At 41.6% G+C, this 54,500-nt stretch overlaps 2 protein-coding genes and 1 long non-coding RNA gene across 3 annotated transcripts in view; 2 read left to right on the forward strand and 1 right to left on the reverse strand.

Moving 5' to 3' along the window:
- LOC124867610 (CD82 antigen-like) overlaps positions 1 to 6,042 on the forward strand; it is a 25,185-nt gene extending 19,143 nt beyond the window's left edge. Inside the window, exons 5-9 of the mRNA XM_047364145.1 lie at positions 1 to 41; positions 986 to 1,084; positions 1,445 to 1,618; positions 1,705 to 1,788; positions 5,170 to 6,042. The exon at positions 1 to 41 is cut by the window's left edge and continues 34 nt beyond it. Coding sequence (XP_047220101.1) covers positions 1 to 41; positions 986 to 1,084; positions 1,445 to 1,618; positions 1,705 to 1,788; positions 5,170 to 5,253 — 482 coding nt within the window. The 3' untranslated portion in view covers positions 5,254 to 6,042. The remainder of the gene's footprint in view (positions 42 to 985; positions 1,085 to 1,444; positions 1,619 to 1,704; positions 1,789 to 5,169) is intronic.
- A 12,429-nt stretch (positions 6,043 to 18,471) lies between these two features.
- LOC124866450 (tetraspanin-18-like) lies at positions 18,472 to 48,344 on the forward strand. The gene is made up of 8 exons (XM_047362245.1): positions 18,472 to 18,581; positions 38,777 to 38,871; positions 40,034 to 40,228; positions 40,556 to 40,630; positions 41,386 to 41,484; positions 41,559 to 41,726; positions 41,806 to 41,889; positions 47,564 to 48,344. Exons 2-8 carry the CDS (start codon positions 38,809 to 38,811, stop codon positions 47,609 to 47,611), a joined length of 732 nt encoding a protein of 243 aa, XP_047218201.1. The 5' UTR covers positions 18,472 to 18,581; positions 38,777 to 38,808; the 3' UTR covers positions 47,612 to 48,344.
- LOC124866451 lies at positions 28,711 to 32,073 on the reverse strand. The gene is made up of 3 exons (XR_007037817.1): positions 31,790 to 32,073; positions 29,629 to 29,883; positions 28,711 to 29,319 (listed from the first exon to the last, which is right to left on the reverse strand). It is a non-coding gene; the product is annotated as an uncharacterized LOC124866451 (long non-coding RNA).
- Positions 48,345 to 54,500: the final 6,156 nt, after the last annotated feature.

A 54,500-nucleotide genomic window follows, 5' to 3' on the forward strand; every position in this document is an offset into this window, starting at 1 on the left:
AGATTGCCGCTGGTGCCCTTATCTACTTCCAGAAAGAAGTGGTGAGTGATGTCACTTCCTCTTCATTTATGTTAGCACGTAGAAGTTTTCACTTTCTCTCCCCGTAAATGTTGATTTCACGACAGTTTGTAACTAGATCAGTAAACTCTCTGATTGGTTGGTGATCACATGACACAACCTGACGGGTAGAAGTTTCTCCTGAAAAGCCGCTGCTGATGCTGCTGCTTTGGCTCCCCCTGCTGTTCAAATGGAGGCATTTCAATATGACAGATTTATTTTAATGTCTGCAGTGTTTGTCAAAGTGAAGTTTAAAAATAATTTTTTAAGTATTTATTATGTTGTATAGTAGCATTTCTTTCTTCCAACAATATTTTCCATATTTGTATTCATAGTTACTTTGAGACGAATTGGTCCTGTATAAATAAACTGAGCTGAATTGAATTAATGTTTACAGAATTCCTTTAATAATATCCATAAAAGTACAACACAAATGAAACATAATCTTTGAACAGGTAAAAAAAAAAAAATGTATTACTATTATTAAAAAAATCAATAAAACATAAATAAAATCTTTTAAAAAATATGTGAAACTAAAACCATAACTACAAATAGAATTAAAAGTAACATAAAAAACTATTATTAAATAAAATTAAAATCTGTAATATCAAGGCCATAAATAAAATGACAAATACCAAAAAATATCTATTTCTTCTATAGAAGAAGAAATAAATTCTTCTATTTTCTATAAATTCAAAAGGAAATCGATTCAGTCCTGCAAACCTTTGAGTTGGTTTGTTTTATCATTAGTTAAACTGAACTGAACTGGTTCCTACTTCATTCAGTAGGAATCAGGACATCATCTGACCAGTTCAACATCATTTACAGCAGAACATGAGAACCACAGACCGAGCACACCTGGCAGAACAAGAATCTCCAGGTTTTTGTCCGTTTCTGATTTGGTTTCTAACTTCCTCTCGTCTTTTAGCTGAACAACGAGATGTCCAACATCGTGGCCAAGGTGCTGGATGGTTACCCTGGCAACAACTCCAACACGGAGCAGACCTGGGACTACATCCAGAGGACCGTGAGTTCATGTCCAAACACCTTCGGTCTGCTCGAGCCGTTCTCAGAGAACCCCAAACGGACCTGATCAGGGAGAAGAACAGTTTTAAATGATTAGTGACTGCTCTGATTTCTTTTTGCTGGATTGAGATGGAAAGATGCTAGAAAATCTGGATTTTTCTTAGCTGTTGTTTATTTCTTGGCTGTTTTTAAACTACATTTGTGTTCTAACATATTACAGAACATTGGTCATTAATTACTTAATCACTATATGAGAAGTGTTGTTGATCAGCATATAGAGCTCAGGTTTAAATGGAAGCTGATCCTGTGAAATCTGTGGATGACCTTTGACCTTCCTGAAACTGTACTGGCCTCCCTGCAGATGGAATGCTGCGGCTGGAACCACCAACTGGACTGGAACTCCAACATGGTGATCAGGAACAGCTCCGAGCTGCTGTTCCCCTGCTCCTGCCAGAACGTCTCCCTCTCTGAGGAGAACCTGTCCAACAGCGGGTTCTGCGAGTCTAAGACGTCCAACTGGCCCGTTTATAATGCGGTAAAGAACGTCTTCTGGTTGTCTAACCTGTGTGCCGTCTTCCGGCTGAATTCCTCACTGATTCGCCTGCCTGTGTTCTGGTTTAGGGATGTTCAGAGAGCGTGGAGAGCTGGCTCATCACCAACCTGGGGGTGGTCCTGGGAATCTGCCTCGGAGTGGCTTTTATTGAGGTACGCTGGATGGTTCCTTCATCTAAAAAAGGCCACGAGAACCACAGAGAACATGTTTAAGTTCTAGATTTACAGGTCTTTCTCAAAATATTAGCATATTGTGATAAAGTTCATTATTTTCCATAATGTCATGATGAAAATTTAACATTCATATATTTTAGATTCATTGCACACTAACTGAAATATTTCAGGTCTTTTATTGTCTTAATACGGATGATTTTGGCATACAGCTCATGAAAACCCAAAATTCCTATCTCACAAAATTAGCATATTTCATCCGACCAATAAAAGAAAAGTGTTTTTAATACAAAAAACGTCAACCTTCAAATAATCATGTACAGTTATGCACTCAATACTTGGTCGGGAATCCTTTTGCAGAAATGACTGCTTCAATGCGGCGTGGCATGGAGGCAATCAGCCTGTGGCACTGCTGAGGTCTTATGGAGGCCCAGGATGCTTCGATAGCGGCCTTTAGCTCATCCAGAGTGTTGGGTCTTGAGTCTCTCAACGTTCTCTTCACAATATCCCACAGATTCTCTATGGGGTTCAGGTCAGGAGAGTTGGCAGGCCAATTGAGCACAGTGATACCATGGTCAGTAAACCATTTACCAGTGGTTTTGGCACTGTGAGCAGGTGCCAGGTCGTGCTGAAAAATGAAATCTTCATCTCCATAAAGCTTTTCAGCAGATGGAAGCATGAAGTGCTCCAAAATCTCCTGATAGCTAGCTGCATTGACCCTGCCCTTGATAAAACACAGTGGACCAACACCAGCAGCTGACACGGTACCCCAGACCATCACTGACTGTGGGTACTTGACACTGGACTTCTGGCATTTTGGCATTTCCTTCTCCCCAGTCTTCCTCCAGACTCTGGCACCTTGATTTCCGAATGACATGCAGAATTTGCTTTCATCTGAAAAAAGTACTTTGGACCACTGAGCAACAGTCCAGTGCTGCTTCTCTGTAGCCCAGGTCTGGGGAATGCGGCGCCTGTAGCCCATTTCCTGCACACGCCTGTGCACGGTGGCTCTGGATGTTTCTACTCCAGACTCAGTCCACTGCTTCCGCAGGTCCCCCAAGGTCTGGAATCGGCCCTTCTCCACAATCTTCCTCAGGGTCCGGTCACCTCTTCTCGTTGTGCAGCGTTTTCTGCCACACTTTTTCCTTCCCACAGACTTCCCACTGAGGTGCCTTGATACAGCACTCTGGGAACAGCCTATTTGTTCAGAAATGTCTTTCTGTGTCTTACCCTCTTGCTTGAGGGTGTCAATAGTGGCCTCCTGGACAGCAGTCAGGTCGGCAGTCTTACCCATGATTGGGGTTTTGAGTGATGAACCAGGCTGGGAGTTTTAAAGGCCTCAGGAATCTTTTGCAGGTGTTTAGAGTTAACTCGTTGATTCAGATGATTAGGTTCATAGCTCGTTTAGAGACCCTTTTAATGATATGCTAATTTTGTGAGATAGTAATTTTGGGTTTTTATGAGCTGTATGCCAAAATCATCTGTATTAAGACAATAAAAGACCTGAAATATTTCAGTTAGTGTGCAATGAATCTAAAATATATGAATGTTAAATTTTCATCATGACATTATGGAAAATAATGAACTTTATCACAATATGCTAATATTTTGAGAAGGACCTGTACAGCAGATTGCATGGAAACATCAGTGTGCTGGGATTCAGGCAGATAAATAAAACAATATTTAAGATAATTTCTTTTAAAATTTGTAATAATGACACACACAGCCTGGTGTGTAGCTCAAACATGGTGTTTCTGCTCAGAGACCCAAGCTGGGCTTTTTCCTGATAGGTTTAGCATCATATGGGAGTGGGAGCCTCATTTTTGGAAAGCTGTGTTCAAAAATGCTTCCCTAACTTTTTAAACCACCAGGAATTTATCTGCATTGTTCTAAATGGCAACAAATAGGGAAACACTGCATTTAGGTATGATTAGCAACTTCATTTTGAGCTTAAAATCTTCTCAGGTCAACTCAGGAACGGGTCTGTTAGAACAAACCAGAGCCGACTGTAGCTGAAAGCTGGTTTACTGGAAAATCATTTTTTCTGTCAAAAGTAAACGTAAATGTTTTGTTTTTTAGCTTCTCATTGTTGTTTCATGGTGTGTGAAGCTTACAGATAAATAAAACATCAAGAAGATCTGATGGAAATATCTAGAAATCAGAGTCTAGAAAGTTTTTAGTTTTCAACACCAATCAATAAAATAAATGAATAGATGATTTATAAGTAAAAACAGATATTTATATATTTGACAGTAAAACATTCAGCAGCTCTTTTCCCGTTCCCAGCAGAAGGAACCAGGTCTGTCCAAACCCTGAACTGCATGCAGATTTATTTCACACTTTTTTCCATCATCACAGATTTTAGCAGATTTAAGGGAAGGGTTTTAAATTGGGACCAGGATGTTCTCAGGTAATTATGCAGGTTTTACAGTCGTCCAAGTGTCAGCAGTGATGTCCAGGTTTCAGACCATATAAACTCACACCTAGGGGTGATTCATAATCTCCAACATGCTTTTGGACTGTGGGAAGAAGCCGGACTACCTGGAGAAGAGCCACACATTAACTGGGAGAACATCCTAAATCCACACAGAAAGCAGTCAGGATTTAAACCCTGAACCTCTTTGTTAACCTTAACCTCTTCCCCCACAGTGCCGCTCTAGGTGAAAACAGAACAGAACAGCATTTACACCCCTCCCTCCACACTGCTAATGCTAAAGAGTATTGGACTGAGACAGGTTCCCTGAGGAACACCAGGCCATGTTCTGATGTCAGTCATCAGTCACTCATGTTCTACTACTTGCTCCATAGTGGGTCACTGGGAAGTTGGTGCCTATCTCCAACAGGCTAGAGGCGGGGTACACCCTGGACAGGTCTTTCACAGGGCAGCACAGAGACATACAGGACAAACAACCACTCACACCTAAGGGCAATTTAGAGAAACCAAACAGTCATGTTTTTGGACTGTGGGAGGAAGTGGGAGTACCTGGATGCACAGGGAGAACATGCAAGCTCCATGCAGAAAGACCCCTGGCCAGGAGTCGAACCCAGGACCTTCTTACTGCAACACCGTGCAGCCCACTGTTCTGATGTTGTGCAAGTTGTGAAAAATGTGATGCAGATGTCTAGCTTCTAATCTAAATGTGTGTAGTTTTGTATCATCAAAGTCACACTTTGGAGTTAAAAGTGTTTCTATGCTTTACTGAATGCAGCAGAGAAAAAGAGAAAGCCACTAATACCTGTCCCTGAGGAACACCAGGCCATGTTTAGAGGAGATTTTTTAATGAAGGTGGCACAGAAATCCTGTCAGATGGAAAAATATTCACCCATTTGTGTTTTAATCTGAGTTTATTTTGTGTTTTGCAGCTGCTGGGGATGATTCTGTCCATCTGCCTGTGTAGAAACATTCAAATGGAGGATTACACAGAAGTGCCAAAGTACAATCATTAAACTGAGGAATGACCCAGAGAGAGTATTTGGTCAAATTCTGTCCATATGTTAAATAATGAGTATTTTTTTTTTGTTTTATGGGATTTTCCTTCTGAGGGGTTTTATTGTTGTCCAGTTTCCTTCAAGCACTTTAGAAACGTTTGTAGTTTTGAGCTTTGGATCAGAACAATGCGGAGAGTGAAACTACAATTAGACGAATTAGTTTGTAAAATAAAAAGCAAGCATCTCCTTCCAGTCCAAATCATGTCTTCATGTTACTGCGTTCTTTCAGTTTCCCTTTAGAACCTGACTTTAGTCCCGGTTTCAGTGAAGGTGGAGAAGTGGGTCAGCGCTTTTTGCCCTTTCTGTTTTTATAGACCAGTGTTGTGACATGTGAAATGTTTCAGTACTTTGTATATTATTTTAGTTTTTATTAGTGTGAATTTGATATTTTTGCTAGGGTTTGTCTTCATCTGTAATGTTCTGCTCACTGTCTGGGTTCTGTTTTACTAAAGCTACTGGTTTCCAGCAAACACACCACTATATTTGAGCTTTACAGGCAGTTTAACTCTGATTCTTTGTGTTTTAGTGTAAAACTGACACAGAAATGAATATTTTTGGGGAGAGAAGCGTCGTAAACCTTTGAGCCACGCTGTATCTTTTAAAGTTGAATTTTAAAATAATTTCTGAATTAAAAATATTGAAATAACTTTCTAGTAATTAATGAGGTGAAGCTGAGCGTTCTGGAGTTGTTAATATGTACTCACATGATTTATTCTGTTATTTGTCAATAAACTGAATGAAGTCACATTTTGGGCCGTTGGGTTTATTGTATTGTTGGTTTAAGCGTCTTTCTGATTTGGACGGTGTAAAAAGTTCCTCCTGGAGCTTCTCGTTATCCCGCCCGATGGAAGAGCTGAATCTGGTCTAAGATTTAGGCCTCCATCACCAAGCAGAGAAGGTTATACATTGGTTCCCAAAAGTCCAAACACCTCTGGTAAAAACTAAAGGAACACTTTGAAAACATCAGATCTCAACTGGGAAATAAATCCTGCTGGATATCTATGCTGACATGAAATGTCAGGAACAACGGGACGCTTCATTATTTATGCTCCTTATGAGATGATGGATGGTGTCCTGGGGTTTCTCCTCCCAGATCCTGACCAGAGCATCATTGAGCTCTTGGACAGTCTGAGGTACAACCTGGTGGCATCGGATGGACCTAAACATGATGTTCTGTTGGATCAGGGGAGCATGGAGGCCAGTCAGTGGTATCAGTTCCTTCATCCTCCAGGAACTACCTGCATTCTCTAGCCACATGAGGTCGGGTATCATCATGCACCAGGAAGGGTCTAACCATGGTTCTAAGGTTTCATCCTGATGCCTAATGGCAGTCAGGGTCGTTTATTCTGTACAGGTCTGTATCCCTCCATGGATCTGCCTCCCGAGACCAACCCTGACCCACCACCAGACCAGTCATGCTGACCAATGTTGCAGGCAGCAGAACGTTCACTTCAGCTTCTCCAGACCACTTCATGTCTGTCACAAGAGCTCAGGGTGAACCTGCTCTCATCTGTGAAAAGAACAGGGCGCTGGTGCTGAACCTGCCAATTCTGGTGTTCTCTGGTACATCCCAGTCCAGCTCCTTGGTGCCGGGCAGTGAGCACAGGTCCTTCTAGAGGACGTCAGGCCCTCAGGCCATCCTCAGGAACTCTGTTTCTAATGGTTTCGTCAGAGACATTCAGGGTAGTGACCTACTGGAGGTCACTTTGTAGGGTTCTGGCAGTACTTATCCTGGTCCTCCTTGCAGAAAGGAGCAGATACCCATCCTGCTGATGGGTGAAGGACTTCTGGACCCATTCCAGCTCTCCTAGAGTGACTGTCTGTCTCCTGGAATCTCCTCCATGCTCTTCAGACTGCGTATTGATTTACCATCCTGGTGGAGTTGCACTGCCTGTGCAATCTCTGTAGGGTCCAGGTATCGCCTCATGCTACCAGTAGAGACACTGACCCTGGTCAGATGGAAAACTACTGAAAAACAGTAAAACAATATCTGTGGCCTCCACCTGCAGTCTGGGTAATTGATTAACTGATTGAAAGAGGCACGTTAAAAATAGTAGCAGTGTGGGATTATGTTATTGAAGTCCTTCATTCTGTGAAGAAACAGGTGCCCTTACTTAGGATGACCTACAGCACACATTGTCCATGAATTTCTCTGTAAAAACCGATACGGGTCGTTCCAGGCATTGTTCAGAAGAACACAGACTTTAATTAGGATGATGATTGGAGAGGAGACAACATATAAAGAAGTGCAGAGAATGATAGCCTGCTCTGGTAAAATGATCTCCAGTGCTTTAAAATGGAATCAAAGACTACATTGGAATGAATGGAAGAACAGCCAGAATGACAGAGACTCAGCCATGTTCTCCAGGAGGATCAAAGAAGGTCTGAAGTTTATGGTGAGGACTGGGACAATCAGAAGATGCCTGTATGAAGCTAATCTATCAGCAAGAAGCTCCCGCAAAGCCCAACGGTTAAAGAAAAGACGTGCTGGAGAGGAAACAATCAGCCAAAGAAAACATCAGCTGACCTGAGGAGACATGGAGAAACATTTAGTGGACCTGATGAAAGTCAGATTGTTCCAAGGGCTGCTGATTGGTGAACCTGCAGACAGTTCATCAGACGACCCCCAAACACTGAACTGAAGCTACTTTCCACTCTGATCACGGTGGTTCAAGCATCATGATGTGGGGATGGTCCTCCTACTGTGGTGTCGGGTCGATTTATCACATAAAAGGAATCATGGACCAGTCTGCACACGTCAAAACACTTGAAAAGGTCACGTTGCCTGATTCCAAAGAGGAATGAGTGTTTTAGCAAGACAGTGAGGCCAAACTAAGAAATACAGAGGTGCAATGTTGTCAAACAATCCTGGGCTGGACTATCTGTTCACAGGAGCCAGAACTGGGTCGACTCCATGCAGCACATATGTGAAGCGGTTCTCAGAACCAGTGGTTCTACAACTAAATATAAGATAGTTATTCAGAGGAATGATAAATCCTAAAGATTCTTCACTTCATACAGTAAATATATGAAAAATGCAGACGCTGTTATTGTTGAACAAAATTTTTATGTTTTCATATTTTCTGTAAAATGATTAAAATATTGATTCATTTTTCTTCCTGGTTAATTTAGAAGGTAAGGTGCAGAGTTCCCAGTAAATGGAAACAAAAACTATTCTATTCTGAGCTCTACTTACGCTTTTAAACACAATGCTATTATTTTGAACACACATACACAAACATTTATATATATATACAGGTCCTTCTCAAAATATTAGCATATTGTGATAAAGTTCATTATTTTCCATAATGTCATGATGAAAATTTAACGTTCATATATTTTAGATTCATTGCACACTAACTGAAATATTTCAGGTCTTTTATTGTCTTAATACGGATGATTTTGGCATACAGCTCATGAAAACCCAAAATTCATATCTCACAAAATTAGCATATTTCATCCAACCAATAAAAGAAAAGTGTTTTTAATACAGTCTATGGGCGAGAGGCAGGGTACACCCTGGACAGATCGCCAGTCCATCGCAGGGCAACACACAAACAACCAAGCATACACTCATTCATACGCGACCCACTATGGAATAAGCGGTAGAAAATGACTGACTGACTGTTTTTAATACAAAAAACGTCAACCTTCAAATAATCATGTAAAGTTATGCACTCAATACTTGGTCGGGAATCCTTTGGCAGAAATGACTGCTTCAATGCGGCGTGGCATGGAGGCAATCAGCCTGTGGCACTGCTGAGGTCTTATGGAGGCCCAGGATGCTTCGATAGCGGCCTTTAGCTCATCCAGAGTGTTGGGTCTTGAGTCTCTCAACGTTCTCTTCACAATATCCCACAGATTCTCTATGGGGTTCAGGTCAGGAGAGTTGGCAGGCCAATTGAGCACAGTGATACCATGGTCAGTAAACCATTTACCAGTGGTTTTGGCACTGTGAGCAGGTGCCAGGTCGTGCTGAAAAATGAAATCTTCATCTCCATAAAGCTTTTCAGCAGATGGAAGCATGAAGTGCTCCAAAATCTCCTGATAGCTAGCTGCATTGACCCTGCCCTTGATAAAACACAGTGGACCAACACCAGCAGCTGACACGGCACCCCAGACCATCACTGACTGTGGGTACTTGACACTGGACTTCTGGCATTTTGGCATTTCCTTCTCCCCAGTCTTCCTCCAGACTCTGGCACCTTGATTTCTGAATGACATGCAGAATTTGCTTTCATCCGAAAAAAGTACTTTGGACCACTGAGCAACAGTCCAGTGCTGCTTCTCTGTAGCCCAGGTCAGGCGCTTCTGCTGCTGTTTCTGGTTCAAAAGTGGCTTGACCTGGGGAATGCGGCACCTGTAGCCCATTTCCTGCACACGCCTGTGCACGGTGGCTCTGGATGTTTCTACTCCAGACTCAGTCCACTGCTTCCGCAGGTCCCCAAAGGTCTGGAATCGGCCCTTCTCCACAATCTTCCTCAGGGTCCGGTCACCTCTTCTCGTTGTGCAGCGTTTTCTGCCACACTTTTTCCTTCCCACAGACTTCCCACTGAGGTGCCTTGATACAGCACTCTGGGAACAGCCTATTCATTCAGAAATGTCTTTCTGTGTCTTACCCTCTTGCTTGAGGGTGTCAATAGTGGCCTTCTGGACAGCAGTCAGGTTGGCAGTCTTACCCATGATTGGGGTTTTGAGTAATGAACCAGGCTGGGAGTTTTAAAGGCCTCAGGAATCTTTTGCAGGTGTTTAGAGTTAACTCGTTGATTCAGATGATTAGGTTCATAGCTCGTTTAGAGACCCTTTTAATGATATGCTAATTTTGTGAGATAGTAATTTTGGGTTTTCATGAGCTGTATGCCAAAATCATCCGTATTAAGACAATAAAAGACCTGAAATATTTCAGTTAGTGTGCAATGAATCTAAAATATATGAATGTTAAATTTTCATCATTACATTATGGAAAATAATGAACTTTATCACAATATGCTAATATTTTGAGAAGGACCTGTATATATATATATACATATATATATATATATATATAACATCTACCTCTGTGCAGTTTAAATATTACATCTGACACAATTTTTGAATGTGAAACATAAAACCAGCTTCAATGACCTGAAGGTGCTGCTGAACTGCTGCATGAGTCACTCCCTTCATCCTCTCGGATTTAATGCTCGGCTCTCTGTGTTTCTCCTCTTCTCCTTCATGAAGGAAGCAGAGGAGGAGGAACCTGCTGACTGTAAATGTCCATCATTTCTCCATCCAACAGAAAGCTGCTTGGTGGTCATTCTGACCCAGGTGTCCTCCTCTCCTTCTCCATGTTTTCTCTGCTTCCCTGGATCTGTTGCCTAGATCAGTTTTTGTTTTTCGGTGACCTGCTCAGCAGGACTTATTGTTTCTATGCATTTTGAGTGAAAAAATGAACCTCCCATTTTACTGTGTTGTATTTGATTATTTGCATGTTGCAGGTACAGTCCAGCATGGCTGATATACAGGAAATGTTATTGGTGCTGAGGTGAATCAAGTTCTGATCTATAAAACTATATAACAGCAGATCTGCATCTGATGGAAAAAGCCAAAGGACAGAGTGTTCTGCTGTTCAGATGAAGTCTGAATGGTTCCTTTAAAATGTTCTGACCGGCTGAGGCAGATTGAGGTTCAGACTGACTCTTTTATTTTTGGGGAAACTCTTGAGTTTCTCAGACTCATCATGTCTGTGGATCTCTCCAACACAGACTGAGTCCCACCCGACACAGCTGGATGATATGACCAAACCTGAACCTTTTCACATCAATCAGACCTGTTTTATTCCGATCACAGCCCACAGACACGGATCAGCCCCCCGGAGGGAGCAGAGTCGGAGTCCTTGATGCCTGAAGCTCCTCCCTAGGCCTGTCAGGCTTCATCCATCAGCAGCCTGCAGCAAGGCCCTCTGGGAGCTTCACATGTGACAGGAGGATGAGCCAAGGAAATGAACAGAGAAGGAGCACTGCTGCACGTCACTCCAGGAGCTACACGACACAGGCTTTCTATTTGTTTTTCATGTCCAAGGTGTCCTTGGGAACCAGAATTTGGACTGGATGATGTGAGAGTGATGGACAGCTGATGTCTTCTGTGAAGTCAGAGAGAAAGTTAGAGGCTGAGCTGCTTTGTCTCATCTCTGTGCTGCTCTGCCTCTTTGGGTCAAACAGACTTATATGACCTTCATGCACACTGAGCTGTGCAACGTGAAGAAAACACCAGAACAACTTGTTACACTGACTTAAATAATTTGCAAAAACACATTGAATCTCCTGTTAGTCTTAAAAATTAAGTTCCACAGATGGTGACCCGTTCATGTCTCCTTAGGGCTTGGTCCTGATCGGTTTGTTGGCTTCTGGGTCTCTGCCCGATCACAGGTTCCCAGTGGGGTTCAGATCTACTCAGGGGTGAAAGTAGTTTTAAATTGTTGCCGGTACTTAGGGGCGGTGCTAAAGGGGGGGCTGGGGAGGCAATGGGGCATATATGCATGCAGTAGCGATTGCTCGAAGACTGCAAGGGAAGCTCAGCTTCCCCTAAAATGTCAAAAAATAAGTGATCACATATATACTGTTGTGTGTTCATGTCATTGACTAAATATACGCAACAACGCGCTCAACCTCTGTATATATATATATATATATATATATATATTTTTTTTTTTTCAATTGTTAAAGAACTTCCATGTATGAAACAATGATAAACTATTTTCTGATACATAACTTTTCTTCAGTTTCCGTCTTTTCTTTTGAACAAAGAAGTTATTGTTCTCTGTATTTTGGTCAAGTTTTGATTTCATTTAAATGAAAAAATTTGACAGTTTGGTTGTTTTCGAGTTTTTTTTTAAAAGTCTATAGATGGTAAGTGATTTATTGTTCGTCCTGTCCTAATCCAAGCTGCGGTTTTTTATGTCTCTGTAAAATCTCCCAGTCCATTAAATCGAACGCACCGATCTCCTTGGCAACCGCTCTGTTTCGGAGGTAAGTGCGCATGCGCTCTCGTGTAGCGTATGTGAAATCTCTGGTCGTAAGCGGTGTTTTCGAGCTGAACTGTGTTGTTCAGCTCGAAAACACCGTAATTTCATGTAATTCAGCAAAATAACATGAACCACAACTAGTTTCTCTCCCTTTGCTTTTAACTGGGCTATTTAGCAGCGAGCAGACAGACATTAAACGTAGCGGTGCTCGTTTTAAAGGCTGGCTGTTCATTAAAACCTCGAGCTCCGAGGGGAGAGAAGCAAAGCAAGAGCATTGAGGCTCCATCATAGCAGAACAGTTCAGAAACAGTTTGGAATGAGGGGAAAATAACTATATTTATAAACAGATTAAATCGTGTTTTAGACTGTGTATTGGTAGCGGATCTGATCTTTGTTTGCTCATGAATTTTTGCAGCCGCAACTGGTTCTGGATGACGGCTTCATAGCAGACAGCCGTTCTTCCCTCTTCCCGGTACTGCGTACCGGCGCAGACTCTTTTAGGGGTACACACTACGCAGTACCGGACCGTACCGGCTCACTTTCACCCCATGATCTACTTACAGCGGGTCCATGTAAATGTGGACTTCAGCTCAGCATTCAACACCGTCCATCCTAACATGCTGGCCCTGAAGCTCCACAACCTTGGTTTATCTGCACCACTTTGCTTCTGGATCATGGACCTCCGCAGCAACCACCCTAAAGACAGAAGTACAATAGATCTATGTGTTGGTTTGACTCAACATGTTAAACAGCAAACGCACAAACAGGGACATATTTTGGACTTGATCATCACTAAGGGTCTAAACATTTCCAAGGTGTCTGTAACTGATGTTGCTCTATCTGACCACTTCTGTTATTTTTGAAAGCATCATCTGCAATGACTCAATTAGCCAAAGAGACTTGATAAGAAAACGCATCTTTAAGGACGGTGCTGCTGAAACCTTTAACCAGATTTACTCTTCTACCTCCACTTTGCCCTCTAACACTGTAGATGAGCTGGTAGATAACTTTCATTCTAAAATCTCAGACATCGTTGATTCAATTGCTCCAATTAAAGTGAAAGTCGTTTCTGGGAAGAAAATGTCTCCATGGTGAAGTGCTCCACCAGTCAGAAGTAAAAAAAGGAGTGTTGAAAAGCTGAACGCAGGTGGAGAAAGACTGGAATCCAGGTTCACTATATTATCTATAAAGAGAGACTATACAGATATAACCTACAACTGAAAAATGCAAGAGAATCTTTCTTTTCTGAGATCATCAGCAAAAATATTAACAATGCTGGTGCATTATTTGCCACGGTTGACAGGTTAACAAACCCTCCTGTAACTGTAGCATCTGAACTCCATCTTTTACGATCTTTTACCCACAGCTTTCCTTCAGAAAGTTTTGCCTGTAATAACATCTGATTTAACACAAATAATAAACACGCCCCTTTTGTCAGGTGTTTTCCTCCAGGCCCTAAAAACAGCAATTATCAAACCTCTATTGAAAAAGAGCAACTTGGACAAGCTGCTACTACAGAACTACAGGCCTATATCAAACCTCCCCTTCATCAGTAAGATTATTGAAAAAGCTGCGTTTCAACAGTTAAACAACTTCCTAACAACGACCAACCGCTTCAATGTCTTCCAGTCAGGCTTCCTGCTCACCACAGTACAGAGACTGCTCTTGTCAAGGTGTTCAATGACATCCGTATAAATGCAGACTGTGGAAGAACCACAGTGCTTGTATTATTGGACCTTAGTGCAGCATTCGACACTGTTGATCACTCCATTTTATTAGAATGCCTGGAAAACTGGGTCGGTCTTTCTGGTACAGCACTCAACTGGTTTAAATCCTACTTGAAGGACAGGGACTTTTTTGTGTCAGTAGGTAACTTTACATCAGAGACCACAAAAATCACATGTGGCGTTCCCCAAGGGTCCATCTTAGGGCCCCTCCTATTCAATATCTACATGCTCCCCCTAACTCAGATTTTAATAAACAACAATGTAAGTTATCATAAATATGCAGACGACACACAGCTATATGTTACGATGTCACCAGGTGACCATGAACCCATTCAAGCGCTGGGTAAATGCTTAGAAGAAATCAATGCTTGGATGGGCCAAAATCTTCTTCAGCTGAATCAAAACAAAACTTAAGTAATAATCTTTGGACCAAAGGAAGAGCGTTTAAAAGTTAGCACACAGCTTCAGTTAATACAGCTAGAAACCACCAGTCAGGCTGGAAACCTTGGTGTAGTGATGGACTCAGACCTGAACCTTCAGAGGAACATAAAGACAGTAACAAGGTCGGCTTTCTATCACCTAAAGAACATCTCCAGGATTAAAGGACTAATGTCTCAGCAGGACCTTGAAAAACTAATTCATGCGTTCATCTTTAGTAGAATTGATTACTGCAACGGTGTCTTCACAGGTCTGCCTAAAAAGTGGATCAGACAGCTGCAGTTGATCCAGAACGCTGCTGCCCGCGTCCTCACTAGAACTAAGAAAGAGGAGCACATCGGCCCGGTTCTAAAGTCCCTACACTGGCTCCCTGTAGCTCAGAGAATAGACTTTAAAATACTTCTGTTAGTCTATAAATCACTGAATGGCTTAGCACCAAAATACATTACAGACTTGTTGTCAGTGGATCAGCCACCCAGACCTCTCAGGTCATCTGGCTCAAATCTACTCTGCAGAACCAGAAACAGAACCAAACATGGAGAAGCAGCTTTTAGTTCTTATGCTCCACTAATCTGGAATAAACTCCCAGAAAACTGTAAAAGTGCCGAAACCCTAAATTGCTTTAAATTAAGATTAAAAACTTATTTGTTTAGAGTGGCCTTTGACTGGGCCATCCAAACATTATTAGTTAAGTTTTCAGTCCAATTTTCCTTTTCGTTTTCTTATCCATCATTCTATTCTTTTTTTTTTTATGACCTCTGTTGTTTAATTTTCTGTATCATTATAATGTTTTTCCTTATGTACAGCGCCTTGATGCCTTGTTGCTGAAAAGTGCTAAATAAATAAACTTGAATTGACTTGACTTTAAGTTCCTGATCATTCACATTTCCACTGACCTCTCCTGGACTAAGAACACCTCCCACCTGGTGAAGAACAATGGCTCTTCATTCTCAGAGAGTTAAAGCGATCTAGACTCTCTCCTCAGCTGCTAACAAACTTTTACAGGTCCACGGTGGAAAGCATCCTGTGCCTCAGCATGGCAGTGTGGTACAGCAGCTGCACGGCACAGAAGAGGAAAGACTTAGCACTGGTGTTGAAGACAGCACAGGGGATTGTGGGTTGCTGTCTGCCAGACCTGGACTCAGTTTATGTTACATGAGTCCAGAAAAGGCCAGATGTCTTGCCACAGATCCCACCCAACCAGGCCATGAGCGATTTGTCCCACTTCCATCGGGTCGGTGGTTCAGCTGCATTAAATCCAAAATAAACTTAAAAACCGTCTTTCCCAGAGTTATGAAGAGAATCACCCCCTGTAGACACTCAATAGTCCATTTCATGACCAATATCTGTTCATAGACTGCTCTAGCAGGAGCTGCACTTTATGTAACTACACCATGCTACATCCCCATGTACATATTCTATACTTCTTTTCATGGATGTTTTTTAGCTGCTGTAAGTGGTCCAATTCTCTTCCCGATGTGCCTTGTAATTTTTATTTGTGTGTTTCTTTTATCTTTGTGCATTCTGAGCCAAGTGTCTCAACAAACAAATCCATAATAGGTCCATAATGACAATTAAGATTCTTGATTCTTAATTACATCACAGTGACAATAATTTGTGCTTTGAATGGACATTGTGTCTGCATTAAGGAACTGATGGTCTCTATCTTACATCTAACAAAACCAGGTGGACAGAGTGGGAGTCGACGTGTGGAGCAGTCTGTAGACTTTAATTTGTCCCAAATTCGTCTAATAAACGTATTTAGGATATGCCCATCCATTTACTTATCCTCAGAAATCACAGAGAACATCTAATTCAGGCTCTTTCAACCACTCCTTTCATACTCAAACACAAAATGCCTCCTTACATCACACCTGGTCCAGTCATCCTAAATGTTGAGAAGACAGACCTGCCGACTCCACCTGCTGTGAACAGAACTTTGAAGACATTAAGAGTGCAGTGATTCCGGGATTTAAAGGAAATGGTGACGTTTTGTTTAAGTGCCCGTTAATAGCAGAATGTGAAGACCTACTTATGAGAGAGAATAGTTATTGTGAATATTCCCATGGAGTTTCATTGGATCCCACCTGTGAGCGGTTTTCTAACCTACAGTGAGAGCAGGAAGCCTGCTGCATTATTTAGCGATGCCCCTCCCAGTGCCAGCCTCTGCCTCCTGGCTCATCTTTGGTGTTTTTGCAGCCATGCTGCAGAAAAAAGGTGGTTGGGCAGTAAAAACAGGGACATGAGTGTGAGCCGCCCACAAAGAAGGCAACAAGCAGAAGTTCCTCAGCGTTGCTGATTGCCTCGAGCTCCCTGGTGTTTTTAAAGGACTCTGGCAGATGGAGCTCTGGTGTCAGCAGAGCAAACAGAGATGTTATGTTTTTAGCTCTGCTGCAGCTTCACTGATTAAACTCCTTCTACTAAAACCAAGTCAAAAACAAACATTTACCACATTTAGATGTTCTCCCTCATTTTAATTAATTAATGTGGGCTTTTACAGAAAAGTTAATCAAAATATTTTCCCGCTTTACATTTTGCTTGACTTTAATGAACTGATGAAACTTCAAATGACAGAGCTCTGTTGAACTGAAACAGTATGAACCTCACACTGGACCTGCAATGGCTTCTAACATCATCTTGTTGAACACCATCAAGAACAAGAATACCATCTTGTTCCTAAAAACCAATTCTGAAAGCTAACTGTGAACCTCACATTACACCTGCAAGCATGGCTGTGACCAGCTGTGTCAGCCTATCTTCAGCCATTTCTCCAGATGTTTGTGAGGAACTCTGCAGATACAGGACAACTTCTTTGGATACCAGACAAAGCAGCTGATGGACAAACAGAAAATTCAAACAGCAACAGGAGGCGGTAGGGTTCTACATCTCAGGTCTGTCAGTATACGATAAGTGGTTTAACGTTTCCCCAGGAAATGAAATAGTCTTTTACAGTTTGTTTTTTGTCTTTTTACTCCCAGCTAACTGCTAAAACAGAGTAAAGTTCATGTTCTGTGTTAAAGGTAAAAGATAACCTTGATTCGTCTCTTTTCAGCCATTCTGTTGTAGATCTGCTGCTGTGTTTGGGATCATGGTTCTGTTAAGGACCCACTTTGGACCAACAGTCCAAATGATGGACTCACATTTGACCCCAGAATAGTTTGATAAACAGAGGAGATCATGGTCCACTCAGTGACAGCGAGGAGCATGTGGCTGCAAAACAAACCCTCCTAGCTTCCACTCTGACCTTGGGCTGAGTCTGCTCGGACGTCCATTCCTGGGAAGACTGGCAGCTGTTTGAGATGTTTACCTCTTGGGAATAAACTTCCTCTTTCCGGAATGATGGACTTTAGATAGTTTCGAGATGACCTTATGACCATGGGGTTTCTAGACAAGGGCCAACAGGGGCCAGTGCCCCTGTAGAACTGGTCCTGGCCCCTGCTATGGCCCCCTGTACTGAAGACATAATACTAAATCAGTTTCATACGATGATATGCACTGGCACTGAAACGGTAACTGATTGATTGCTTGGACCTGTTTTATTTTTTATCTTTACAGATTTACTTTAACAGTGAATTCAAAATTAAGGTGAAGCATCTTCGCTTCAGCTCTTTCTATCTCTGCTAGATCAGGGGTCTGCAACCTGTAGATCCAGAGCAGCAACAGGCTATGTTGCTCACATTTATTAAACAATGAAATATTGAACTTTTGTTCTGTGCCCTCATGAAAAAACACTGGACCCACCCTGGCCCCCCTGGTCAATTTGGTCTAGAACCGCCACTGCTCATGACCCTTTCCTGGTTGATGGACAACTACCTTTCTAAGGTCATTGCTGATGTCGTTCCACCCTGGCATTGTGCTTCACAAAGATAAATGATTTCAGATATTTTCAGATGTTTTAAGTGTTTAAGGCGAGGGATTTTAGTTCTTAACATGCAAACAGGCAGGCGGTGATAAACATCTGTGGTCCTTTTATTCTGAAGGGTCAAGAGGAAGCTGTGTGCACACGTTGGATCCCTTGGTTTGTTCAGCGGTTGTTTGTCGCCAGTCTGACCGTGGCGGGAGCACCGTGAGTCCGCTGTGAAGAACCCGAAAAAATCCTGTTTGGATCCCAAATCTCGGTGAGTTTAGTTTTTCATCAGAACTCAGGAGGCGAGTTGTGGTATGAATGGATGATTTTAATCATCTTTTAGCTCCTACAGTTTCAGATAATACAGAAAATCAATAAAAAAGAGAAATAAAGTATGTCAGTGATGTTAAAATAGGTTTTACCATCTCTTGCATCTTTGATAAATTGAGTTTATTAAAGTTAACATTCTGCTCTTATAAATGAAGACTAAATGTTATTAGAATGTAGTTTTTTCCCTGATTGTAGATTTAAGACAAGAAATGTGATTATCAGCGTCATTTACTTTAAAATGTTTAATTCACAGCTTATTTCTCTAATTTCTCTAATCTTTTCTCTTGGACTAAACAGTTGAGCTTTTAATCCTTCGTTATTTTAATTGTTTGTGTTAAATTGGCAAAACTAAAATGTGCGGAATCAGTTAATCAGATGTTTTAATGTCCAATTCAATTCAATTCAGTTTTATTTATACTGCACTGATTCTTAACAAATTCAAGACACGTTACAAAGTCAATTAAATCATACAGATTTTAAGTCAGGTTCATCCATTCCAGTTAATCCTAACCATCAAACAGTCAGATTCAGTTATTTATTCAAATTGGATAAAAAGTTTTTCTATCTAAGGAAACCCAGCAGATTGCATCCAGTCAGTGACTTGCAGCATTCACTCCTCCTGGATGAGCATGTAGAGACAGTGGACAGTCACTGGTGTTGACTTTGCAGCAATCCCTCATACTGAGCATGCATGTAGCGACAGTGGAGAGGAAAAACTCCCTAATATTGCTCCAACCTATGAGTCTTTCAGTTCTGGGTTGTTCAATCCAAACCTTCTCCTGTGTTTAAGGTACCAATCATTGGTTCTGCTCTTTAATTCAGTATTTCTCCCAGGATGCAGTTTGCCTCACTGAACACCAATAAATGTCAGAAAACCACTAGAAAAGGTTTGTGAATCCAGTCAGTCATTTTTCTGGCTTCTTCTTCTAGTGGGTCACAGGGGAGCTGGTGCCTCCAGCGGTCTATGAGTGGGAGGCGGGGTCCACCCTGGACAGGTCGCCAGTCCAACGCAGGGCAACACAGAGACACACAGGACAAACAACCACGTACACACTCATTCACACCTAAGGGCAATTTAGAGAGACCAGTTAACCTAACAGTCATGTTTTTGAACTGTGGGAGGTAGCTGGAGTACCCGGGCAGAACCCACGCATGCACAGGGAGAACATGCAGAAAGTCCCACGGCCAGGAGTCGAACCCGGGACCTACTTGTTGCAAGGCAACAGTGCTGCCTACTGGGCTGCCATGTTTTCTAAATCGACTAAAACTCAAAACCAGAGCAGTAAAGTAACAACAGATAAACTATTAAAACTCAACTCATGGTAAGAAATAAAGACAAACTTCTTTAATTAGAGACAAATCAGGTTTATAAAATAGTCTTTACAGCTTCATCTCCACTCCTTCAAACATCATCCATAGCTCAAGATATAGATTATTTTCATTTCAGTCTGAGGAAAATATTTCAAGTTCCTGTTTATTTCTGTTAATTTCAGTGATTCTTGGCTTCCAGAGAAAAAAAAACCAACATTCAGTCGGTCAAGAAATTTAAATATTTCATCAGATCAATAAAAGGGATTTTAATACAGAAATGTTTTTTATGACCATGTTATGGCCTTCAGAATCATGAAGAAGACTACTGGCTGACAGATGTCAGCTATGAACTATGGAGGTCAGCAGCTCATGGTACCTCCTTCAGCAGCCTGTAGAACCACCTACAGTAAGCTGTAGAACCTCCTTCAGCAGCCTGTAGAACCTCCGTCATTAACCTGTAGAACCTCCTACAGTAAGCTGTAGAACCTCCTTCATTAACCTGTAGAACCTCCTTCATTAACCTGTAGAACCTCCTTTATTAACCTGTAGAACCTCCTTCATTAACCTGTAGAATCTCCTTCATTAACCTGTAGAACCTCCTTTATTAACCTGTAGAACCTCCTTCATTAACCTGTAGAACCTCCTTCATTAACCTGTAGAACCTCCTTCATTAACCTGTAGAACCTCCTTCATTAACCTGTAGAACCTCCTTCAGCAGCCTGTAGAACCACCTACAGTAAGCTGTAGAACCTCCTTCAGCAGCCTGTAGAACCTCCGTCATTAACCTGTAGAACCTCCTACAGTAAGCTGTAGAACCTCCTTCATTAACCTGTAGAACCTCCTTCATTAACCTGTAGAACCTCCTTTATTAACCTGTAGAACCTCCTTCATTAACCTGTAGAATCTCCTTCATTAACCTGTAGAACCTCCTTTATTAACCTGTAGAACCTCCTTCATTAACCTGTAGAACCTCCTTCATTAACCTGTAGAACCTCCTTCATTAACCTGTAGAACCTCCTTCATTAACCTGTAGAACCTCCTTCAGCAGCCTGTAGAACCACCTACAGTAAGCTGTAGAACCTCCTTCAGCAGCCTGTAGAACCTCCGTCATTAACCTGTAGAACCTCCTACAGTAAGCTGTAGAACCTCCTTCATTAACCTGTAGAACCTCCTTCATTAACCTGTAGAATCTCCTTCAGCAGCCTGTAGAACTACCTACAGTAAGCTGTAGAACCTCCTTCATTAACCTGTAGAACCTCCTACAGTAAGCTGTAGAATCTCCTTCATTAACCTGTAGAACCTCCTTCAGCAACCTGTAGAACCTCCTTCATTAACCCGTAGAATCTCCTTCATTAACCTGTAGAACCTCCTTCATTAACCTGTAGAATCTCCTTCAGCAGCCTGTAGAACTACCTACAGTAAGCTGTAGAACCTCCTTCATTAACCTGTAGAACCTCCTTCAGCAACCTGTAGAACTACCTACAGTAAGCTGTAGAACCTCCTTCATTAACCTGTAGAATCTCCTTCAGCAGCCTGTAGAACTACCTACAGTAAGCTGTAGAACCTCCTTCATTAACCTGTAGAACCTCCTTCATTAACCTGTAGAACCTCCTACAGTAAGCTGTAGAATCTCCTTCATTAACCTGTAGAACCTCCTTCAGCAACCTGTAGAACCTCCTTCATTAACCCGTAGAATCTCCTTCATTAACCTGTAGAACCTCCTTCATTAACCTGTAGAATCTCCTTCAGCAGCCTGTAGAACTACCTACAGTAAGCTGTAGAACCTCCTTCATTAACCTGTAGAACCTCCTTCAGCAGCCTGTAGAACTACCTACAGTAAGCTGTAGAACCTCCTTCATTAACCTGTAGAACCTCCTACAGTAAGCTGTAGAATCTCCTTCATTAACCTGTAGAACCTCCTTCATTAACCTGTAGAATCTCCTTCATTAACCTGTAGAATCTCCTTCATTAACCTGTAGAATCTCCTTCAGCAGCCTGTAGAACTACCTACAGTAAGCTGTAGAACCTCCTTCAGCAGCCTGTAGAACCTCCTTCATTAACCTGTAGAACCTCCTACAGTAAGCTGTAGAATCTCCTTCATTAACCTGTAGAATCTCCTTCATTAACCTGTAGAATCTCCTTCATTAACCTGTAGAACCTCCTTCATTAACCTGTAGAATCTCCTTCATTAACCTGTAGAACCTCCTTCATTAACCTGTAGAATCTCCTTCAGCAGCCTGTAGAACTACCTACAGTAAGCTGTAGAACCTCCTTCATTAACCTGTAGAACCTCCTTCAGCAACCTGTAGAACCTCCTTCATTAACCTGTAGAATCTCCTTCATTAACCTGTAGAATCTCCTTCATTAACCTGTAGAATCTCCTTCAGCAGCCTGTAGAACTACCTACAGTAAGCTGTAGAACCTCCTTCAGCAGCCTGTAGAACCTCCTTCATTAACCTGTAGAACCTCCTACAGTAAGCTGTAGAATCTCCTTCATTAACCTGTAGAATCTCCTTCATTAACCTGTAGAACCTCCTTTAGCAGCCTGTAGAGCCACCTACAGTAAGCTGTAGAACCTCCTTCAGCAGCCTGTAGAACCTCCGTCATTAACCTGTAGAACCTCCTACAGTAAGCTGTAGAACCTCCTTCATTAACCTGTAGAACCTCCTTCATTAACCTGTAGAATCTCCTTCAGCAACCTGTAGAACCTCCTTTATTAACCTGTAGAACCTCCTTCAGCAGCCTGTAGAACCACCTACAGTAAGCTGTAGATTCTCCTTCATTAACCTGTAGAACTTACTTCAGCAGCCTGTAGAACCTCCTTCATTAACCTGTAGAACCTCCTTCATTAACCTGTAGAATCTCCTTCATTAACCTGTCGAACCTCCTTCAGCAGCCTGTAGAACCTCCTTCATTAACCTGTAGAACCTCCTTCATTAACCTGTAGAACCTCCTTCATTAACCTGTAGAACCTCCTTCAGCAGCCTGTAGAACCACCTACAGTAAGCTGTAGAATCTCCTTCATTAACCTGTAGAACCTCCGTCATTAACCTGTAGAACCTCCTTCATTAACCTGTAGAACCTCCTTCATTAACCTGTAGAACCTCCTTCATTAACCTGTAGAACCTCCTTCAGCAGCCTGTAGAACCACCTACAGTAAGCTGTAGAACCTCCTTCATTAACCTGTAGAACCTCCTTCATTAACCTGTAGAACCTCCTTCATTAACCTGTAGAACCTCCTTCATTAACCTGTAGAACCTCCTTCATGATGTGTTTACAAAACTGGAGAAAGTGGGACTTTTTAGTTTCGATTTATTTTTTGATCAGGAGATTTTAAGTATTTTTTAAGTATTTACCGTTTTGATCGCGGATCAGACCCAGTCGGGTCGGTACATTCCTATCTAAATGATTTAAAAGTGATGGAGGCTTCTTCTGTCCTGATTTCACCTGATGGGGGCAAGTGGGGGAGACCTCAGCTGGACCTGAAAGACTCCAGTATTTTAATACGTCAAGACTTTATTTCACCATGGCCGTAATTTGATTACTTTAACAGAGAAAATGTTGGAACCGAGCTTCATCATGGACCTGGTGAGAAACAGAGTTAAACAGGTTCTGTTTTCAGACATTCTTTTTCAGATCCTGGTTCTGTTGGGTGAAGAACTGTTCTGCTTGTTTGTTTGCATGAATGAGATAAACCTGAATTCAGAACTGATCAGGAAGAGCTGTGGTTTCCAGAGACGATTTTTAAAATCTGCTTTGACCTCAGAAGGTCAGACGTCTCTGATGTTCCTGAAGTTGGCCTTAAATGTTTGGTTTGATACATTCAGGGCTTCCTAACAAAGACCAGCAGCACCACCCTTCCCAATAAACTCTTCATTGTGGTGAAGCAGAGTTCAGGGACGAGGTCGCCCCTCACCATCTGCTTTTTAACCGAGTTAGGCTGAATTTAATCTGGTTAAAACAGGAGGGAGACCTCTGAGATGGCAGCAGGTCATCAGCTTTAACCCTCAGCTGTGTGTTGGAGGAGTTCAGGTTGTGTTAACGTGTTAATTTAATCAACAGATACACAGTTAACGACCTTCTTCCTTCCTCTTCCTCCATCTGTCGTTTACGTCACTGTAACATACAGAAACGTACCTTAGTTGTTGAAATTTAGTATTACTGTTTGGAATATAGTCAAAGATAAATAATTCATCTGTATTTCTGTGTATTTGAGTGTTCTGCTGTCTCTGTTTCTGGATCCACTTATTTTGGCTCAATTGGTTCCATTTAAAGGGAAAGTTCTGATTTCATAAAGTGGATTTTTGTTCAGGGGAAAAAAAAATCTGTCTTGCCGTGTTCAGCCGACTTAGAGGTCAAGAGGTCAATCACTAAAAATCTGATTGTATTTTCTCCCACGTTCATTAAATGCATCAAAGCTGAAAAATATCCACCTTTTTCAGTGTGTTAACACAAACATCGTGTTTGAGTCACTTCTTACTGACTTTATTCAAACTTTTACAAGTATAGCTCCAAAAATTAGAATATGGTAAAAAATAATGTTCAATAGTTGTTCCTCTTTCAGACTATAGATATCCATCACATAGAGTGAAATATTTCAAGATTTTATTTCTTGTAGTTTGGATGATTCTGGCTTCCAGAGAATAAAAACCAACGTTCAGCGTCTCAGAACATCAGAATATTACATTAGATTAATAAAAAGGATGTTGTAAACAGAAATGTCAGGCTTCTGAATAGTATGTCCATTTCTATGCACTCACTACATGGTTGGGGCTCCTTTTGCATGAATTATTGCATCAGTGCAGCATGGCATGGAGGAGACAAGCCTGCAGTTCTGCTGACGTGTTCAGGAAGTCCAGATTGCTTTTATTGTGGCCTTGAGATCATCTGCATTTTAGTTCTGGTGTCTCTCATCTTCCTCTTGACACAACTCCATAGATTTTCTGTGGGGTTCTGGTCAGTCCAGTTTGGTGGCCAGACAAGCCCAGTAACACCATGGTCACTGGACCAGCTCTTGGTACCTTTAGCAGTGTGGGCCGGTACCAAGTCTTGCTGGAGGTAAGACACTTGTAGCCCATGTATAGGACCTGTCTGTGGACTCCAGCCTCAGTCCACTCCTTATGAAGCTCCTCTAAATTCTTGAATGGATTCTGCTTGACAATCCTCTCAAGGCTGTAGTTATCCCTGTTGATGATGCACCTTTTCCTACCAACATTTTTCCTTCCACTCAACTTTCTATGAATATGCTATAATTCTTTCACAATATTTTCTAAGACCTTGAATTTTGGGTTTTCATTCTCTCCTTAAGCCACAATCATCAAAATAACATGAAAAAAAGCTTGAAAGTTTTCATTTTATGTGTGATTAATCTTTATAATAATAGGTGTGAATGAGTGTGTGCATGGTTGTTTGTCCTGTGTGTATCTGTGTTGCCCTGCGATGGACTGGCGACCTGTCCAGGGTGGACCCCACCTCTCCCTCATAGACTGCTGGAGATCCCCCGCGACCCACTATGGAAGAAGAGGTAGAAAATGACTGATGAGTGACTAAGTCTGTTTAATACAAGTTTCTATTTCAGAAATGAGGGACAAAAATGTTGAAGATTTTCAGGGGAATCTACTTTTTAGAACTGTACTTTTATATCACACGATGCTGAATCTGGCATGTGAGTTACAACTTCAGTAAAGGGATATTTCACTCTTTTTAAGGAATCATTTGATTAGCAACTTATATCTAAAACACTCAGACAGATCCAACATGAACTGGATATTTCTACACTGAACACAGGTAATGTTATGAGAACCTTTAATTTAATTTTGTGGTTATTTTAATGCTGCCTTCGTCATCAACAGCACCTTGGATGGTTCCAGCTAGGTCTGAAATATGTGCACCGATTAGAGAGAGGCAGTTGTTCTACCGTCTCTCTTGTTGTTTTCAGACTAATGATGACTAAACTCCAACACAAACAGCTTTGTTAAAGGTTTTAATGAAGGAAGGTTGCTTTCCACCAGGTCTTCTCCTTGCTTGCCTTTCATATCCTCTCTTCCTAATGGATTTAGCTCCTGCTGTGTGTTCAGGAGCTGATTTATCTTAAGAAGTTGTGAGTCATCAGAGCGGGGAGCAGTGGCAGCAGCTTTGTTCTCATTCAATATAAAACTTATTCTGGTGTAAAAAGAGCTAAAATGTCCGCCATGCCATTCTGACACATCTTTATGCTGTTTGAAGCATAGAGTAACAGAGCACTGCCCCTCATCTGCTGCTGCGCACCACCAGTCAGCTGGCTGAAAGACAAATTTGGCTCATGTGTGGTTTGCAGACTAGATGATCTCCCATCACTTACGTTACATTACATTAACACTGATATGAAACTGCAGTTATAAACTACCGCAGCTGGTCTCTGAGCAGCCGACTGAAGCCTTCCTGATTACAGGCTAATATTAGCTTCTTATACTCGTGCAAAGAGAGAAAAAACATTTGCATTGTTGATCTAGCATAGTTCTCTGGGCATGCTCAGTTTGCACTGCTTTTAACCCAATGTGTTCTGGTTCTGGTTATTTTATGATGACATTTTCTTCCTGTGTTTTTCTGGTACTCAGCAAAGTTCACCAGAGTAAAAAGAAACAAATCTTGTTAGTTTGGCAGTGGATCTCTGCAGAGCAGAAGCTCCTACCTGCAGTCCCCACACTGTGGTCCACAAATAGACAGAGTTCTGCACAAAACGGGCAGTTGGACCTGTGGTTCCCCTCGTTATGATACCCCAGTTGTGACCTGAACTTTAATGGTCATAAGAGTGAGATCAGACAGGACGAATAACAAGGTCCAGAACTAAAGTCCTCACTGACTCACCAACAGAAATAAAACTGGAACCAGAACCATCAGGGAGAGTTATTAGTTCATTCGCCATGTGCAGAAGAACAATTCAGCTCCAGTTATCCTTCAGTTTATGGATAATTTTAGTGGTTTTGCTGCCTGACCTTCAGTTCATCCAAGCAGCTCTTACCTCTACATGTTTCCTCAGCTTTATTTTCTATTTCTTCAACTGTTATGCATTTGAATCATGTTTTTAATTTAAAAAATTGAATTTTCCAGACATGGTTCTGATTCTGTGGAGGTTCCTGAACGTTGGATTGAACAAAGGAGGCTGTGTGAAATCTTATTGACTTGGTATTTGTAAAGCCAGTCAGGACCGGAGGATGTAATCCGTCCCTGATTGAACGTGTCGCTGCAGAAAACTCCTCTGAAGCTTCATCAGCGCAGTTTTACTGATGGGTTAGTTAAAATTCTGCTGCGGTCCCATCAGTGTGTCATCATCTGAATCACGGTTTACTCACACCTTCTGTCACGACTCTTTTGGTTTTTCACATTTTACCCGCTTCTTCGGAAAAATCGTCTGAAGTCACGCGTTTACAAAACAACAGAAGTGTGAGTCATGAATGAATCAGCCTTCATCAGCGTTTCCCACAGCTCAGCATCATGCAGGAGCTGAGCAGAAGCTCTGCAGCATCCATCAGGACTTCATCCCTGCTCGCATCCAGTAGTTACCATGGAAACGCCTACACTTTAAGTACTCAGTGTATGAACTCATCTCTGCTTTGCCCACAGAGAGAGCTTTAGAAGAGTTTTGAATTGGGGCGTAGGAGGTTTGTTAATCTATGGGAGCTGCAGGGGAGAAGCTGTCTGAATCTTCTTTAGATTGTCCTTCCAAGCTTCTAGGCTTCAGTCTTCTCCTCTAACATCTCTTAAGAGAGACATCCTTGTCTGTTCCTCTTTATACAATCTATCCAGATGGTCCAGAGTCCAAGTTCCTCTCTTCAGCTCAGCCCACAGGTTTTAGGCCGCCGGACTGAGATGGCCATGAAGAACGTTGGTTTAGTGTCTCCTGAAGCATCTCTGTTGATGTGGACGTTTGGGATCATTGTCCTCTTAAAAGAACCAGTGACAAGTCGTTTTCAGTTTTCTGGCGGAGGCCGAAACGTTTTTTTTTATATAAAATGTCCTGATATTTTAAGGGGTTCATGATGTCGTGCACTCTAACAATGTTCTCAGGGCCGTACGAAACAGTTGACATGTGGCGTTTTCTCACATAATCATCCTTAGCTTCACAGCAGACCCACCTGGAGTGTTTGTTGCTTAAAGTCTCATCTGACCAAAGTTCACAGTTCCAGTTAAATCCCAGGCACAGTTTATGTTTGTGATGGTAGGACAGAAAAGGCTTGACTTGGATCTGCTCATTGCTGGTCCTCCTAAGTGACTCGCTCTCTCTCCTCTGTGCTTCTGATGTAAAGAAGGTCGGATTCTTCAGGCTGCAGTCGTCCTATCAACAGGAACACAGGAGCCATTGAACAGGTTCAGATGATATGATGCTTCCTGCTGCTTCTCACTCATGTATCTGTCACGACTTTAATGCCATGGATGCAGTTCAGATCCTCAGGTGACCTTTACCTATTGTCCCCGCCCTCACTGTTTATGATGCTCCATGAAATCTAATGAGCACTGAGCAGAACTTGAATGCTCAGCTGGTGAGACATCATGCTGGACCTCTGAATGATCAGAAGAACATCAGAATACTGGAGAAAGACCAAGATTTTTCATTCTTTTGTTTCTCACTAAACTGGTCCCAGTGTTAGCTGTGCTCCAGTTCTTTCTGTTTCCACTGACGTCAGCATCATTAAACGGGTTCTGTTTCAGTTGCTAGCTGGACCACAGGACAGAATGTGGAGCAGAGGGTGGGATTAGAGAGACCACCAACCAATCAAAGATCTAGTTCCTGGTTTAATCTGAATAATTTAAGATCAAACCAATAAGACCTCTGAGCTCAACATGAATGCAAAGGCAGATTATCTCTGTTTTAACGTCATCATCACAGCATGAATGTTGTTCAACGCACCACCGTTTTCACATTTATGACACAGATGTTCACAAGTCATTTTTTCCAAGTCCAAGTCAAGTCTTGAGTCTCTAATGAAATTAGCATTTTCCTCTCAAATCCGCAACATCCAGGTCACCTCTAGCTCTGCATCGCTGTAGGTCAGGAATCCAAAACCTGAACTGTAAATGATTACATTAACATTTGATAATTATCTTTAAATTCATTTCATAAATTAACATTTAATTCTGCATCCAAAGTCAGCTAAAGACTGAATAATATTATTTAGAAAACCGATCAACTGTAATATTAACCACATTAGAAACATATATAGGCATTTATGCTCTAAGAACAATAGAAAGAGATTAAACCCTGTTAAAGTTGAATTTCTGTCTCTGTAATGACTAAGTTAACAGCCGTTTCTCTGTCTTCATGTTGTCCTCTCCTTCATTAGATGTTGCTCTAAATCTGGTCTGGAGGGTTTTCTTCTCCTCACTCTGACCTGCAGAAGTTTAATAAATACATTTTAATATAAAGATGCAAACATTTCACACACAAATAAATCCCTTCAATAAAGGTAAGCGGAAAATAGATGCGAGTTGCAAACTTAGATTGTGGTACGGGAAGAAACTTGTACCATCAGAAACTGAATTTGAATTGCTCTGACTGAATCTGTATTTGTGTAATTTGAAATGAAAAGCATTGGTTTGAAAATGAATTTCACTAAACTGAAACTGAATATAATGGTTTAAAACTGAATTTGTTTGCTTTGAAAATTGCTTTGCTTTGTATTGATATTTAGTTTGATTACTTTCACTTTCAGGTCTGAAATTCAGTTTTTTGTGTCACACATCCGGGTTCTTGAAGCCACAGATTAATCAAACACAGATTTAATGATTCACGGATGTCCTTCACTGTTGCTGGGTCCAGATTCAGGACTGCATCCTTTGAAGGATGCATTTGTAGGCCGATAACGTCCTGGATGAGGTGACGAATGCTGTCCAATCTCCAAGGTTCTTGTCCCCAGATTTGAAGGATGGGTCCGGTGTATCCTCCGTGGTCCACCCTATCCCATGATTCATTGCGGGTCGAAGTAGATTGTTCAAACGGAAGTAGGAAAGGTTGGAGGAGAGAGAAAAATTGGGAATAAAATCAGATATATTGCACATTCTGTGAAACAACTGAACTTTTACAATGTTTTTAGACGGGAATGTAGCTGTTTAAACCTAAAATATCTGATCAGTTTATCAAAATATCGCTTAATTTCACAAATGCGCCGATATGTTCGTCCGCTGCCCCAGCAGCCGCTCGCCTACCGGGTGGTTGAGGAGCCTAAACCCCCAGAGAACAGCTGACTCCCAGCTCATTGTTTTCAAAATCCCGCTGGGTTTCCCCAATGGATGGAAGTTAAACAGAAGTAATTCAGTCAGATGAAATCTAATATTAATGTTTGGTTTATTTATTATAATAATTATTATTATTATGCTCTGCAAACTGATTTGAACTTTGTTCCTAAAGTTAATATGTTAGTGTTTAAGTTGTTGAAAACTTTACGAATAAATGTAACAAATGCTATTTGTCATCAATGTATTTTATTTAGTGTTAGATTTTTATATCTATGAACACAAAAAATATTTTGAACATTTTAAATGGCTGAATAATGAACAAGATTATAAAACAATAACATTTTAAAACAAAACAGCATTTTAAGCCATCAGCAAAAAGTAAAACGGTAAATAAAAACCGTGTAGTCATTTAAATAGAGACAACATTATTAACCTTCAGGCTCCATTTGTTCAGCTTCACAGCTCTGCTTCACGCTAACACGGTTGCTAAGGCAACAGACGTTACGCTGAGGTAAGGGCGGGAAACGCAGACCAACGTAACACCGGCGGCACACTATGCTAATCTGTCATGTTTAGCTAACAGCTACAGGAAGCATAAGTGTTGCTGTTTGACCATCATTTGTCTACATGACTTCTTATAGACGCTCATTTGACTTGATGATTGACATCAAGCTCATGTAGCTGCACTGCTGCAGCTCAACATGCCGTAAAGGAAGTTTAACCTGATGTTAAAACGTAAATCAATGAATCTGTGTTTGATTAATCTGTGGCTATCCTCTAGGACCCGGATGTGTGACACAAAAAACTGAATTTTGGAACTGAAATTGGATTATAGACCTGGAAGTGAAAGTAGTCAAAATGAATTTTTTATACAACAAAATACATTTTAAAAGCGAATGAATTCAGTTTCAAACCATTAAATTCAGTTTCAAACCAATGCATTTAATTTCAAATTACACAAATACAAATTCAGTCACAGCAATAGGCTATGTGCACGTAGGAACGTGACGTAATTTCCGCTAAAAAATCAGGATGGTTAACATCCGGTAGTCACTGAAAGCGCCTGCTGTGCTAGCTAGTCACCTCACCGCTCTTGTAAATCTTTTTGTTATTTATATGTGAGTCTCTTCTACTCATCACCATGTCTTAAACATGACACGCAAACGGGCAAAATTGTCGTTTCAACAACGTACGGACAGCAGGTCCAACCACTGTGTGCCATTCTGCACTGCATCAACGAAGACCAATTCTTACCTGAGCTTCCACACCTTTCCAAAGGAATCCGTATTACAGAAGCAATGGGCTGTTAAGATCAGGAGAGATCATTTTATCGTCACTAATACTTCCCGTGTGTGTTCACGACATTTTGTTACTGCTGATCTGATCCTCGAACATCTCATTTTAACCAGTTCTACTCTCAGCTGGTGTCTTCCTCATAGATCTGAAGCAGTGAGCCCTCACTGTTATCTCTTTAGCCGTATTTTTGCCTGATACTTCCATCAGAAATACAAACATGTAAAAAAAAAAAAAATAGGCATTTCTACTACCAGGATGGTTTGGTTCGTGACAAAAAACAACAGTCACATCATTAGGCAGCTATCTCAGGCTAGCTAGCTAGCGACTTACCTTCAAAATTGCAGAGGTAGGATGAAACATAGAACTTGAAACCCTTTTCAAGTTTACTCTGTGGCGTTGTACTTGATGCTCTCACAGTGCGACGCACATCGTTTACGGTAAACTTGAACTTCGTAGACTCAGCCATAACACCGGCACTTCCGCATACCGACCGGAAACATCGTACCATCCTCACGCTAAATGAGGAAGTGATGCATGCACCGAGCGCATTTAAATTCAGTTTCTGATGGTACAAGTTTCTTCCCATAGAACGCAGCCATGTTTAGTGGGTCATGTTTCTTCTCTCCTTTACTCCATTCCCGCTGGCTATGTAGCATACTGCCCCCTGTGTTTTCAGAGAGTACTGCACCAACATCAGGCTTGCGCGCCCTCAGTCCTGCGCAAAAACCCTGAAGAGCAACTATAACCGAGCCTTTACACAGAAATATTAACACACTAAATGATGATTAAGGTTCTGTGTGAAACCTTAGTATAAATGATTCTCTACAGTGATGCAGATTCAGCCTTCTGGAGGAGAGAGTTCTCATATAAGAACCCAGGTGGAGGTCAAGTCTGGTGGCTCCTTGTCTGCAGCTTTTTATGCTGCTTTGCAAAACACTCTTTCATATTTTACACCCAAATAAAACGTTCTGTTATTTTAGGAAATCATATAAACTAAATCTAATTCTTTTTTTTTTTTTTAATTAAAGGACATGTTTTAGAGAAGCTGCATGGTGGAGCAGTTGGTAACACTGAAGGTCCGGAAGATAGGGTTTACATGTTCTCCCTGTGCATGCGTGGGACCTCTCTGGGTACTCTGGCTTCCTCCCACAGTCCGAAAACATGTTGGGTTACCTGGTCTCTCTAAATTTCCCTTAGGAGTCAGAGTGTGTTAACTGCTGGACACAGACAGCAGCCCCCTGCGACGCTGCATGCGTTAGGTGCTGTAGGTAATGGCTGGATGGATGTTGTAGAGAACCAATAGATGCACCTTTTGATCTGAAATATTTTGGACTAAAAATTATTCAAACCAACAAAATGAAAATAACCCGAGAAATCTCCATAAAAGAGGGTTTTGCACAGAGCCGTGCATGTTTTTCACATTCAGACCCCACCACGGTGTTCTTTACTGATTTGAGCATGCAGTTAATTAGTTAAGATCGTTAGTGGGATCAAACAGAACAGAGACTGATGCTGTAATAAATGCAGATCCCTTCTGAGCCAAAGCCTGATCCAATTAAGACCAATTAAAGGCTCTTATTTACTGGTTTATCAGATGTTTTCAGGAGCTCAGCTGACTCCAAGATGTTCTACGGGTCAGGATGTTGACATCACCTGAAACATGTTTCTGCAGCAGTTGTTCAGCTGGACTGTTCAGCCCTCGCTCCAATCTGCCCTTTAGACTCTGAAACTCTGAGCTGATGGCTGAAACTTGTTAAAATTAATGAGTTAAAACATCCATCAGTTGGAATAAAGAAGGCATGTCTGGTTTTCTAACAGCTACAGAACCAACAGTACGGAAAAATGAAGGCAGCAGTGCCAGGTTTTTGCTCTGCATTAAATATTTAAATCCTTGTTTAAACTGGTCCCTGTGCACAGCTTCACTTCAGCTTAACTGTTCACCAGCTTACAGAGCTTCTTTGTTCTGATGTTCCTGCATTTGGACTTCCATCATGTGAAAAATGACCTAAATTCTGATAATCAATATTTCCCCGAGAGCAGACAGTGACACTTTAAACGGGTCAGACATTGTAGAAATAAGGTCAGGACCCAGGGAGGTGAATAAAAATAAAACACACTGATCCATTTTTTAACTGGTCCGGTCATGCTGACATCCACACACCGACTGGCAAACTGGGGCAACAAAGTCGGGACTGTTAGTGAGTTTATTCATTTGGTTTGATTTGGTGGAACAGAGAAGATCTGCCAGACAGATGGATGAGGCAACCGTGGAGAACCTAGATAGAAGGGTCCACACACGCTGTCAGGAGGAGGAGGAGGAGAAAAGATGCGCAGCAGCTGGGCCTTTCATAATATTGTCCTAATGTCAGAGTCAGGTGTCATTCAGCAGCTGCAGCCTGTTAAGCTTGTAAAGACATTGGACAGGTTACTGCATCCTTACTCTACCCAAGTTCACACTGTTGACACTTTTAGGGCTTTCAAAACCAGCAGCTGCAGCTGCAACGCTGCACTCCTTAAATTATCACATCAGTTCTGAGCTGCAGCCCTTTGCTCAGCAAGCTTTATGCTGCACCGCAGAGTTGAGCTCAGTTTGCAGTTGGTTACAGTAGGACAACGATGCAGCATCCAACGTGCATGTCAAAGTGTTTGGTCTCAACGGTTCCTTAGATGCAGTCCACTTAGCTCAGACACACAGGAAGGTGTTTGGAGGGTCATGGATTGTTGGGGCAAAGACAGGAGACAGATGGTTTTATTTGGATTGTTTTTCTTTCTGCAGGATAAAAAGGTGTTAATGGGATCAGCTCTGGTTAATGAGTCTCTTCTTTGTTTTTTTGGAACATTAACCATGTGATCTCTGTGACTTCAGCTCATAAGTCTGACCCTTCCATCCCATGTTCACAACTGGAGAAGCATTTTAGGGATGGAGTGAAGACGTCCATCTGCCTCTTTAATGAGCTCAGGATTAATCACAAAGGTCTTCAGGGTTTGGTTTAAAACTCACTGCAGTTGTTTTATCATCTCTGACTTTCTAACACTGAAGACTAACTTCAGCAGCGCTGATTGGAACAGGAAGCAACCTTGACTCACTGAGCATTACTTTCATGTTCTTGTCTCCAACCAGCTTTGATTATGAAACTGGAGAAGAACAGACATATTTAGATGCTGATGATGAGTAACTCGCTGTACCTGTGTTCTTACTGTCATATTCACACATCTGTGTGTAATCATGTTGCCTGCAGCTTCAACAGATGACTGTCTTTATTTTAAGTGCATCAGCCACCAGGAGAACCTGTGTTTAGTTGCAGGACGAGCAGATCTGCCTCAGTTTTACATCATTAAAGTAAAAATGTCACTTCATCTCTACAGCAAGACCTCCTTTAGGCAAATCAGATCACAATCTTGTTTTTCTCTGCTTGAAATATAAACCCCTTGTTCAGGGACAACCTGTAATAAAGAGAACTTTGAGAAGATGGTCACAGGAAGCTGAAGAAGCCCTGCAGGGTTGCTTTGAGGCTACAGACTGGGACGCACTGTTCCAGCCACATGGAGAGGACATCAATGCCATGACTGAGTGTGTAACTGACTATATAAACTTCTGTGTGGATAACATCATCTCCACCAGAACCGTGAGATGCTTCCCCAATAACAAACCTTGGATCACCAGTGACCTGAAGGACCTGCTTAACAAGAAAAAAGAGCCTTCAGAGAGGGAGACAGAGAATTATTGAGGAGTTTACAGAAGCAACTTAAAGTCAAGATAAGAGACAGCAAGGAGGTGTACAAGAAGAAGCTGGAGAGCAAGCTCCAGCAAAACAATATCAGAGATGTGTGGTCAGGGATGAAGAAGATCACAGGCTTCAAGCAGAAGGATGATCAGACCGATGGAGGTCTGGACAGAACCAATGAACTGAACACATTCTTCAATAGGTTCAGTTCAGAAACAAGCTCAGCATCCTCCTCTCCTGGTCACAGCCAAACAGACATTCCATCCTCCTTTGACCCACAGCTGTCCAGTAACACCTCAAATGTTTTATCTTCCACCTCAGCCCTAGACCCTTCGGCTTCTACATGTTTGCCTTGCCTTCAACTATATCAGAAGATGCTGATGCTTCCTTTGCCTCCACCTTCCACCAATGTGTCTCAAGAAGTCAGGTGAAGAGAGAACTTGAGAGACTGAACCAGAACAAGGCTGCAGGTCCAGATCATGTCAGCCCTAGAGTCCTGAAGGTCTGTGCAGAGCAGTTCTGTGGGATTCTGCAGCACCTCTTCAACCTTAGCCTGGCCCAGAAGAAGGTTCCGGTGTTGTGGAAGACCTCCTGTCTTGTTCTGGTACCAAAGAAAACTCACCCATCAGTCCTCAATGACTATGGACCTGTTGCCCTGACATCTCACATCATGAAGGTCCTAGAGAGACTCCTGTTGGCCCACCTGAGTAAGCAAACAGTAAACCATCAGGACCTCCATCAGTTTGCTTATTGCTGTGGAGTTGGAGTTGAAGATGCCATCAAACACCTGCTTCAACAAACCCACTGTCATCTGGACAAAGCCAGCAGCACTGTGAGGATCATGTTCTTTGATTTCTCCAGAATATTTAACACAATCCAACCTGATTTGCTTTGTCAGAAACTCCAGAAGACTCAGGTGGAGGCCTCAACAATCTCCTGGATCAAAGACTACCTGACAAACAGACCACAGTTTGTGAGACTGAAGGGTTGTGAGTCTAACCAGGTAGTCAGCAGCACAGGAGCACCACAGGGGACGGTACTCTCACCATTCCTCTTCACTCTGTACACCTCAGACTTCCAGTACAAGACAGACTCCTGTCATCTGCAGAAATACTCGGATGATTCTGCAGTCGTGGGGTGGATCAGAGATGGACAAGAAGCTGAGTACAGGAAGGTGGTGGACCGCTTTGTGGCATGGTGTGGAAACAATCATCTCATCTTGAACGTGACTAAAACAAAAGGAGATGATTGTAGATTTTAAGAGAAACAGGAATAAGTCAAAAACTATTTCTATCATGGGAGAAGAAGTGGAAGTGGTGGAGGAGTATAAATACCTCGGTGTTCACCTGGACAACAGACTAGAGTGGAGATGCAACTGTGAAGCCATCTACAAGAAGGGACAGAGCAGACTGAAGTTCTTGAGGAAGCTTAGGTCCTTTGGTGTTCGTAGCAAGATGCTGCATATCTTCTATAAGTCTGTTGTGGAAAGTCTGAATCTCTTCTGCCATCATCTGCTGGGGAAGCAGCATCAGAACCAGGGACTTAAAAAAGCTCAACAAGCTGATGAGGCTTCTTCAGATCTGCTGTAAGACGGACCTACAGGAGATCCTTCCTGCCCACAACCATCAGCATCTTCAACGGCTCTTTGAGGAAACCTTCATAATATGAGCTATAACAACATTTAATTTCCCTTTGGGATTAATACAATATTTTTGAATTGAATTTGAATTGAATGGTGCTGAAATTAGCTTTAAATCCACCTATCCTGCAGGCAAAAGCTCAGCTTCACTTTTTGAGCTTTTATTTTCCTCTCGCTGTTAAAAATTTACATGAAATAAAATGTTCACAAACCAACCTTTTCAGCATTTCAGCTGAATTCACTGAATGCTGATAAAATGGTTCACCAAGCAATAAATGACGAATTAATGGAGACAATAAACACATTTCTACCCAGTTCATTTCTGTCAAATACAGTCAGATAAAAGCTGATTTGTTTCCACTTTAATGCAGTTTCTGCAGAAAAAAACATTTCAGGCCCGTCATAAACCAGCTTGTGATCCAGTAATGATGTTTTTTGGGTTTTATTTATTTCTTTATTATATTATTTGAGACAGAATTGTTGACTTTTTCTTTTGATTTCATCTAATATTTAGCAATGTTTTAAATTTGTAGTCAAAGTTACTATTATTATTTTTAGACAATGTATTTAATTTTTTGGTATTTAATTAGTGTCTTTACATTAAACTGTTGTTTTTTTATCTTCTATTGTTTCTATTTAATTTTTTTTATATTTAATTATTTAATTTGTTTTTTTAGATAATTAGATTTTTTTTTACATTTTATTCCTTTTTTTAGTTTTCGCAAAGTTTATAATTTTGTCAGTTTTAGTTTTTTTGCTTATAAAATGTAGTCAAGTTTATTTTTGGACTTCGGCTTTTTTTAATCTTTATTATTTTAATTTATTTGGTTTTATATTTAGAACATGTTCTGATTGTTTTAAACTTGTAGGTATTTTTTGGACCAACATATTTGAAAAAATAATTATTGAATGAACTGGGATGTTTTTTGCCAATTTAATAATGAGTGTTTTTTACTTTTAGCAGGTTCAGTCTGAGTTGTTTCTGATGTCGGGTTCCGGTTGTTGGAACCATCAGAGCTCTGCAGCTTTTCAGCCCCCCGTGCTGGACCCTAGTTCTGGTCCCTGAACCAGCTCCTCGGACCTGAAGCTGTTTGATGAGCTTCTCTCTCAGATCTAACATTTAAAATGACCTCGCAGTGAACAGTTGCTGCGATGATCTAATCACCAGATTAATGGTGTGCTTTGATTAGATGTGCAGACAGAGAAGCATCCTCTTTGACAGGTGGCTGCACATTTGATAAACACCATCAGGGACCAGCTGGTCCCGTTCACACGATGGCCACACATACTTCAACATGTCGTCCTGCGGCGCTGCCAGCATCCCTGCATGTGTCACTCGGTCCAACAAGGACAGCCTGTTAGTGTCACGTCTCCACAACTGACACAAAGTGTTTGTGCCCGTGTGTCATCCAGAACTTCACCGTCCAGCTCAGACCTTCGCCTCACTGCCAGATCCTCCCTCTGCAGGCTGCAGCTTTATCCTCCATGACAGGCAGAGAATCAGCTGAGTCTCTGCTTGTTCCAGTGTTCTGGTTTTGGTCCTGGTGCTGTTGTGACCTGAAAGCAGACGCAGAGCTGTTGGACGAATTAGCTAAAGATACTAAAGTATTCACGCTCATATATCTGTTGAAACAGCAACCTGAATGTGGGTCACTGGAACTTTATGTGACACACCAGCACACAGTAGTGGAAACAATAATATCTGGTTTTCCAGATCAATCTGAACAGTGTGGCTTGCTTTTGTCTCCAGTCCCCCTGAGTGAACAAAATGAAATCCGGATCCCAGGAGTCCGAAACACCCTGGATGTTTATTGACAGGTTTATGGTGGCGCCGGATTTAAATTTAAGTAGAAAAAATCCATTAAAATGAAAGCTTGACTTCTGGATTTGTTGGTTGTGATGAGGACGTGATGATTTGGGTCTGATGTGTTGTTCTGTGTGGGTTCTTAACAGGGCAGGGAGAGCCTTCAGCCTCAGCCTCAGCCATGGAGGGCGACTGCCTCAGCAGTATGAAATACCTCATGTTCATCTTCAACTTCTTCATCTTCGTGAGTTCACCCTGTCTTACTTACCGTTCAGAGAAGGTTCTGTTCGTTCTTATGATTCCCAACATATTGGTTTAATATTGCTTAGACTGATCCAGAGCAGTACAAACACTCCTGATCCTTCCAGAACCTCCACACTTACTGCCTCCCTGGTGAAGATGGGTAAAAACATCAATGGATACAAATAATCTGATGCTAACTGAGTATTTATTCAGCGGGGAAAACAAAATCACCAGAGACAAACTAGAAGTAGAGCCGCTGCTTCGCCACATCGAGAGGAGTATCTGATCAGGACACCTCCTCCCCACCTCCCTATGGAGGTTTTTCCAGGCACATCCCTCTGGGATTAGAACCCAGGACCCCCAGGAGGGACTATATATCCAATCTGGTCTGGGAACCCTGGTCTGGGAACGTTAACCTTCAGAATGAGCTGGAGGATGACGCTGGAGTCTGGGGTTAAGTCCAACACCCAATGTTGGAGAAGAAGAAGATAATATATGGGTCATTAAACTTCCTGTTTCTCTGAAGTATAATTCAGGCACATTTCTATAAGCCAGTCTGCAAAATGGGAAAGACAAGAAAGCATGACTTTCATTTAAGGCAGTTTGTTGATCTTCAAACAGGAAATGACAGTTGCTGGACTAAACGGTTTAATATCAACATGAGCAATGAATAAACTGAACTGTGACAAACAGGGCTGGACCAGGACCAGGACCAGGACCAATTTTTAAGTTCTGGTGAGAAACAATGAAGCAACTTTAGATGTAAAAAGGTTTTTGGTCAAGCAGATTTAGAAGCCCTGAAAGGCAAGTCAGGAAAAACATTTTGAGAGGCTAATTTTTCTGTTTGTTCTTGTAATACTCTGCTCTGCCACTAGAGGCACTGGAATAAAACCAGCAGCCTTCACTAACAGCTGTTATCATTCATTTTCTAAATGAGATCGTTGTAAAGTAAAATGAAATACTGCTGTTCTGCAGGACAATAGACTAAAGTCCATATCTGAGGCCATGAGAAGCTCATAGGGGGCTTTCTCCAATGCTCCTGGCTTTGGTACCAGTTACAGGGTTCTGATGCACAGCTGTTCCTTGTCTGAGCTCATCTGTGTTGACCCACAGAACTTCCACATTTTCCTCATGACATTCTTATCCCCCATCTGTTGCTGCAGCTCGGTGGCTCCTTACTGCTGGGCGTTGGTGTTTGGGTGTTGGTGGACCCGATGGGCTTCAGGGAGATCGTGGCAGTCAACCCCCTGCTGTTCACCGGGGTCTACGTCATCTTGGCCATGGGAGGCCTGCTGTTCCTGCTGGGCTTCCTGGGCTGCTGCGGAGCCATCCGCGAGAACAAGTGTCTGCTGCTGTTTGTGAGTCGCTCCCGTTGGAAGGAAGTCTGGTGGTGCTATGCCCCTATGAGCAGCTCCAGTTAGGCAGACCTTCCTGTAGTCTGTTAAAGTAATCTGATCACTGCACTCGGTGTCAGTCCAGTGCTTGAACCTGGCCATTTCCAGAGAAAGACATTCAGAAAGCCTTTAATAACACTACAGTAATAAAAATGCATGCCAGTGTTTGCAGCAGGCTTCGTTCCTCAGCTCAGCGTAGAAGAACTTTCAGATAAAGGTTATTTTAGAGAAGACTGCAGAATAAGGAGTGGGATTTCTCTGAGTAACAGTGTCTGTTCTGTTTTGTCTCAGTTCTTCATGCTCATCCTCTTTATCTTCCTGGCGGAGCTGGCAGCTGCCATCCTGGCGTTCCTCTTCAGGGAGCACGTGAGTTTTGGCTCTGGATCGTTCTTGAAACACTTTAAAACTGGTTCAGATTAAAACCTTCCTGGTGTTTGTATTTTTTGATTCTGAGCGAATACTTGGTTACAGATTGGATTTAGACCTGGATGTAATCTGATTTTGAACTGAATTTGGATCTGGTTCAGGATGCATTTCAGCTAATTCTTCATTCAGACTGGATTTGGTCTTCATTTATTTAAATTAAAGCTTGGACTTGATTTTATTCTGCTTTCAGACCTGCTTCTGAACCAGATTTGTTCTTGTTTCAGATTGGTTTCCCACTTTGTTTTACTAGATTTCAGGCTTGATTAGGATCAGTTTGCACTCGGTTCTAGGTTGGTTTGGAGCAGATTCGAGATGAAATGTGGACATGTTTCTTAACTGGAGCTGGACTTGGTTTCAGACTAGTTTTGATAGTGGGTCTTGACTGTTGTTTGAGTTAGTTTCAGACATTTTTAGGAAACTTTTCAGATTGTATTTGGGCTTGGTTTGTGGCTTGTTTCTGACTGATATGGATTGTGGTTTTTGACTGGTTCTGGACTTATTTTAGATGTGGATTCACACTGATTCTCCGCCTTTATTTCAGGCTGGATTTGACTTGGTTTTACACTGTGTTGATTGTGGTTCTTGACTGGGTTTGGACTTGCATACAGACAGATTTTTTGCACCAATTAATAAAATAAAAGGTTGTATAAGACATCTAGTCTGTCAGTTTCTGACCCACGCTCCGCTTGTCCCAGTTAACCAGAGAGTACTTCAGCAGGGAGCTGAAACGCCACTATCAAGGCCGCAACAACACCGACGTCTTTACGTCCACGTGGAACGTCATCATGACCACGGTGAGCCACCTGACCAGCATCACCTGCCCTACTGACCAACAGCAGTCTTCAGCATCTGTTTCCCTTTCTTCCAGTTCGACTGCTGCGGCACGATCAGTCCTGAGGACTTTGAGGAGAGCCTCTTCAGGCTCCTCAATCCAAACAAGATGGTTCCTGAGGCCTGCTGCCAGGTAAACGGGTACCTCAAAGAGGTCGACTTGGAGCAGTGCGTGAGCGGCGGCGTGGCGTTCCGACACAACAAGGTTCAAGGAAAAAATGAAGAGCAGCAGATTTAAAACAAACTGGAGCCTCTGTCATAATCTGTCTGTGTTTGTCCTGCAGGGCTGTTACTCAGCGATGGTTGAATACTTCCAGACGTATATCTACTCTGCTGGAGCTCTGGCCATTGTGGTGCTAACAATCGAAGTATGAGCTGCTTTCTCGCTGTTTAACATAAAATTATGCCAAGATTTTTTTCATTTCCTGTGAGTATCTAAGATTTGAACACAAACAGGTTGTAAAAACAGGCGCCGCTGATTCCTAATATGGGCAACACGGCTTCCGCTCAGGGCAGCATGTCCTCTGGGCGCTACACAGATGTGACATAAACACGTTTTCTGTTGGGTATAAATCACAGGGCATAAAAAAGGTTTTAATGAAATACAACTGAAAACAGATAGATCCTCCCATTAAACTGAGATGCCTCAAAATAACTTTAATAAGTTCAAATCTAGATGTCAGCGGTTTGAGAAAACATGGACTTAACTGTGACTGGAAGAGGCCATTGCAAAGTTATTTATTTATTTCCATTTAAAGGTTTTTGTTTAAGAAAAAATGTTTCATCCAGGAAACTGCTGGCAAGTCTCCCAAAGTCCAAAGAATAATGTGATTTTTAGCGTTTATTAGCAGAAAGGGGGACTAACAGCTGACCCTGCTGCCACTCAGAACGTTAACCTCAGACCTCAAACAACACAGAGAAAGGAAGTTCATATTTCCTTGACTAAGCTACAGAATGCCAGTTTTTCCAGTTAGGAAGAGTTTGATGGAATAACCTCTTCCACAGCTCTCCTGTTTTCTCCACCTGTCTCCACCCGTCTCACTGCTGATGGGTTCAGGTTTACCACCTCATCAGTTCCTCGTTAATAAGCTGCCCTTGTGCAGGAACTCTGGAATCAAAGGACCGTCATGCATGTAGAGTCGCTGATTTCAGATAAAAGTTGCTTAAATATATATGTGGATAAATTTATGTAGATAAATATATTCTATATACAGGTCCTTCTCAAAATATTAGCATATTGTGATAAAGTTCATTATTTTCCATAATGTCATGATGAAAATTTAACATTCATATATTTTAGATTCATTGCACACTAACTGAAATATTTCAGGTCTTTTATTGTCTTAATACGGATGATTTTGGCATACAGCTCATGAAAACCCAAAATTCCTATCTCACAAAATTAGCATATCATTAAAAGGGTCTCTAAACGAGCTATGAACCTAATAATCTGAATCAACGAGTTAACTCTAAACACCTGCAAAAGATTCCTGAGGCCTTTAAAACTCCCAGCCTGGTTCATCACTCAAAACCCCAATCATGGGTAAGACTGCCGACCTGACTGCTGTCCAGAAGGCCACTATTGACACCCTCAAGCAAGAGGGTAAGACACAGAAAGAAATTTCTGAACAAATAGGCTGTTCCCAGAGTGCTGTATCAAGGCACCTCAGTGGGAAGTCTGTGGGAAGGAAAAAGTGTGGCAGAAAACGCTGCTCAACGAGAAGAGGTGACCGGACCCTGAGGAAGATTGTGGAGAAGGGCCGATTCCAGACCTTGGAGGACCTGCGGAAGCAGTGGACTGAGTCTGGAGTAGAAACATCCAGAGCCACCGTGCACAGGCGTGTGCAGGAAATGGGCTACAGGTGCCGCATTCCCCAGACCTGGGCTACAGAGAAGCAGCACTGGACTGTTGCTCAGTGGTCCAAAGTACTTTTTTCGGATGAAAGCAAATTCTGCATGTCATTCAGAAATCAAGGTGCCAGAGTCTGGAGGAAGACTGGGGAGAAGGAAATGCCAAAATGCCAGAAGTCCAGTGTCAAGTACCCACAGTCAGTGATGGTCCGGGGTGCCATGTCAGCTGCTGGTGTTGGTCCACTGTGTTTTATCAAGGGCAGGGTCAATGCAGCTAGCTATCAGGAGATTTTGGAGCACTTCATGCTTCCATCTGCTGAAAAGCTTTATGGAGATGAAGATTTCATTTTTCAGCACGACCTGGCACCTGCTCACAGTGCCAAAACCACTGGTAAATGGTTTACTGACCATGGTATCACTGTGCTCAATTGGCCTGCCAACTCTCCTGACCTGAACCCCATAGAGAATCTGTGGGATATTGTGAAGAGAACGTTGAGAGACTCAAGACCCAACACTCTGGATGAGCTAAAGGCCGCTATCGAAGCATCCTGGGCCTCCATAAGACCTCAGCAGTGCCACAGGCTGATTGCCTCCATGCCACGCCGCATTGAAGCAGTCATTTCTGCAAAAGGATTCCCGACCAAGTATTGAGTGCATAACTGTACATGATTATTTGAAGGTTGACGTTTTTTGTATTAAAAACACTTTTCTTTTATTGGTCGGATGAAATATGCTAATTTTGTGAGATAGGAATTTTGGGTTTTCATGAGCTGTATGCCAAAATCATCCGTATTAAGACAATAAAAGACCTGAAATATTTCAGTTAGTGTGCAATGAATCTAAAATATATGAATGTTAAATTTTCATCATGACATTATGGAAAATAATGAACTTTATCACAATATGCTAATATTTTGAGAAGGACCTGTATATGGTGGAGGACTGACGTTGCATGGAGCCGTTCTGTTTGGTGGCAGAAGGAGGGGCTCTCCACTGAAAAGTACACCAGCTGCAGTTATCTGAATGTTGATAATAGGAAGTTTTAAAAATCCACCGTGGATGATTTTGAATATTTAATCCTTAATTTTCCTCATCCAAATTGCAAAGCACTAAAACCACTTCTGTTTGTTGTTTTGTACCATCCACCAGGCCCTTACTTTTAGATCAATTTTCAGACCTTTTATCTGATTTAGTGTTAAATACAGATAAAGTTATTATAGTGGGGGATTTTAACATTCATGTTGACGCTGAAAGTGATAGCCTAAATATAGCCTTTAATGCTATCTTAGACTTAATTGGCTTTGCTCAAAACATTAACAAACCTACCCACCTTTGTCTTAACCTAAAACAAAAACCACAACTAACATAAATACAAAACACAAGTAAGAACATCTAATTAAAAGGTAAACAAAAACACAAAACAGAGTCCAAAACATCACATCCTGACATGAAACAGCTCTGGTGAAAGTCACTAATGATATTCTTATGGCCTCAGATAATGGACTTGTGTCTGTTCTGGTTCTGTTAGATCTCAGTGCTGCATTTGATCCAGTCGATCATAATATTATCTTAGAAAGGCTGGAATATGTTGTAGGGATCAGGGGAACAGCACTAGGCTGGTTTAAATCGTATCTGTCTGACAGATTCCAGTTTGTTCATGTAAATGATAAATCATCTTTAAACTCCAGGGTTGATTGTGGAGTACCACAGGGTTCAGTACTTGGGCCAATTCTCTTTAGTATATACACAGCTCAAAAAAATAAAGGGAACACTTAAACAACACATTATAACTCCAAGTAAATCAAACTTCTGTGTAATCAAACTGTCCTCTTAGGAAGCAACACTGATTGACAATTAATTTCACAGATGTTGTTCAAATGGAAAAGACAACAGGGGGAAATCTTTGGTGATTAGCAAGACACTCAATAAAGGAGTGGTTCTGCAGGTGGGGACCACAGACCACTTCTCAGTACCGATGCTTTCTGGCTGATGTTTTGGTCACTTTTGAATGTTGGTGGTGCTTTCACACTCGTGGCAGCATGAGACGGACTCTACAACCCACACAAGTGGCTCAGGTAGTGCAGCTCATCCAGGATGGCACATCAATGTGAGCTGTGGCAAGAAGGTTTGCTGTGTCTGTCAGCGTAGTGTCCAGAGCCTGGAGGCGCTACCAGGAGACAGGCCAGTACACCAGGAGACGTGGAGGAGGCCGTAGGAGGGCAACAACCCAGCAGCAGGACCTCTATCTCCACCTTTGTGCAAGGAGGAACAGGAGGAGCACTGCCAGAGCCCTGCAAAATGACCTCCAGCAGGCCACAAATGTGCATGTGTCTGCACAAACGGTTAGAAACCGAATCCATGAGGATGGTATGAGGGCCCGACATCCACAAATGGGGGTTGTGCTCACAGCCCAACACCGTGCAGGACGCTTGGCATTAGCCAGAGAACACCAGGATTGGCAAATTTGCCACTGGCGCCCTGTGGTCTTCACAGATGAAAGCAGGTTCACACTGAGCACATGTGACAGACGTGACAGAGTCTGGAGACACCGTGGAGAGCAATCTGCTGCCTGCAGCATCCTTCAGCATGACCGGTTTGGCAGTGGGTCAGTAATGGTGTGGGGTGGCATTTCTTTGGAGGGCCACACGGCCCTCCATGTGCTCTCCAGAGGTAGCCTGACTGTCATTAGGTACCGAGATGAGATCCTCAGACCCCTTGTGAGACCATATGCTGGTGCGGTCGGCCCTGGGTTCCTCCTAATGCAGGACAATGCTAGACCTCATGTGGCTGGAGTGTGTCAGCAGTTCCTGCAAGATGAAGACATTGAAGCTATGGACTGGCCCGCCCGTTCCCCAGACCTGAATTCGATTGAGCACATCTGGGACATCATGTCTTCATCCACCAACGTCACGTTGCACCACAGACTGTCCAGGAGTTGGTGGATGCTTTAGTCCAGGTCTGGGAGGAGATCCCTCAGGAGACCATCCACCGTCTCATCAGGAGCATGCCCAGGCGTTGTAGGGAGGTCATACAGACACGTGGAGGTCACACACAATACTGAGCCTCATTTTGACTTGTTTTAAGGACATTACATCAAAGTTGGATCAGCCTGTAGTGTGTTTTTCCACTTTAATTTTGTGTGTGACTCCAAATCCAGGCCTCCATTGGTTAATAAATTTGATTTCCATTGATGATTTTTGTGTGATTTTATTGTCAGCACATTTAACTTTGTACAGAACAAAGTATTCAATGAGAATATTTCATTCATTCAGATCTAGGATGTGTTATTTGAGTGTTCCCTTTATTTTTTTGAGTAGTGTATATGCTTCCAATAGGTCAAATTATCAGGCAGCATGGGATAAATGTTCACTGTTACGCTGATGATACTCAGCTTTACTTATCCATAAATCCTGATGAACCCAACCAGTTAGATAGACTACAAGCATGTCTTGAAGACATAAAAACTTGGATGACTTAAAATTTTCTGCTTCTAAATTCAGACAAGACAGAAGTTGTCGTCTTTAGACCGGAGTCTTTAAAAAAGAAACTACTTAGTCAATCACTTAACCTCCCATATTAAACAGGTTTCTAGGATTTCCTTCTTTCATCTCCGGAATATTGCCAAAATTAGAAATATCCTGTCTAGGAGTGACGCTGAAAAACTAGTCCATGCATTTGTTACTTAAAGGCTGGACTATTGTAATTCTTTACTATCAGGATGTCCACAAAATGCAGTTAAAAGATGGCCGCTCACACTGAGCCTGGTTCTGGTTCTGCTGGAGGTTTCTTCCTGTTAAAAGGGAGTTTTTCCTCTCCACTGTCGCTACATGCATGCTCAGTATGAGGGATTGCTGCAAAGTCAACACCAGTGACTGTCCACTGTCTCTACATGCTCATCCAGGAGGAGTGAATGCTGCAAGTCACTGACTGGATGCAATCTGCTGGGTTTCCTTAGATAGAAAAACTTTTTATCCAATTTGAATAAATAACTGAATCTGACTGAACTGTTCAATGATTAGGATTAATTGGAATGTATGAACCTGACTTTGTGAAGAACCTTGAGACGACATGTGTTGAGAATTGGCGCTATATAAATAAAACTGGATTGAATTGAATTGAATGATCTGAACAAGCAGATTGTTGGAGCTCAGCTTCACCCTTCTGACTCCATGTTTGTTGTTCTTCCTGCAGCTCTTTGCCATGGTGTTTGCCATGTGTTTATTCAGAGGCATCCAGTAACCTCCACCTCCTCTTCATCCTCCTCCTCAGCAGCAGCATTCAGGAGGAAAGCAGACTGTACAGTTTGAGATGATTTGTACACTTTTGGTTTCTGTGTGGTTGGTTTTGTGATCAGCAACGTTCTGGATGTTCGAACTCCTGCTTTGGTCCTGATGGACCAGAAACGGCTTCAGTTCAGGGAAACAACCATAATGTAAAATTTCCCTGGGATCAGCACAGGAACCCAGCAGGGTTCACTCCTAGGATCGCAATTAAAACATGTGATTTGAAGTTCAGGATGGTCAGCGATGGCAGTCTGAAGCTGCTCATGCAAAGTTACATTAAAATGAATCAGATTTTTGTCATATTGATGTCATCTGAACAGAGTAAACAGACGTATTTATAACAGTTTTGAATGAAAACAAACATGAGCTCAGTTTTAGTTCTTGCATCACTGCTTCTGCATCATGAGACATCAATGAGACGTTTTCACTGAAAAACAGACAAGAAGTGGCTCCCCCTTGTGGCGGAGGGCAGATTGTTGTCCATAACTCCTCTGACACTGTAGACTTTATTACAGTTCGTCAATAAAAGCAGAATGTGTTGTTGTAAGTAAACAAGTGTTTAATATTTAAGTTGGTAAATCAATCCAACACTGTGTGCAGCAGCTGTACTTTTCTCTGTGATCAGACTGATTTCTTCTGTAACGTTTTAGTGGCTAATGTTCAATAAAGTCATATTCTTTGTGCTTTTATGAGTTTTTGTTTATTTTAATTATTATCTATTTAATTACATACTAGCTGAAAGGAGGCAGAAATGACTATGTTTGGATGGAGAAACTGAACATTTCTAGATGAGGCTGTGGCCATGAAAGGGGGTTTAAATCCAAACGGTTCTTAATATCTGACTGCATCAGAACCATCATCACTGTCTAAGCCATGTTAAACATTCTGTGAGAAAATCTGAAAAACGGTTCTGATGGGAAGGATGGCTGAGATGTGGAGGTCCAAACAGGACTGGGCTGACTCTCTACCATTATTATCTATGTGGTTTTCAGTTTTCTGTAGATATTGTGGGGATTATGAAAGAAAATGTAACCATAGCAACAGTGCAGCAACCTATTTCAGATTGAAATACACTGTGTTGTATGTTTGTGGGGTCTTTGTGATAATCATGACAGAAAATGTAGAACAAGAAGCTTTTGCATTGAAACCAGTCATGAAATCTTTCATGCATGAATTTAAAATAACCTCACACAGCTTTTTCCCCTGTATGTTTTCAAGCATCTTTAACTTTCTCAGCATCCTCAGATCCACCATCGCTACATCTATATCCTTTATTATCTGAGAATTACTGTCATCACCAGCATCACACTCCCTTAACTAGTGACTTATCTCCACCTGTGTCCCACCTGTAGGTCTTTATGATGTGTCCTCCGCCTCACTAAATAAGAAGACGCCATCTATGATTTACAAAACTGAACAAATCTGCAAAAAATATTGTTTTGGTTGTAAAAGCTTTAGGTTACAGCATATTAAGAAGGTGAAGCATTTTTAGCAGCTGCAGTGCAGTCACGTTGTAGCCAGTGATGCATGATGTCCACTTTAATACACAAATAATTTACTGCTAATTTCTCCCAACAGAAAACCAATATTTTTACATTTCTTCTTTTATTCCCTAGTTATTTATTGCGGTTACCAATCTTTTTTTCTACCAGTGGAGACCTCCATTACTGCTTAGTTTCTGCCGACGTGCTCAACATTTCTGCCTAAATGTGGGTTTTATCAACGACCGTGTGAATTTACATTGACCGCCTACTAGGTGTAGAGTCTGGTGAAGGTAGTAATGCCACCATCAACACCCACACACCGAGAGGGAAACAGCTATAATAGCTGCAGTAAGTAGGATTTTCCCAGACTGTGGAGGTTCAGTTTCCTGTTTTGTTTTTTCATCTTGCTTTAGTCAAGGAGACAGAAAATACATCAGAGAAAAGGAAATGAAGGAATATTTTGTAAAATATTCATTTGTTGCTGTGAGAATGAAACCTGGTGTGCAATTGAAGCTTGATTGATTGATTGATTGATTGATTGATTGATTGATTGATTGATTGATTGATTGATTGATTGATTGATTGATTGATTAATTAATTAATTAATTGATTGATTGATTGATTGATTGATTGATTGATTGATTGATTGATTGTGCACCACTCAGTAAAGGGAATCTGCCCTCTGCATAGAAAACTTTTATATCATGCAGTTGAAAAACTGAAAACTGGACAAGTGAAGACCAGTTAAAGGTCTGAAAACATCTTCAGCAGACGAGAAGAATCTGAGAGTCGCGACGGTAGGGAACACAAATAAATCCATTGAAATAGTTGAGTTTCTGCTCTATGGCAAAATTTCATCTTTTTGCTGATTGGGAATCACCCGTTTTATGTTTTTTTGGATTTGTCATAGAAACGGTACAACAAAGGATATTTAAATTTCCTTATTTTGAGCCTAAAAGCACAACTGTTGGCTCAGCTTTTTTAATCTGGATAACAAAAAATAAAAATATGACAAATATGTTTCTGATAAATTAAATACTGATGAAAATGCTAATTCAAACTTCCCCACGCTCTTGTAACATCTGCAGAGTCACACAGAACCAAAACTAAAACCATGAAAGTGAAAGTTCTACATCACCTGTTCTGAGTTACAGGAACCAGCTCTGCAGAAGTTCTGGATGAAATCTGCCTGATTTAAAGACCATGGCATCCTTCAAACCAGATAATAAGCAGGTTCTTGTTCTGCTCAGACACCAGGGATGAAGGCAGAACCTCTAAGTGGATTTCTCCTGAAAAAGCTTCAGATTACAGCAGGTCTCCTCTGACAGACAGAAACTCTGGAGGCTTGGAAACTGACACGACTGTGAAAAGTAAAAGTAGAAGCGTTCTCTGCTGAACTCGGACTTCTTTAGATTCCCAGGCTGGTTGTGAATATTTAAACCTGTCGGGTCGAACAGTCAACAAATGTGGTCGACAGCTGTGGAGCAGACCCTGTACCTTGGACTGGTTCTTTCACGCCTGGTTGGAGAAGGTAAGTTCCCTAACCTGAAGAGTGCTGAGAGGTAACACCTAACATCCTGAATATATTAATGCTAGTTTTCTAAACCCAGCTGGAAATAGGTTCATGCTCAACCTTTAAGGGATGTAGGACACAGAAGTTGGACATTTTGCTTTCAACCAGAAGAACCAGAATGCTTCTGAGCAGCTTGGACTAAAAGTGGACTTTCTCTGCAGAAAAGACCCATTTTAGGGCTTGAGCTGATTAAAAAGTGACTTTTCCTTGTGTTTGAGCCAAGGTCTCAAACAGAAAGAGCCTGGAAAATCTGGAAAAATGCTGCTTCCATCCATTCTTCATGGACATGAAGGTCATATTAAGTTGGGGCTTGTCATGATTTTTTTCAACAATGATTATACAACATACGACTGCAATGATTTTCAAAAACAAGAACTGGAAGCACATTTTTGAGTTTATTGTGGATATTCTTCTTGTACAATTGTTTTCAAGCAAAGACTGAGATGTTTGAACATAGTGACAAGAAGGATGTTTGGAGGAGTTAAGGTGAGGCTTTCAGACCAAAGAACACTGCAGCAACTGTCAAGCATGGTGGAGGCAGCATCATGCTGTAGAAATGTCTCTCTGCTGGTGGCAAGAGGAAGCAACAATGAGGGACAATGACCCCAAACACAGATCCAGACTGGTTCTGGAATGGATATAGCTGGAAAACAAGTTTCTGGAATCTTGTTTCCAAAACTCCAACCTCAAAGCTGTAGAAAATATATGAAGCAAGCAAACCAACCAGTTTAAATGAACTCCACCAGTTCTGCCACACACTGTGTTTCTAGAATGATGCCAGAACCTTGGTGTGGTTGAGGTGCAGCTTGCATTTAATTGAAGATTCCTGGGGGTGTATGGATATATCTGAACCTATGTGGAGCAAACAAAATCCACTCCAAGCTTAATCTTGTACGATCATTCCTCCTATCACGGCTGTCACGTGTTGCTCAATGATGCTTTGCTGCATCAAGTTTGGACTTTTCTGCCTAAAAGGACACAGCAGTCCTGCTTCACTGAAGTTCTGTCAGCTGCTGTTCTGAGATCAGCGCCAACAGCTGGTGATAAAAACATTGAGTCGGCAGATATATGACCTAACCTCAGCCCAAACTGAAACAACACAACTATGCGTGTGCACTGACACCTTTTATTACTTGTTTGGTCTTGTAGTTTAAGGTTCGGGCTGCAGGATGGTTCTGATTGTTGACCTTCAGTTTTGTGTCTCCAGGCAGCGCTGTGAAGGTGTTCTGTCGGCCTGGTCAGGGTGCATCTTTGCCCTGTCTGTATGACTATGAGGACCAGACAAACATCGAGCAGCTCACCATGCGGTGGACAAGTCCTCACAAACAGCTGTTGTGTCACTACATCAAGCACAGAAACTACCAGAACTGTAGTACCGGGTATACCATGAACTACCGACCCGGCAGCATCAAGCTCACCATCCAGCAGGTCCAGACCAGAGACCTCGGTACTCATGTTTGTTCTGTGGGGAAACCCCACGAGTCCTTTGACTTCAGCATTGATCTGGCCATGAAGGCAGGTGGGTGGGAAAGGAAGGTAGAAACACAAACAGAACCTCTGCGTTTTGTTCCGGTTTTATCAGTGATGTTATCACTGTAGCACAGCTAGCTCCTAGAAGCAGTTAGAAAAACAGCAATTTAAAATGTATTTCAAACATTGTAAGAATATTTGTGGGATTATGACCTGTTTATGTAAAATCAGTTGTTGTTGCTTAATAACTTAATATTTATGTTTCTGAGGACAATTATTATTCCCTATGATCAAAGTTCCTCCAACTGTGAGTTGCGACGAAAGCTCAGGTCATCCTATGAAGCTGTCAACATAAAGATGAAATGAGTAAGAATAAGTTAATAGAATAGAACAGAAATATCCTTTATTGCCCCACAGTGGGGACAATAAAGGCATATGGAAGCATGAAGACGAACACAAATGTAAAAAATATAAAACAAAACAAAGAAAAACAGACTATATAAGAATATAAATATATTATAATATATATATATTTATTATTATATATATATATATATATTATATAATATATATATATATATTATATAATATATAATATAAAATATTGTACAGTTGTATGTATATTGTGGCATAAAAAACAACAGACGATTTACAAGAAATGGAAAAACTTTGCGAATAACAACAGGAAAATAACAGCATTTAGTGAGTTTGTTGGGAGTAGTGATGGTTATAAAGTCCCACAGCTGCTGGGAGGAAGGACCTGTGATTACACTTCTTTGTGAAGCTAAGATGTAACAGTCTGTCACTGAAGTAGCTCTGTAGGTCTGCAATAGCTTCATGCATGAAGTGGAGGACATTGTCCAACAGTAATGTTATTTTTGCAAGTGTCCTTCTGTCTTCCACCACTTGTACTGGGTCCAAGAGGACATCTTAGGACAGAGCTGGCCTTCCTGATGAGCTTATCTAACAACTTCCTCTCAGCTGTAGATAAGCTGCTGCTCCAACATATTACACCATAGAAGATGGCTGATGCCACCATAGAGTCAAAATATAGCAGCAACTTTGGCTAGAACCTATATTTGTGGTGGTATGTATGCAATTACAAAGGATACACTAATCATATCTTACATGTGGGGTGGGGGGTAAGCAAAGCAAAAACACATCTAAAGAATTTGGTTTGGGTTTGAAAAATATATTTTATTTCAAAGGATTCATTAAAGTTATTGGTACTGAGAGCTAAAAGTATGCATTGCTCAACAGAGCTAAGCCTCTTTAGGATTATTCCTGTTCTTTCTGAATGATGATTAATTTTCTGTTGCAGCTGTCTGAAGGGGTTTCTTATACAACAGATAAAGTAAGAGTCCTCTAGTGTTGAGGGCCTTTTTCTAACAATATCCTAAACCAGTGATCCAGACTCCTATGACGGTTTGCCTTTTTATTTAACAAAGGTTATATTGTCTTGTACACAAATTGATGTTTTAATGCAACAAACAAAATTATCCAATGGTAACTAAAGATGACAAGCAGGTCTAGAAAATGGCTGTAGAAATGGTCTGACATGACAGGGTTGAAAGGAAATGTTGGTAGTTGTTCCCCCTTTATGCCCAATGTCAACAAAAGATCAAGAGTATGAAGACAGGAGTGTGAGGGTGTGAAGCTGAGTCTAAATCAGTTAGCAATAAAAGAAAGAGTTCAGATTTTTCCTACCTTTCATTTTTTAAGATTTCGTGATGCTAGTAGCTTTTATTCCTAGTCATCAGAAAGGAAGATAGCAGAGAGTTTTGGGAAGAAGACATGCAGCGAAGATCCCAAGACAGGGAATCAAACCCGGCAGAGCTGATCCAGGACTGATAGCCTTCCATACATGAGTTGCCTGTTCCACTGCTATGCCTGCGCTGTCCCTGCTGCCTTTAATTAATTAATGAAAATGACCAAAAACACCATAACCAGCTTTTTAGCTCGATTTTTAAAGCCAAAAATAACCTTCTGCTTTTATTTTATTATCTTGCTGTGATTTTCTGCCTGGAAATTATGCAGAATGATATAATCTAACATGATCAAAAACATGTTCAGGTGTGCAGATGTTTGTTTGGGTGTACTGGGTTTTATTTCAGAAGGATAAAATTGAATACTCATTTATGTTTTCATTAATCCTTTTTTCCTCTAGACTCCGTTACTTCAGCACCAGCAGGTGGAGGGAATCAGGCAGGTATGTTCATGTTGAGCAAACTGGACAACTTTGTATTAATACTATTTCTTTACTACATAAATATAAATTTTTCAACAGGACAAACATTTTAAAATACAGACAAAAAAAT

The sequence above is a fragment of the Girardinichthys multiradiatus genome, chromosome 4 (genome assembly GCF_021462225.1).
Source record: "Girardinichthys multiradiatus isolate DD_20200921_A chromosome 4, DD_fGirMul_XY1, whole genome shotgun sequence".
NCBI classification, from domain to species: Eukaryota; Metazoa; Chordata; class Actinopteri; order Cyprinodontiformes; family Goodeidae; genus Girardinichthys; species Girardinichthys multiradiatus.

What these genes read in the sequence shown, in the direction of transcription:
- LOC124866450 (XM_047362245.1), top strand. Translation starts at nt 38,809, where the DNA reads ATGGAGGGCGACTGCCTCAGCAGTATGAAATACCTCATGTTCATCTTC. An exon ending in CGTTCCTCTTCAGGGAGCAC is followed by an intron (nt 40,631 to 41,385) that starts GTGAGTTTTGGC and finishes CGCTTGTCCCAG; the next exon opens with TTAACCAGAGAGTACTTCAG. An exon ending in GGAACGTCATCATGACCACG is followed by an intron (nt 41,485 to 41,558) that starts GTGAGCCACCTG and finishes CCTTTCTTCCAG; the next exon opens with TTCGACTGCTGCGGCACGAT.